Source organism: Solanum verrucosum, unplaced genomic scaffold (assembly GCF_900185275.1).
Source record: "Solanum verrucosum unplaced genomic scaffold, falcon-dt-bn FXZP01000064.1, whole genome shotgun sequence".
Taxonomy (NCBI): Eukaryota; Viridiplantae; Streptophyta; class Magnoliopsida; order Solanales; family Solanaceae; genus Solanum; species Solanum verrucosum.
This window is the reverse complement of record NW_026020144.1, coordinates 1,154,528-1,219,631: the sequence shown is the minus strand read 5'-3', so window position 1 is coordinate 1,219,631 and position 65,104 is coordinate 1,154,528. Positions and strand designations below refer to the sequence as shown.

The following is a 65,104-nucleotide window of genomic DNA, read 5'->3' as shown; positions in this document are numbered from 1 at the left end:
CAATAGTTATTCTCCATTTATTTTCAATGCCGACTTTAAGAGGGTGTTTGGGTTGACTTAAAAGTTGGTCAAATATACTTCTAAGTCAGTTTTGGACCTTTGACAGTGTTTGGTAAATATAAAAATAACTTAAAATAAGTTACGAAATGTTTTGCAAGGTTATAAATAACTTAAAACAAGTTTAAAATGACTTAAAATAAGTTAAAAATCAAAAGTAGAACCCCCCCCCCCTCCCCCACCCCCACCTTATTTTTATCTTTTAACTTAAAAATCATTTTTATTTGGACATTCTTCCTGAAAGAGACCATCCATGGTTGCTCCAATGGAAAATGCATGTTTTGTTATGGTTTGCTTGATTGTTGTATCATTGTTAACGTAACTCTACTTTTTTCATATCTATATATTGTTACAATTGAATTGCTTGATTGTTTGTATAAAATCAAATTAAAAAGTGCATTAATGAGTATATTATTATATTAAAATTATTCTATAAAAAGTATAAATATTTGAAAATAGATTTAAGACGGTACTTATTGAGTATTCTAATTAGAGTATCATTTTTTACTTGTATAATATAAGCCAAAATAATCAATATCATAGTAATTGATTTGCTTAAGAAGATATTCAAAATTAAAACAATGCTTTTAAAATCTAATCGTTTAATGTCTAAATAAAAACTTAAAAGATTGGAGAAAAATCTTATAAAGACAAAATTTAAATTGAAGTGAATTATACAAAACTAAGAAGTAGAAAACAATGCAGATTTAGTTACCTACAAATGCAATCATAGTTTAGTCAATCGTATTTTCTAAATAGAAATTTAATAAAAATATGCACATAATAATTGAAAAAAAATTTGGTAAAAATATTTTAATAAACACTAATAATCAATACCCCGCTTTGTCTAGCTCATACAACACATTCTTTATTAGTCCTACCAAAAAATAACACATTTTTATATTTAGTAAAACTTTAACTTTAAAATATCTATTCTACTCTGATATATTTTACAGTCACTCAGTCAAACTACATCATATATATACCTTATAGTCTCTTAGTCAAACTACCATATAAATTGAAACAAATAGAAGTATATTTATACTAATTATAACACAATTGAGCCGTCCCTTGTCTCTCTAATGGCTAATCATCAAGAATTACCTGAAATAGCAGCACAATGTGCTGCTATGACGGAAGAAGAAAGAGAAGTTATGGATATTCTGTTAAGTTTACCGGAGCTTATAGCTGATTTACGCGTTTATGGCGAAGATCAGCTTATTGCTTGGGGCTGGAAGAGACGGAGGTCAGCCGTTAATTATCCTCAAACTCCATTACCGTCTCCTGATTCTTCTCCGTCTCCTCCGCCGCGAGAAAATTGAAGATTTTGAAGTTTAGAGTTGCATATAATACTAAGTTTAACGCCGTTAAACTTTAACCTAGCTGGATGATTGAGCTGATCGATCATGTTGATCATGCTTAGTGTTATTGTGGAATTATTATTTGTACAGCTTATAATAATTAAGATAAAAATAATCAGTTTAAATTTAATTTACGTTTTTGTTATAGTACTTAGGGCTTGTACGTTTATGTTCTTACAAAATCGTTTTATATTTATCCTTGTCTGTAACGGAGCTTCAACATGAATAAGACGGGTAAAAAACCCTAATTCCTTTTTGAGTTTGAGCTAAAGTTACTAGTTTCGCCGCCGTTTAATTATTTGGTAAGGAAAATTAAAGGTAAAATTAAGATAGGTTGTTTTTTTTTTTTGTAATTTCCTCTAAATTAATCAGTTTGTAGAATATACAACAATTAGAACAGTTTTGATAGTTGGAAGATTCTCTTAAACAGCTAGTTATTTATTTACTGGATGATTAATCTTTTATACGACTTAATTAATTTGTGTTACTTTTATGTAGGAGCAATATATGCAGGAAATTATTGAGTTGCTCAAGGTCCAGAGTCACCTAGAGAAGCAAATAATATTCAACAACACCTTGCAATAGTTAACTGCTGGAACAACAACTTGGCACCCCGTCAAACTTCGTTATAACAACATTCTTTGACAAAATACTATTATAAGTTATTTATAATATAATATATGAATAATCTGTCAATATTAATGAAATATTATTATAAAGAATGGCAATATTATTAGTTTCTCTTCTGATCTTATCATTAGAGAGTTAATTATAATATCTCTCTCTACCTTATTTATCATTGTTATATTTGTGAGATGACAAAAAGGTAATATAACTTGCGTGATTGAATTGGTGCAATATGTGATATCTCATAAAGAAGGTCAATGATCAATTTTCCTTGTCAATGTCTTCTCAATAAAGCTTGTAACATCTGTTTAATCAGTCTCCTGATTTTTGAGCTATTGCATAAGAACTCTTTTGTCTTATTAATTATAATTAGCGTTAGACTGTTGTCTGATTAGTTTGGACTAGTCATGATTTTATCATTCTATGCAATGTTCAAAATAATATTCCTAAGTTCTAAAATTGTTTACTATGTATTTGATGTACGTAGCAGTGCATGACTGATTCAAGGAATTAATTTGTTTCGATCTGCCTTAAGTGATCCTCTACGTGACGCAAACTCATAATAAAAGAATGAAAAGAAGTACACTAAATATTGTAAAATTGTTAAAAATTCACTAAATATATACATATAGTATACTTCAAATCCATAAATATTCTAATATATAACTCATAAATTTTAAAATCTAAATATTTTGATGATTAAAATCATTATATAAGCTTTTTTTTATAAAAATCAAGTTTGATTATCGGAATTTTTATTTAATTCGAATTGAAAAGGAGTGAAAACTTATAATGGATTTTGATTGTTTTGGCCCATTTGAGCTTAGCAATGAAGTACTGTATATATTCCACGCACGTAAACATTCTCTCTTTCACACCCACAAACTCTATATAGAAAGTCTTATATCTCCCGTGTGGTTGATTTACGAAATATTACATATAGTACGTAGCGACTGTGAATTCTTCTGAAGGTTCCCAAAAAAAATAAAATACAATGGAGCTTAGAAGTGACGAAGTTGACTGAATTTATTATTTTATCAAAACATTAATATTTATATGCAAAGTATAACTATAATATCAATAAGTACTAAATTTTTGAATTTATAATTTTAAATTTCCCTGTCGCATAGGGCTTTCCTAGTGCCGTTTATATTCCCTGTGTAGTTTGCAGGCTATTATACATCGAATGTTTGCCCAATGCGCACAAAGTGCTCACCCGAAGGGCGGCTGTAATAGAAGTTGTAGCGGCTGCGGGTATCGTGAGGTTCAAAAAAGAAATAAAATAAATAATAAAAAAAAATATTCTATTTCAACTAGAACTTTAAAAGATGAACTCGTAATTTAAATTTTAGATCCATTTTCTTTTAGATTAATGTAAACATAAATTAGTACTAGTATTGATATAGTCAACTTAATTAAACCAAATTACCCAAGCAAAAGCTTCATTCAGCTTTATAGCAACTAGAACCAAATACCATGTATCCCTTTGGACCCTTTGCACCTTTTAAACTCAACTCCCCAAAACTTATTGTATCTTCTTACGGTATATCATTTTTAATTTTTTTAAAAAGCCCTTAAAATCTTCCAAACTTTTTCAACGTCCTTTATAGTCTTACCCTTTTGAACCCCATGCCCTTTTTAAACTCTCTTTTTAGATAATTGTACATTTTCCCTAGTGACTCAAAGGTGGAGTTAACACAAATACAGAGTTTTGGGTCAAAATTATTAGATTTTGTTGAAATCGTAACTGCCCCCCTTCCAAATATTCCATATGCTTATATAAATCACACTTTTCTTCTTTTCTAGTCTCTAATAAGTATTTCTAATTCTAGCTTTTGATCTACAAGTATGGCATATAACATGGCAATTTCCTTGTTCAATATGATGTGTTACTACAATTCCTATTTCTTTCAATCACAAGAAATTGCAAATTCACTCCATTCAATCTTTTCTCTACTAACCTCACTACTTCTCAGCTTTCTCATATTGAAGTACCAAAATCATGACAATACACCCTTTGAAACACACCCCAAATCCATATATTGTGCCATAACAAGCTTTGTTGCTTATTCCAAGTTACATGACATAGAAAAAAGATTTTCTCCACAACTACGACGTATAATTAGAAGGAATTGTGCCTATGTTGTTGTTGTTCATTGTTATTCTATGTTGTTGTTTGGATCATTGTGTGTTGCATCTTTGGTGTCTATTTTGCTACCAGACTCAGCTAGCCCTGCTTTGTATTTGCTCTGTCTCATGCTTCCTATTTGTGGATTACTACATTTGGCCTATAGGAACTTTGTGGTGATTTTTTGGCCTAGGCATGATCAGAGGTGGTTCATGGCTCATTTTTATCGTATCCGTGACCAATTGGATCTCCCTTTGTAGGAAGATTCAAGGGTGGATCTAACTTGAAGTTACATGTTCGACAAAATTCAATAATTTATATTCATATCTTGTATTTGTATAATTTGTATTATGTAATTGAATCAGTTTCATATGTATAAGAATCTATTCAATATCTAGTAAGAAAATAGGCTCTGGTCCAACTTACAAACTTAAAATTTTTGGATGTACCTCTAGGAGGACCTTATACTTTTTAATATGGGTGCAATTTACAACTTCATTGCTCTTACCTGGCTTCGCTCCTGATTGTGGCTCAACCAAGTTAAGATTCATGCCAGGATGTTTCATATTGGGGATAAATCACTTTTTAACTAAGGTGATTTCATATTTAATACTTTAACACAACATTTCTAATTAAGAACAACTCAACCACCGATACTTATTAGTTGATCCTTCCAAGATTTCTCCAAGGATGAAGCTTTAAATCCAAGCAAATGTTATTTGATAGTAGTATATACTAGCATTTCACTTATCAGACAGAATTAAGAGTAAACTGATCCATATTAGCATTAGATTACTTAACATATAGCTGCAAAATGAATTTAAGATAACGAACCACACCGGAGAATGAACATAGTTGTGGCCTCGTTGGTTAGAATAAAATATGGAGGCTGTGGGTTAAGTTAAAATATGATCCTTCAGGCAAGTTTTAACGGGATATGATGAGTGGTCAATACTCGCATTAAAATATGCGAGAAGGGCGTTCAGGCTCAGCCTGTTACGACAATTTGGGCGCTCTCAATTTTACCAATCTGATCCCTATGCTTGAATTATCTTATAACCCCTACCCCCACCTCTCTACACACATCCCTCCCCCCTAAGTTAAGTTTTCTAATTTTTTTTATTTTTTTTATAAAACATAGTTTGTTTTAGGGAAATATATCATTACCCCATTAAACTAAGACCTGTTTTTTAAAAAGACACTTGAACTTTGCGGGGGTCCTATTACCCCCTCTTTTTATGTAGAATGAATTTATTGTCCCATTACGTGCCTATGTGGCATGTAGAGTGTAGTTCACTCTCTGATAGCGAGTGAGCTGAGTCAAAACGTAAATATATATTTATTTAAGTATTTATTTAATTAGAAATGTTATTTTTTTTTCTTTTATTTATTTTATTGTTCTTTCTCCATTTTATTTTAATTTTTTGCTATCTTCTTCTCCAAAACTCAAAAGAATCAACTATCTCATCTCTATCTTCTTCAACTTAGAAAACCCATTTACTTCACTCGTTTTGTTTTTCCTTGTCTTCTTGCTTCTCTTTGTTCCCTTTTCTTCTTTTGTCCCTTATTTTTTCAAAAATAATAATAATTGTGAACCTCCTTTGATAATATATATATATATTTTAAAAATGTAGTTCTTTAGCATCGATTCGAGTGTATTATAGTATTTCATTACCTCCATCATAATGGAGTTTCGCTGCATAATTATTTTAATATTGGAAAGAAGATGATAGATTGAAGGTGATTATTAATTTTCAATTTATAATTTATTAGTAATTTTATTTTGATTTAATAATGATTTGATGAGATTTTAATAATGGGTGATGAAGGCTACTCCATTGGCCGTGATGGTGGCCAAGTCGAGGACTTGCAGTGATGACGGCTGGCTAGATGGAAGGCTGCAACAACGAAAAAGAGTGATAAAGAAAGAAGAAGAAAGAGAAAAAAAATGAAACTAATAAAATTAAAAAATTAAAATAAAGATTAAAAATTAAAACTTTACACGTGTCAGATAATAATTGGTGCGTGAGCGCACTTTCTTTTTTGCAATTGAGGGTGGCTGAAAAGTTGGATTTTTATAACACTTCAAAATTGTTTAAGGGGGTAATAGGACCCCCGCAAAGTTTAAGTGTCTTTTTAAAAAACAGGTCTTAGTTTAATGGGGTAATTATGTATTTTCTCTTTGTTTTATAACTAAATTATAAGGTACTTACATTTCTTATTGGAATGATATCAACTAAATAATTAAAGATAATTTAGACTAAAAAAAAAAAAAAAACCACAACCACCTAATATTTCATGTAGAAAATTCACAAACAAAATAATAGTTCAGGTATACTATCATTATCATTGAACAATTCGACCATGAGTGATGTGATAAAACATTAAATATTACTCCATATATCACAAATCATAATATTTAAAGAACATTTTTGTACATTAAACATATTTCAAATTGTAGACTTTAATATTCACGGTTAATTATGCAACTATTAGGACTCAGAATTCATTAATGAAACATGATTGATATTATTAGAGAGTCCTACATCGAATTATATTACTTATATGATATATAACAATCCTTCTTTTATGAACTAATTTTTATGGTTACGGATAAGTATCACTTTATCCACATTGATCAAATAACTTTCGTAGAGATTATTTCATGAAACATCCGTACATTTATATTATATGATACAGAACAATCCTTCTTTTATAAACTGATTTTTATAATTACCGATAAGTATCATTTTACCCACACCGATCGAATAACCTTTCGCAGAGATCATTTCATGAAACATCCATACATAAATTAAATTAGGACTAGAATCATAAATACCATAAATAAAAAATTCTAAACTATTAAGATATCTTATTCTCAATTTGTTTCCTACAGATTTCTGATTAATTATGGACTTAAAAGTAAATCAAATGAAATGATTATATTATAGATGTAATAACATTTTAGTTAGTGTAATTTGTACTTTAGAGGAAAGGTTTAAGAAAGGAAGTTAAGGTTAGAGAACCCAAAACTTGGGTAAAATGTTTAGATTTATTTATTGAAGATGAGACAATAACAATAAAGATGAAATAAAGACAAAATTGCAGCATTTGTGGATGTGCTCTTCTCAATGATTAGGAAGTAAAATATCTTGTAGTAGTGAAAAGAAAAATTGACACCTCCCTCCTTATTTACCCCACCATTTATGTCTCTACCCTTCACTTCTTTCTGATTCATTACCACAATTTCTTGTTCAGCAAACACCTTTTACATTTACTTTTTACAACATGATTACAGAATTAGAGAACATTTTCATATACTCTCTTTATATCTTTAGTTCTAATTTATATGACACATATTTAGAGCATGACCTAATCAATAAATTGATTGAGAAACATGAGAATTCAGGTTCATCCGTTGAGACAAAAACACTTGTGAGTCTTCTTATTTGTGTTAGCCTTGATGTGACAGATATTTCGTTCAATTAGTCGAGATGTGTGAAAATTGGCTCGGATACCACAGTCGTCAAAATATATAAATTATGTGTCACACTTTTTAATTAATTACGTCTTAGAAATGATGTCACATTTCTAGCACTAGTGGAAGTGCTTCACCCAGACTTTTGGTCTCGGGTTCGAGCCCTGGGTATGGAGAAAATCTTGTTGGGAGCGCCACCCCCGAATGGACCCTGCAGAGCGCGATTCGAATTTAGTCGGAGTTCTAATGTGGGCTCCGGACACCGGGTGGGAGACCAAAAAAAAAAAAACTTAACTTGAAATTACATATTTATCCTTAATAAAATTATTTATACAAATAATCAACCTGTTTTAGATGACAAATTTTTTTTAAAAAAAAAATTTATTTTCTTTAATAAATTGTGTCAAAGCAAACAGTGTCACATAAATTTAAATGAAAATAATAATTTCTTTTTTAAATTTTGCATCACATTAGACTAACAAATTAAAATTGAAAGATTACTTTTTTATGTTTAGCCAAAACTGTAAAATTTTAAAGATATTAATACTCGTATTTCCAAAATTTGGTAGGAAGTGATAATTTGACTTGTTTCACTCTGTATGCATTTTATTGGATGGGATTGGAAACAGGCTGTAGTCTTTGAGTTTTCCACCTACCCTACCCCCAAACCTTCTGACACGCCACTTAAAAAGAAAAAGGAAATAAAAATAGAATTGAAAATGAAGAAAATTTATAAGAAAAATAAATAAGAGAAGTATTGAAAATATTTCCGAATTTGACTTAAATTATTAGTTTCATTTTAAATTATTGACAGTTTTAAAAACACTCTTTTACTTGTCTAATTAAACTTAGATACATCCTGATACAAGTGGCCTCAAACTCTTGTAAGAACATGAAACTCTTAATAAAAAACTAAGAGAAATGTTGAAAATATTTCTAAACTTAGTGAGAATTTAGGCGTGTATTTTACTCATATTGCAAGATCGAAAGTATATTTAAAGTTCAATTAATCAAATAAGAGGATATTATTAAGAGTGTCAATAGTTTAAAAATGAAACTAATGATGCGCGTTGAATTTATGGTACTTTCAATACGTTCGGAATAAATTAAGTGAAAAGAACATATCCAATCATTTGGTATTTTGAATCCACTAATCGATTAAGTTAAATTCGTTTTGTGGTGCATCCATTAAAGGAAAAACAATTAGGAGAGGTACAAGTCCAAATACAAATTCAAAAAAAAATATTGAATGTATTTACATATTAAGTAGAATCAATATTAGTATTTCTAATTATTCAAAATTTCAAAATCTATAAAATTAAAAATTAAAATCCTGCTCCACCTTTATTTCAAGTATTTCCTTAATTTTAGGACTTGAGTCCAAAACCTCTTATTATAGTCCTAATGTTATTAAGTTATTTTGACGCCAATTAAATTGATTTTAAGACTCCAATTTATATCTCTTATCACCAAAAGAAAAAAGAAATTTTTTTCTTGACATAATTACAGGTAATAAATTACATTAGTCCCCTAATTAACTATTGAGATTAAAAAATAATAATAATCATAATTAAGTAATTAAACTTGTAAAAAGTACATGTTATACCATTGATTTGATGTATGCACTACTTTCTCATTCCCTCTTGTTAAGTAAGAAAATTGACCTTTCCTATTCTACTCTTTTCGTCATCGTAGGTACTTAGACATAGATTTGATTGAAAGTTAAACAATTTCCTTTTTTGAATTTAAAGTGCAGAAAATGAATTTGAGAGTAAACATTGTATATTTGTATTTAAACATACATTCTTGGAAAAATGTGAAATTTTTTTGAGTGATGTTTTTTTAAAAAAAAAAAAAAAAACTAACCAAAAAATTAGTACAATGTATTATATTTATGCCTCATAATATGTGTCATGTTTTATTTTAGAGAGTAAAACTTAATTAGCATTGATCAACATTGTAAGATATAACTTTTCATTATATTGATACAAGTAGAAGTATAATTTATAGTGATGCTTTTCGTATATATTTTTAATATCTAAATCGTAATTATAAACTATTGAATTAATCTAATTCAACCAAACTTTAAAAATTACCGAATAGCAAAAGTTAACATGAGACGAAAATCACTAAAAGGTGTGGTGCAATGGATGTGTGACAATTCATTCCTTAATTAGAGATCTCGATTTCGAGCCTTAGAATCCTTAATAGAGAATATTAACTCTATATCTTACATGAGTATCGAACATCGAACGTAAAATCAAAAGAAAAAAATAAGGAAGAAAGGAATTTTAAGAACTAAGGAATTCTATTTTGTTCAAATAAGGAAAAAAAATTACTCAAAGAAAAAAAGGAAAATATTTTTAAAATGAAAAAAAAAGAGAGGCTCAAAGCATAAACCCTAGACAACCCTCGCATCTCTATTTGTTTGCCACGTGTCATCAGCCACAAACTCCATGGATTTCTCCCCCTTATTACCAAACCCCCTACCACTTCTCCATCTTCTTCTTCTTCTTCTTCTTCCTCATCCTCCTCTGCTCTGTTTCTCTCTCAATTTTCTCTCCTACCAAACCGCCGCAAAAATTCAACCAGAATGAAAAACAGCAAGCAGAACGAACTGTGTGATTTGTTTCATAATCCATCTAAAGATGAAATTGAAGTAGTAGAAATTCTACTCGATCTCGAAAATCTAGTGAGAGAAAGACAATATTGTTCGGTAATTTGGGGTTCTAAGAAAAGGAGATCTAATCGACGCATCGATTCTTCTTCTTCTCCAGTCGTCAACTCATCAAGTTCTATTCAAGGAAGTTCGAAAATCGATGAAAACGAAATTGAACCAAAAATTAAAGCTGAAGTTACTAGCCCTGCTACTCCTCTTTCATTTTCCCCAAGTGAATCTGATGAAAAATCCAAACATTCTTCTCGAAAAAACTATAAACGAAAGGTACTATTCTCAACTCCCTCTCTTCTTCTTCTTCGTGAATTCATAATTGTTAATTGATTTTCAAAACTTGTTTTCTACGATTCGATATCTGTTTCTTTTTTCTCTCAATTAACCGGTTTCAATGCCTTCTCCCCTGTTTCGGATAATTTTTGTTTTATGAAAGTGGGTCATTTTTAATAGAATTTTCAACTACGTTACAACCATGATAACATACGCAGTGAAATCTCACAAATAGAGTTGACTGTTTTTGAAAAATCCTTGACTAGAAATTTAAATCTTGTTGCAAGAAATTTTTATCTTTATGATTGGGAATTTGGTGAATGATTTGAGTATTAAAATTGTTGATTGGTTTGCAGACGAGGGAGGAGTTAGTGGATAAAATAAAACAATTATCTCAATGCAGAGAATCGCTTACAGGGGTAAGTTTGTAAATTCCTTTAACATAAATTTAGTTTTTATTTTCTTTTCCTAAATTATCCTCTGTCTTTTTTTTCTTTTTTTTTCTTGATATATTTTATTTATTTATTGCTGGAAATGGAATTTGTACAGGAAGTGGAGAATGTTCGTAATTACTACAACAATCAAAAAGCTTATAATTTGAAGTTGAAAGCAATGAAAGAAGAGGTAAATATTCATCTCTATTTTTGGTAAATATGTTTACTATTTTCTCACTTATTTGAGATTTGTGATTGTGGCTGGGGTGGGGTGGGGGGTTGCATAATTTGTCCACAAAATTGATCATTTGCTACACTAATAGTATGAAAGAACGTTTACGTTATCAGTATAATTTAACTCGCGATAACATATTATTATTCTTTTTTTGAAGCTTTATTATTAGCTTACGACAAAAAATGTATAATTTAACTCGTGATGGCATATTGTTACTCTATTTTTTCAAGTTTGCTTATTAGTTTATGATAAAAAGTGTATAATTTAACTCACGATAACATATTATTACTCTATTTTTCAAGTTCCCTTGTTAGCATTCAGCTTCTTCCTTCGCGTAATCTACCGGATAACGGCCTCCTTGTTACGTTGCATTTTGTGATCTTACGCTTTGTTAATTACAGGTAACAAGAATGGTGAATTTCCAAGGGGGTGGTGTTAATTTAGGTCAACTTTACAGTAATCCTGGAATAGAGCCCAATCGTCAACAGCCGTTCATTATGGATCAGGTTGCTTCAAGATCAGAAGCTTTCCATAGATTTCAGTACCCATTGGGCCAGCTGCAACAGGCCCAGCATTTGTACTCAAATGGGTTGGGCCCAGGCCCAATGGGCCTTCCGGATCTGAATGTTACGGTGGACGAGGCTTTCGCATTGGACCCGTTCGATATCGATAGAATGAATGTTGAAAGGAAGGCCCAATATGCTGAAGCTAGAAGGAAGAGGAGGATTAAAAGAATAGAAATTAAGAATTCATCTGGTTTTATTAGACCACCAAGGAGGAGATAGTAGGTATTTTTTGTATTTTTGATCCCTCCATAGAATGATAGTATTATTTTTTTGAGCGATACGGAAGGCCAATCGAGCAAAGCTCTATTTTTTTGCTTTCGTCATGTCGCTAAGTGAAATTGTATCGTACATTAGTTGATGAGCTATAATGATGTACGTATACTTTTCATTGATCGTTCAAACAAAATATTTCCCTGGATTTAGGTTTTGAGTTTGATTTTTTAGCAATTGGATTATTTTGCATGACATTTTGGTAATTGAGTGGTCAATGAAGTGATTGAGAATTCTGAGGTCTCAAATTCAAAATTTAGTGGAGAAAAAAAATCATTAGGTGATTCTTCTCACATGTCCTATCCCCCTAGGTATCTCGTGGAATTAGTCAAGGTGTACAAAAGATAGCTTGGACACTCCTGAATATAATTAAATATTAAGAATGTATGTCTTAAACTCTTAGAATAGATAATCACACACTTCAAAGTTCAAACATAACCACTTGTCATGTTGTTTTATCAATATATTAAAGAATGAGAAAAATTTCAAAATGTCAATATCTAGTTATTGTCTTTGATAATTGGACGCGTGGATCTTTGTACTATTCAGAAAGGCATAATGGATCAAAATATCTGCAGTTAGATTTATTTTGTTCTGTCCCAAGTAACTTGGAGACTTAATAGGCCCAAATCAATAAAACTGGGCTATTAACTAGGTCAACATAAAACTAGGTTTAGGGTTTGGTGACTGCTACTGTATATACTAACACTAGTGACTAAAATTTCTCTCTAGGCTATGTGAAAAATGTCGTGTCTTTTCTTTCTCTTTTCTTTCTCTTGTCATTGTTTGAGTTAATTTATGTGCACATCGACTAATTTCACGATAACTCATTCTCTTTGTTATGTTTTCTGTTATAGTTTGATTGAAAATTGATTGCAAAAGGGGTATGCTGACGATGACATTATTATTGAGGATATAAGAAGCTCAAACTTTATTGAAGTTTGAGCGATGCTTTTTCCTATTACTTCCATGACTCTGATGCATACTTTATCCCAATTACCTTATATTTATTGCATTTTTTTCTTTGTTGGCAAAATTAAGTGCTTTCATGGCGAGATTATATTGGCTATTTTGTTTTTGTTGATATAATTTGATGGCTGCCTTACACTTGTATTCCAATTATTTGTACAGAATAAGTTTATTTGAATGAATTTAGGTTTAATTAGGTCTTTTGAATCAGTTTATTTTGTACCACTTGTCATAATTGGAAGGCCAAAGATTCTTTAATTTGATCTCAATTTTAATGTTGGTACTTTAATTCATAGTTGTTTTAGTTAGACCCTTCAAAGCAAGGGAGAAGCTGAAATATAATTAAAACTTGTTTTAGTTAGACTCTTCAATCTAGATATATTTTGGTTCCCCCATTCATAAATCAAAAATTGAATCAACTGAATTGAATAGCTGAAAAAACAAACAATAAGGGTCCACAACCTCAAAAATAATGGGGGTGGTGGATGAAATAGCCATGTTTCACTATTTAATATGGGGAAGACACTGATGAAAGAAGCTGAATATTATTTTCCTTATCTATTTTTCTTAAAAAACTTTGATTAGTTAATCAAATTCATTGTGCCATTTTTTTTTCTTTGGATATTTTGGCTCAAATTAATGTGAGTTTAGTCCAAGTACCTTTAAGGGCAAGGAAAGGCTCGTGAAACCCCCTTATTCAGCTTTCGAAACATTAATGATAAAATTGGTGAAAAAAATACATTAAATATAAGAGAATTTGAGAATTGGTTATGGATTACGGCACAAAATATAATAAGGGACTGAGAATTGGTCATTGGTTTACGGATTAAAGAGAAATGAAATGTTTCTCCAATGTAAATATGCAATAGCAGTCAGGGAAAAAAAAGATAAATCAAATGTAATAAAATAACTGCTGGAGAATATTATTTAGAGGAGTACGGATGCATATTATAATACTAGAATAGTATCTTAAGTGCAAGAAACTGCAATACACAAACAAGTATAAGAAGCTACTGTAATACAGTATATTCATATAGACCAATAAAAGACATTTCATTTCTCAACAAACCAAACACAAAGTTCAAATGAAGAGAAGACAATAGGAAACATAACAAGTTCACTTTGGCAGAAATTGAACAAACCAACAAATATCAAATGTAGACAAGTCTTTAGGATTCATATTGATGATCATCAACGGCCTCATCATCATATTCTTCCTCATCATCTGCTGTAGCATCCTGGTATTGTTGATATTCTGCAACCAAATCATTCATGTTGCTCTCGGCTTCAGTGAACTCCATTTCATCCATTCCTTCACCTGTGTACCAATGCAAGAAAGCCTTGCGCCTGAACATGGCAGTAAACTGCTCACTCACCCTTCTAAACATCTCCTGAATGGAGGTTGAATTGCCAACAAATGTGGATGCCATCTTCAGCCCAGTTGGTGGGATATCACACACACTAGACTTGACATTGTTAGGGATCCATTCAACAAAATAGGATGAGTTCTTGTTCTGCACATTGATCATCTGTTCATCTACCTCCTTTGTGCTCATCTTACCCCTAAACATGGCAGAAGCTGTCAGGTAACGTCCATGACGGGGATCTGCGGCACACATCATGTTCTTGGCATCCCACATTTGTTGAGTAAGCTCTGGCACTGTTAGAGATATGTATTGCTGTGATCCACGAGAGGTTAGTGGGGCAAATCCCACCATGAAGAAGTGAAGACGAGGGAAGGGGATTAAATTCACAGCCAATTTCCTCAGGTCTGAGTTCAGCTGACCAGGGAATCTCAAACAGCAAGTAACACCACTCATGGTTGCAGAGATCAAATGGTTCAAGTCACCAACTACAAGAGAAAATAGGGCAAATTAATCATTTGCTTACTTAAACTTGCAGATCATATTATTGGTTACCACTAAAGAGAAACACTTACAACTTGGAGTAGTGAGCTTCAAAGTCCTGAAACAAATATCATATAGAGCTTCGTTGTCAAGGACCATACATTCATCAGCATTCTCCACCAATTGGTGCACAGACAATGTAGCATTGTATGGCTCTACAACAGTGTCAGACACCTTTGGAGAAGGGAAAACAGAGAATGTGAGCATCATCCTGTCTGGATACTCCTCCCTTACCTTGGAAATCAGTAGTGTTCCCATGCCAGATCCAGTCCCTCCACCAAGTGAGTGACAAACCTGGAATCCTGATCCACACAACAAAGAATATAAATCAGTCAACTACCACCCCTCAATCAACAAATGGTAATAATTGTAGAAATAGGATCACCAAATTGATGCATCAAACATATAAAGATTATTCAATAGATACTATCACTTGTCCAGAAATTTTAAGAAAGAATCAGTGTGTATAAGATCTTAGATAAATTTCTAAAACTGGAAGGAAAAGGAAAACAAGACGATTGACTAATATTGCCATCAGTAAGATCCAGACACATCATAAATCTCAGTACTCGGTCATGAACTCTAAGAGAGTATGACTTGTTGTGAGATGCATAATGAGAAAGTTAAATTTATCCTTCTGCTAGACTATACAATTTTATGGCAATCATTTGTGTGCTCTATGAGATTCAGGCTTTATATGAACATTCAAATGTGCACATACGCATCAGCATTATTTCTACTTTGAGTCAGACAAGTTGTTAACAGCAAATATAGGCATTTTCATCATAGATCATACGATTACAAATGAGTAAAAGAGATCTGTATACAACCGACTATGCTACCGTAGGTACATTCATAGAAACAACAAACAAGCATCAAAACAAGATCAAATTCGGTTACATCTAGGCTATGTCAACTGTAAGCACATACATCGGACCAATTAGCATAGGATTTGGAATGAAAATGAGGAAGAGATCTAGTATAGGCACTTGTTAACTACCAATAGGAAGAATAAGTATGCAATTAGCAATAGAATCGAAAACAGAAACTAAAGGCACAACTATAAGAGAGAGATCTAATATATGCACTGTTAACTACCAATCGGAAGAATAAGTAAGCAATTCGCAATGAAAACGAAAACAGAAACTAAAGGCAACATGCACATTCATAGAGGAAATGAAAATTCGATTAGAAATGAACAAAACCTTGCAAGCAATCACAATTCTCCGCTTCTTTACGAACAACATCGAGAACAGCATCAATCAACTCAGCGCCTTCAGTATAATGACCTTTCGCCCAGTTATTCCCAGCACCAGACTGTCCAAACACAAAGTTATCAGGACGGAAGATCTGTCCATAGGGACCAGATCTGATACTATCCATAGTACCAGGCTCTAGATCCATAAGTACAGCCCTAGGAACATAACGTCCACCAGAAGCTTCATTGAAATAAACATTGATACGTTCAAGTTGAAGATCGGACTCAGCGGCGGTTCCTTTGTAACGTCCGGTAGGATCAACACCGTGTTCATCACAGATAACTTCCCAGAATTTGGAACCGATTTGGTTTCCACATTGTCCTCCTTGAATGTGAAGGATTTCTCTCATTTTCTCTTAGCTTTTTTGTGAAAAAATTGATGAGAGAATGAGAGAGAAGAAGAAGAACAGATGAAGATGAAGGGAGAAATGGGAAAGAGAGTGATATTTCTAGTGGTAAGTAATGGGGAGAGAGGCGGGAATACATAAACACGCAATAACTGATGGACCCTACATTATAGGGTGAGAAGAATATGGGTCCCACGATTTTCACCACCGATATTTTTGGCATCCATTATTTTCTTTTTGTTCTCTTCTTAACGCACAATAAATTAATTTAATTAAATTAAATAATCTCTTTTATCATCTCAAATATTTTCTTTTCTTTCAAAAAAATGTTTATTTTTAGAAGAAAAAAAATTAGTGACTTGTTATTATTTTTTATTAGTGTAGAATAATGTTGATTAAAAATAAGATGTTATGAGAAAGATATATGTGATGTTTTGGGAGTTTTGATAAATACTTTTATGATTGAAGGAATTAAATGTTTTTTTTATCTAAGGGGATGAAAAAATCTTAAAAGTTAGGTAACGCATATATAGACATATGTTGATTTAGGATTTGAATCCATTGACCATTTGAGTTATTGGGTTGAATTTTGATATTACTAAATATGTATTTTTGTTGAGTTCAATCAAATTCAACGCTTCTATTATACATCCCACTTAGTAATTAAGCAGTCATTTAAATTTATATTTATCAACACAACAATTGAATATTAAAAAAAATAAAAAGAAGAATAACATAGGATGGATATGGATAGTTATTAAGTGTATAAGATCATTCAAATTTATATATATTAATCAAATGAATTTGAATCGTGCACTGCAGGACGCTTATAATTGTTTAAATTATAACCTTGTTGAGTATCATATTGTTTGATGTAGCTCCTCACATATATAGTAATGTTTGAATCGTGATCAAGTTCTCTACTCAACTTGACCTTTTTCTGTTTTTGCTTTGATTTGAATTACTCTATTTATTAACCTTATTGTAATCACTTAACACACAAAAACAACCTTTAAAAGCCTACAAACTACTAGTAGTAGTTGTAGATCCAATCAAATTTTGTCAAAAAGTGGATAGAAGTGTTGAAGAATATTTTGTGTTTAATAACTAGAAACAATTTGGAAACTTAAACAATCATTTGGATCAAGAACTCAATTATTGTCATTTCATTACTGTTTTCACCTCCATTATTTCATTCACGTGCTATGTTTCTTTTTTATTACTAATATATAAGTTTTTTCACGAGCACAAACCCCACAGCCAGTGAGGTATTTATGATATTTGTGGTGTTGACAGCTACTGATTTTGTCTCAATAACTATATGGTTTGTCTACTTGCAATATTTTTTTTCAAGTATCCCATCGTGATCACCACCTAATATTATTTTCACTATGTTTTTTTATTTATGAGATGCCAACTCCAACTACTGTACTAGATGGGGACAACAACAGAGTTTTAGATCTGAATAATGGTACACTTCAATGCTTGAGCTCATCCACATAAAACTGATCTAAAAAAGATTCCACAAATATTAACTGAATTTATTACTTTCAACTCGAAGTACTTCTAGTGTGTTTTGACTTCACCAATTCGTTTTCCATTAGTCATGATCAGCCAAAAATGCTAATTTAACCTGTTTAAGACGATCTATCGAAATGTGACTGAGAATCCAGAACAAACAAAATGACGAAATAGGTAATAAAATTGCTTCTACTTCTTTGCCTTTTTTATAATGTTCAAGAGTATACTTGATTCAGAGGATCTGTAAAGTTTTTCCCTTTGTTTGAAAGAGACTTGATTTTCAAAGGATAAGGGCATGAATATAACACATACTTATTTCCTATGTTGCTCCGATTCTCTGAAGAACTCCAGAAGTAGTGCATTTTTGGAGGAGCTGGCACGGGGCGTGGCTCTTGTTTCGGAGAGTCCATGCAACATAGCTTTTATCATAAAAGCCTATTCATTACCACAACAGACGAGAATCACAGAAAATGTTACCAAAATAGAGTTTAGAAAAACATACGAAATTAGGAAGTTTATACGTCCTTTTGGGGTCTTTCTTATGCACATCTAGAAACATTACAATACAAAGATCAACAGCTAAAGACTTGAATACAGGACATCACCAAAATGTAGAACAAACGAATTCTTGTAACAGCTGCTTTCATCGATTTTGAAGCATGGATTCGTTGCAGTATTTCTTGAAATTCAAGCATTCTTCCACAATGAAATCACTGCAAAATTTGATTTCAAAAAATAGTGTTAGTGACACAAATAGCAACCTTTTTCATCATACAAGCAGCAACAAGTGGAAACTTACAAGATCCGCTCAGCCATATCTGATGTTTCCCATCTGGGACTCCACGGGTATTCAGTAGTGACTGGAGACTTGATGGGCAGACCTTGAGAATTAAAGTGCTATACAAACATGCCAATGCACAAATATGAGCACCCAGTCAATTGATACTACAACAACAACTACTACTACACCTCGACACCAATCAAGTTGGGGTTAGTGAATCAAGTGGTAGCACCATCAAAAGTTTTCGCACAAAGTAAGCACAAACAGATGAGTGGAAGGGCAAAAGCTGAGAAGTATGCCACTCCTATCACAGAATGGCGGGCAAGAATTGGGGGGCATAACCACTACATTTTTTCACAAAAAGGTTCTATGCTTAATATTACATGCTCATGAAGGCAAACTAAAAGACGCTCGATTATTACAAACAACCATACCAAAATATCTTAAATCCTGTCACGATATCTTTCTCAAAAAAAAATCCTGTCACGTTATTGAACAACAACATCAACAACATAACCAGTGAAATCCCACAAGTGGGATCTGCAGAGAGTAGAGTGTATGCAGACCTTACCCCTACCTCGTGGGGTAGAGAGGTTGTTTCCACCCTCAGCTCAAGTGTGGCAAATCAAAAGAAAAGGTACATGGAGAAAAGAATAAAATATAGTAAAGGTAAGAAGGCACCAATATAGTTCAAGGGGACCTACACAAACTATTTTACCTGGGAACTCTGAAGCATCAAACTTGGCTGCTGCTTAGGGAACTGAAGTGGGATGGCAACATGAACCTAAAATATCAAGGATATTATAAGATTTATCTACGAATAATCGCTCATCAATAACATTTCGATATAAGCAGCACAAGCAAAGATATTCAATCATGGGAACATGGTCTCCAGTCAGCATGTCAAACAAAGCTTTATCTTGTGGAAGAAAAAAGAGCAACGTATTTGCTGAACGAATTGCAACTATAGGTAAGACCATGACCTGTTTCTCTATGTTTTTGAGTTATTCTTATAGATGTATGGACTATTTTGTATCAGGTGTTTGCATTCATTTGAAATTCTACTCAATTTCCCATCGTTCTTCAGCTATCAAAGTCTTCCCCCCACCCCCCACCCCCTCTTGAGAAGCAAAAACTGAAATTTATGCACCCAGTCCTCCCGAGAACATGCCGTAAATAATTATAATAAAATGCTTCCAAGCATCACATCAGGAAAGAAATTTCTACTATGTGTGTGTCTGCTTACAAGTCATTAAGTTACCGTACCAGAAAAGTAAATACCCCAGAGGAAGATAGAAAGGTCGCCTTCCTGCAGAAAAGCTGACAAATGAAGAAAGGATCATTGAACATGTCATCTATCAGCGGACATACTAATTACTACAGAATTAAGATTGCATACTGGATCTGCTTCCACTGGCCTTCCAAAAAGAGGAGCTAATGCCATAATGAGCTTCCTTCTACTTTCAATGGATGCAACTGCATCTTTAATCTGTCAAGAGCAAATGGACAAAACAGGAAAGAGAACTTTAACAAAATAATTTGGCATAAACTCCAATGGAGAAATTAGTAACTAACCTGTGATTCAAGCATCTCTTCTAAAGTCGGAAGGTACTCAGCCATGCACCTAGAAATTAAAAGAGAAGAAAGAGAAAAGAATTATGAAACATAAAATGATACCGCAACTTTGTTGGAAAGGAAAACATAACAAAAATGTTCCTCAAATAGGAGAAGGGTTGACAAGGGTGCCGGCTTCTGCAGCAATAATCAGAACTTACATTCCATCCAACCATGCAGGAAGCCTGAAATCATCAATTGAGAAGACAGCCTTCAATTCAGGAGAAGATACCAATTTCAAACGTGGGGCAGTAGGAGCACTGGAGTATTTCCTGCCAACTGGATATATAACCTGTCACATTAGTAAAGTTAATCGAGTGAGAACCGGGAAAGGAAGAAAAACTGACAAGCCAAAAGATGATTCGACAAATAAATTACTCATTTAGCCTCAATGATAATTTACAAGCTGAAGAAACAATTAAACCAACAAATGAACTGATTTAACCTCCACAAAAAGTTTCAGTTTTAACACTTAAATGATGCAGCTTTAAGAATGAGATGAAAGCAAGTAAATGACAAAAAAGATGCATTGTATTCATTCATCCTAATTTTCCCCCGGAAGATATAATGCCTCAAATGATCCTCAAATGATGCCATGCTTAAATCTCCTTCAATCAGTATCTTCTACTACTATGATTCTTTAAGAAAAAACATTTTATTTAAAATGTGATCTTCATTCTTTTAATTATTATAGCTATTACTTTTAAAACTAAGGAAAGCAAACTAAAATAGATTTGAGAGACTAGGGCTTAGTTTCAGTTGACAATCAAACCATATAACTATTTCAGTTGTGTTGGAGATATTAAAATTTAATCAGTGTTTTCATCTTCTGGTAATATATACAGACAAGTATACACAATGTACGGAAAGATCCACCAGAAAGCCGACCTGTAGATATATCTTCTGTGGATGACGCCAAGTGGATCCCGCAACCATTTTGTTTAAATCCAAATCCAGCAGTGGGACAGCAAATTTAACCTCTTCTGGCTACACTACAATTTAATGGCACAGAAACCATCCATATAGTCAAGATTCGAACGTTACGCAGGATAATCCTTTCACATAAGATAAGAAAGGGGATAATTAAATGCAGGTGTTAGTGACAGTGGAGTACCTTATCAATATTTGAACTCAAAGACATTTCAATCCCCTGCAACATAATGATCAAAAACAGAACAAAGTATAAATTAAAGCTCGTTATAGAAAGTACAAATTATAATTTGAGGAGGAGAGGGTTGGAGCCGCGATCACACTTTTAAAACCCCTTCCCCTCTATAGAGTCTTTCAATCTAATAAATTAGGCCAGAAAACCATCAACATTAGAGTTAACTCTTGCACTCAAATGAGCCCTATGAATCCATCACACATAATCCTAATAGCTAAACCTATAAGCAATAGGCAATCCACTGTAAGAATTGAAATGTAGCGACATTTTCAAAATTCACCACACAGGATGATGTATGCTACCTAGATCAATTTGGACAGCAAATTTTGATATACACCTTAGAAAGCAACCATAGACTAAGTTGCTCGGACTCGGATACGGGTGTCCGATACGGGTATGGATCTAGAGGTCACGTCCTCTATGATCTAAATTTTAAGATTCGGGGATATGGATCCATGTATGTATACGGGTGCGGGGATTCGGCTTAAAATAATTCCAATATGTAAAAATAGAGTTATAAAACCTAAATTATGAGATATTATGTGGAAAACATGAGGAGAAATATTGATCATGAGGAGAATCCCGAAAGGAGATAAAAGGAAAGGGAGTGGCAATAGATATTTATATATACAAGGTATTTCATTTTCTTCAATTTCGCCTTAGTTTTTGTTTTGATTATAGAAATCATCAAATCTGTCTGGAATTTCTGCCTCAAATTTGGTCAAAGTACCCAAAACTAGTTGACTAAATCAGGTATGGATCCCACACCCACGTTTTATCGATACGGGTGCGGTACCCAAAGTGAAGAGTCTGAGCAGACCATATATGCTCATAACCTAAGTTGCTTGGACTCTTCACTTTTGGTGCCGCACCCGTGTCGACACAACATCGGTGCGGGTGTGGGATCCGTGTCCGATTTGGTCAACCAATTTTGGGTACTTTGACCAAAATCAATGGGGAAAGTCTTGGACAGTTTTAATGATTTCTATAATCAATACAAAAGCTAAGATGAAATTGAAGAAAATGGAATGCCTTTTATGTAGAAATTTCTATGTCACTCCTTTTCCTTTAATATCCTTCCTAAATTCTCCTCTAGATCCGCACCTGTATCCCCGAATCTTAAAAATCACATCATGAAGGATCCAACCTCTAGATCCGCACCCATATCGGGCACCCGCATCTGAGTCCGAGCAACTTAGCTCATAACACTAGGTCTGAAACATAAGCATATATAACATACTGAGACTTTATATACTCTAGACAGTAAAGAAACTATGGCTACAAAGTATTCAAAATTGACAATCCCTCCACTATTTCCAAACAAGAATTTAAGGATCTATAGAGCTCAGTTTTGAGTCTCTCTACAAGAACTATGTAGATGCCTGTAGTAGATGCTTTACACACTCCCATTTTTTTGAGATTCTCTCTAAGATTTGATTTTCATTACAAGTATCCTTTACTTCTTAGTTATAATGAATCAAGTATAATTTGTTGTTTGTCACGATCATGCCAATAATACAAATGCAATAGGACACCTAGCTCCATTGGGAGGAACTCCTGATTCCATATCATCTACTTACATTGGAGGCGAATTAGCAGCAGCCAAAGACTCAATTAATGACAAGCTAACAAGTTCAGAAAAATGTCGGAGCTAGATTACACAACACAGTCCCCATTTTACAACTCAATAAAATAACAATGATCATCTTACTACTGAAAGATGTCCAGTGCACACGAATAATCTATCCCAAACAACAACTTGATGATCAAACTAGAAGCTTACCTCTCTGGAAAGCATTGTGCTGATTTCAAACTTCAACCTGTCATCATCAACTTGTTCAACTCTTTTCTTTTGGTACGCCTTGTACAACTCCCTAACAACCACAAAAAACTAAATCTCAGCTCTTCTTTTTTCAGAAAATGTCCTCACTTCACAATGCATGCTCTTTAAGTGAATGACAGTATACAAACTAATGATGTGAAAAGTGAAAATGCCCAACCTCAGCTGCAGGACCAGAGTGAAAAGACTAGTCGGATCTCTATTATTCCAGTCAGTAAGAGGATTCTTCAATGACTTTGAGTCACTAGCATCACTTGCAGAATGATAAGGTCGAAACGTTTCATCTTCAGCCCCAAATATAACATCTGGTGCTGCTAACGGATACACGGCATTGTATATCACATCCCCTGCCCCAAATTTCATCATCAACAATACAGGTTGTTAACACATCAAACTATGTACAGCTAGACTAATTCACTATGCAACCTTCGACAGAAATGTAAATTAGAAAGTTAAAAAGTAACTCACATTTGATGTAATCAAGGCAGAAGGGGATTACTAAGGAGAATCGATCAAACCAACCAGTGTTTTTGCCTCCTGAACACATATTCTCTACCTGAAACAAGCTCCAAAGTTCGTTCTCAGTGAATAACCATAAGCAAGTTTATAGAAATGACCTAATTTTTTTGAGTAAAAGCATATAAAATGACCTTAACAGAGAATGGAGCTTGAGTGACTAGGTAATTCAGCTGTGCAGCGATGAGTGGAGGGACTACGTCGATCGCCATGGCGGAGAATCGGTGGAATTTCACACAGATTGCTTTAGTTGCCGTCGGAGTTTAATCGGTGCTTCTTTTGATCCGGCAACGATACCGATGGATACGGGCCCTGTCTGATAGTTCGTTGGGCTTATACTTTTCTTGAAAAGTTTGGCTGGTAGCCCCTTTCAGCTAACTATTTAAATTGTATATGTAAATATTTTCAAATGTGACTGCAATAGTACGTTTTCGTCTAGAGAAACAATCTTTGAATTCGATTTTGTCATTAGGATAGGAGGGAAATCGGCAGCTCGACGGAGAGCATATCCAATCGCTATGAATGACTTGGAAAATCTTTATGTCGTCGTTCGCCTCTGAAATTTCGGATTTTAGTTATATTGATTTAAGTTGTAAACAATTTTGGAAACTTCTTTTTGTTCATTATTAAGTAATATTTTTTAGAAAGATAATATTAATATTATAAGCTAAGGCGTTACATGTGTAGTAGATATGACTACATGATCGCTTTCACTACTAGTAACTATACTCATGTTACCAAATTTTATTAAGTTATTATACATTGATGAAGAAACTAATTAGTTAGATGTTATTTTTGTTTTATCTGTTTTAATATAATATTTGACAGTATCAGAAGAAGGTTGCACAAGGAAGGATGGATTGTTAGTTAGTTGCTTGGATACCTGTTTTGCCAAAAGCATCAGCTACCTTGTTGTTTTGTATGAAAATGTGTCGTACAACTGGATTTCCCAACTTCTTCAATAAGGATTTGCTAGACATCATGGTAGCTTCATAATTAGAGTAAGAATGCTACATGAGTTCTACTCCCTTCGTTTCAAAAAGAATGATCTCATTTCCTTTTTAATCTGTTTAAAAAAGAATGACCTTTTTCTTTTTTTGGTAACATTATAATTTTCAGCTTTCCACGTGACATGTTTAAGACCACAAGATTAAAGGGCAATTTTGTACATTTGACATAACTTTAATTTATGACCACAAGATTCAAAAGTCTTCTTTATTTTCTTAAACTCCGTGTCAAGTCAAACTAGATCATTCTTTGTGAAACGAAGGGAGTATTAATTATATAGAGTCTGTTTCACCTATAATAGGAAACAAAGGGTGATCAAGGGGCATTTTAAGCTCATAATGTCTGGCTTGAAGTTTTGTAGGATGTAGTTGAGGAAAATAATTCTATTTCCAAAATCGATGATCCACCATCCACTAGTGTCACGGATCACTCCTCCAATACCTCCATAAATGTTTTCTTTGGAGTGGGCACCATCTGTATTAAGCATGAAGTGACCTTGAGGAGGGAGATTCACTTGATAAGTATTTGCTTATGCGAATTAACATTCTAACTATTGTTCGTACACTACATTAATTATATCAATCATATGTAATTTTAAAACAAATTTTCTTTCTCTGTGTAGTAGTGGTTATATATGTTTTCTTGTATGGGATAGAACGTTGGCTAATAATAAACGTTTATATTCAACAGATAATAAATATTACGATGTTTCGATGAATGTGTGGATATAATAATAGAGATAGGATTAGGAACAAAGTTATACATGCAAGGTGGAATGACATTTATGACAGACAATATGAAAGAGAAGCAACATAGAATGATCCGAGTATATGAAGTGAAGTCACAAGGATACACCAATAAAGGGATGTGAGATGTTGATTGTAGTCTGTGGCAGGCCAAGAATTTCACTACGAAGTTCAAAACATGAATACGTAAACACATAAAAAAATCAAACGAGATTCAATATTTACTACACATAAAAAATAATTTTAAATCATATACTATAAATTAAGTAACTTTTGATCGAATGAGATTCAACTTAGCTTCGCCTCTAATTTTGACAGGGTGAAGAGGGCTAGAGATAAGCCGGAAAAAAATCGAGTGAAAAATGATTAGACATGATATAACCCGCTTTAGTTGATTGAAAAGATATCCTTATATAGGTATGCATGACACTCAACGATTAAGGTAAAATCAATTATTGAGTGTTGTCGCACTTTATACATAGAAAAGTTAAGGGACTACTCTCATCTTATCTTTATTTAGGGGCATTATTTTGTATTCACGTGGTATTTCATTTTTCATATATATACTACAGCTATAACTTAAATAGCACAAAACGATGGAAAAATAGGCCTTGACTTAAATACCACTCCTCAAACCGGTTATCCATGCGCCTGCCACCTATTTTTCTAGTTGATGGGCCATTGGAGCCCATCTGTTAAAGCCCAGAAAGAACATTCGAGGTTTAACTTGTAACCAGTCATGGAAACCCTAATGCATTCCGATCCTATAAATATATAGGCCGCTCTTCTTCTCCTCAAGTCGCTCTCTGATTAACAGAGTTTATCAATGGTTGAAATTTTGTCTATTCGAGTATCAGAGCCTGAAAATCTTCTGTTTTGGTTTGATTTTTATGTATTTGTTTTGATTCAATTTTATATCTGTGAATATGTGAAGCCGCTTGATGATTTTTGGATAATATTCTCACGACGGTCGTCTGAGGTACATTCATGTGCCTAACTGATGATAGATCCAATTTTTCTGATGGTTTCTTCTTCTTTTATGTTATAGAAATCTTCAATTACTATTGATTTTCAGATTTGTGATTCTTCGGAGCAAGCATAATGATGATGCTAAATTTATTCCGACTATTCATGAAAGGAATACCAACCTCCTACTCATTCTGAATGCTTGCCTTTTTCTAGTAATTTTCAACTCTTATTTGCAAATTTAAACTGTTTTTGATATGTTTTAATTAAGTCTGTGAATCTATCGGAACTCTATGATTTTGGCACGATGAGGATAAGTGTTCATGAGACCGAAAGGTCATTGATATCATAAAAGTTTAACAATAAGTCCTTTTCATTCTGAGTGCTTTTTAATTGTTCATAATAAATCAAAAAAATCCTTTTTTGTACATTTTGATTTGGTTATGTTTTATAATGTAAATTGTTTAGGTGAATTAGAAAAGTAAGGGTCTGAAGTTTGACTCTTTGGCAACTTAAGCCTCAGGGATGAATGCAGCACCCTATATCAATATTCCTCTTGTTGAAATTATTGTGGGCTTATTTGATAAACCTGCTACAACATCTTCGAGGGAAACACTTCAATTATACATTAAGTACTATTGTTGCACTCACTATTTTCACGAGGCAGGGGTAACGTCTGTGTATGTTGTGATATTTAGTACCGTATGATGATTTTTGGATTAAAATTCTCACGATGGTCATCTGAGGTACTTTTGTGTGCCTAACTGATGAAACATCCGAATTTACTGATGGTCCTTTTATTTTATTTTGTTAGATTAAGAGGTTTGCTGTTTTTTTCGTTTAAATTGTTATATTTATGGTGGGATCGAGCATAATGATGATTCAAAATATTTTCCGATTTGTTCATGAAAGGAATACCAACCTCCTACTCATTCTGAATGCTCGAGTTTTCCTCTTAGCTTTGTTTTCCCTGTTTTTGTTTCCTATTGGATTCGAAATCTTCACATGCTTTTTTACTATGCTTTGTATCTTGCTGTGTACATAGTCTACAAAGTGAGTACTTTGCCTCAACGTTGGATTTCCGACACATTTAGTCGGCTCCAATGTGGATCGTTGCTTAATTCTTGACTTGAATTCGGATTGTGTCTTATGGAAACACTACTTAAAATGTACTGTATCAACTATACTAGTGAAATTTGCCCACACTGAATATGTATCATTGTGGGTAGTATCAATATGAATACTATATTTAGTATAATTTCACAAATGGGTTGAAAAATAATTAAACATGCTCCTAATATTAGAAATTGAAAGACTTGTAAGATCAAAGACTACAAATCAAATGTAGTTGCATATGGAAAGGCTAGCCCACTCCTTATCTAATCTATGATCTTCGTAATTTTCAATCTAAGGTCTTGTCACCCTTTCATGAGAGGAATACAAACCTCTGAGGTACTCTTGTGTGCCTAATTGATGAGACATTCGAACTTCCGTTTTAAATTTGTTATATTTATGGGGGGATCGAGCATAATGATGATTCAAAATATTATCCGAAAATTCATGAAAGGAATACCAACCTCCTACTCATTCTGAATGCTCGATTTTTCCTCGTTTTTGATTGGGTTCAAAATTTCCTTTAACTACACTATTTACTTCCCTTGTGTGGGCTGCGGGTTCCCTTTTCAATAAAAAACTGGACAGCAAAAGAAATATAATCGGATTTTGTTTATTTTGGTGTAATTACTTTGATTGTCCTGTTTAGTTGGCCAGATAATTACTTGTGGGGGAGGCAATTGCCTTGATTTGATCTGATTGATGTTTCAAGTATGATCTGCCTATGACAGTGCATGCATAGACAGCGTGATTTGTCTAAATGTTGAGCATTGATCAATATTAACAACATAATACAAGTCAAAGAACAAACAAGAATTATTGATGACTAAAATACTACTGAAAGGATAAGGGGTGAGGTGACTAGCGAACTTTTTCTCCCGCACAGAATGTAACACTCATCTACCTACATTTTTTTTAGTCATAATCTTTGGTCTTCATACCTGCTTATCCAAAATCATGTTTAGCTGAAGTTGAGTTATGTTGTGTTTAATTCACCCCTTAGTCTCTTGCTACAACCAATTTCTCACACTTTCTCTTCTCAAGTTTGAACGGTCTTTCTTGCTTCCCTTATCTTGTTTGCCACTAATGTCACTTGCAACTTTGCTCGTATAACTTCGTTCCAAATCATATATATATATGAGTGTGCTCACATATCCATCTGAGTATCCTTATATTTGAATCCAAAATACTTTAAGCTTCTCTTGTGAATATGACTTATTCCTCGAACTTCAACTCATACAATTTGCAATCACCCTGTTGAGAATATGTCTCAGGATATTGCAGAAATAAAACAGTTAGCTATTTTTAGGATTTTTAAATTATGTTATTAGAGTCCTATTTGACTTATATTTAGGAGTTAGTTCTTTTTATTTGTTATTTGAATTAAGCAGATAAGTTAGTATCTTATTTTTCTAGTTTTAGGTAGAAATTATATCTATAAATGCAAGTCTCTGAATTATTAATAAAATAATTCCCTTTGATAATATTGCAGTATTTTTTCTCTCAAAGTCTTTCTCTGTTATTTTCTTTATTTCTTTATTAAAAAAACCAACAATTGGTATCTAGAGCCTTCTCCTTGAGGGACCTGTGAGTAGAAAAATGGATTTTGAAAATAGTTTTTCACGAATGGTTCCTCCTATTTTTGATGGTGAGAATTATCAACTATGGGCTGTGAGAATGGAAACTTACTTGGAGTCTCTTGATCTTTAGGAAGTCGTGAAAGAGGATTATGAAATTAATTTACTGCCAAATAATTTCACCGTGGCCCAGATCAAGAGTCACAAGGAAAAGAAAATCATTAAGTCGAAGGCAAAAGCAACTTTGTTTGTTGCTGTTTCGATAACTGTTTTCACGAAAATCATGACTCTCACATCACCAAAAGATATTTGAAATTATCTGAAGAAAGAATATGCTGGAGATGAAAGAATACGAGGAATGAAAGTATTAAATTTAATGAGGGAATTCGAATTGCAGAGAATGAAAGAGTCAGAAATAATCAGGGAATACTCTGACAAATTGCTTGGTATTGTCAACAAGGTAAGTTTACTAGGCACTGAATTTAAAGATACAAGAATTGTTGAAAAAGTTCTTGTTACAGTGCCCGAAAGATATGAAACATGTATAACTACCTTGGAAAACACATAAGATTTGTCCAAAATTACCTTGGCAGAATTATTAAATTTTTTGCAGGCTCAGGAACAAAGGAGACTTATGAGGCAAGATGACATGGTTGAAGGAGCATTAGTAGTCAGCCACAAAACTCAAAGGTGTCAGCACTGTGGAAAAAATGGACATCCTCCGTATAAATGTTGAAAAAGACCAGATGCATAGTGCAAGAACTGCAAACAATTTGGTCATGAAACTGTGCTTTGCAAAAGCAAATTTCCAAAAGATGAAATAGTTGCCCAAGTCACTACTGAAGAAGAAGGCCACTTATTTGTGGCAACTTGTTTTTCAATCAAAAATCTGATTTTTGGATGATTGATAGTGGTTATACAAACCACATGACATATGAAAGAAATCTTTTTAAAGAGTTTATTCCTATGGAAAATAAGAAAGTCAGAATTGAGAATGGTGATTGTATTCCTGCAAAGGAAAAGGGTCTGTTTCAATTAAAACAAATTCAGGTACAAAAATAATTTCAGAGGTTCTTTATGTGCCTGATATTGATAAAAGTTTGTTTAGTGTTGGTCAGTTAATAGAAAAATGATTTAAATTATTATTTGGAGACAAATATTGTCGAGTTTTTGATTCTACTAAGCAAGAGATTTTACAAGTTGAAATGAGAGATAAGAGCTTCTCATTTAATCCAACAGAAGATGCACACAAGCCTTGCACGACAAAGGATGAATTAGCAAATTTGTTCACAATGTTAATTTCAGATGAGACTACAATCTACAATTCCTGATCTAAGAAAGAGTGTTGGGAATATGTCTCAGGATATTGCAGAAATAAAACAGTTAGCTATTTTTAGGAATTTTAAATTATGTTATTAGAGTCCTATTTGACTTATATTTAGGAGTTAGTTCTTTTTATTTGTTATTTGAATTAAGCTGATAAATTAGTATCTTATTTTTCTATTTTTAGTTAGGAATTATATCTATAAATGCAAGTAGATTTGTCAATATGGGCTGACCCACCCCATTTGGAATAAACCATACATGCTTTGAAATTTTATAGGTCAGGCCGGGCTAGCCATTTTTGGTGTGGGCCAGAAAATGGCCGGCCCAGCCCACAAGTATGTGGGCTACAGGCTTTGCTGGGCTAGCCCTCTTTTTTTAGAAGTATATGTTTTATATTTTTTAAATTAAATTATAATTTAAAAATATTATCATAAATATCGACAAAACAATAATACATGGTGTTAGTGTTACTAGTTGTTAATCAAATCCACAAATAAAATTATCTTTATAATATTTATTAAGTTTGATTTCAAGTAAAACATAAATAGATAAATATAAATATTAACCTAATTGTTTTCCAATGATCATAATAAAACACAAAAACTATGATATCATTTCATAGGTTACGGCCTATGTAGTGATTCCCTATAAATTTTAGGAAATTTTTATTTTATGTAGTACATATTTTATAAACATAATTTATATTTAAATTGTAATATTACAAACTTTTAACAGATTTTGAGTTTAGACACTTGTTATTTTTAATACTCTATTTTATTTTTATTTTATAATTAATTTTTATTTAGCCCACGGGTCGACCCTATCCATATTTCTCAAGGCCCACAAATCGACATGTTTATTCAGGCCGGGCTAAAAAATTATTTTCTTAAATGGGCTTCAAAAATCATAGTCCAGCCCTATCAAATCACGGATTAGGCCAGGCCAGCCCTACGGGCCTAGCCCATATTGACGACTCTAAATGCAAGTCTCTGAATTATTAATAAAATAATTTCCTTTGATAATACTGCAGTATTTTTTCTCTCAAAGTCTTTCTCTATTTTTTTCTTTATTTCTTTATTAAAAAAACCAACACACCCGCGTAAACGCTAGGTGAGTTAAGTTATATTCAATTTTTTGGTTTACAAAAAAACACCTCATGTTGGATTCAATTTTGTACAAACTTGTTCCTAATCTGTTCATTCAATAATTAATCAACATTGATAAGATCTACTCTTTTAAAAATTATCATAAAGTTCATATGATTTAATCATCAAGGTTTCACTTTCTCTTCTTTTTTTTTCCACTGGTTGATTCAGGAAAAGTCAAATTTAACAGCAAGTCGACATTTTTGATAGGAAATGAACTGCGAAGGGAATGTCAATCCTAAATAGGACATCTAAGTTTGCAAAAAGTAAGACGCGCGTTACCCTTAAAAAGATGCAAGCAAACAATATTTCTACATTAACGGAGTAAAAAGTGTTTTCGTAGATCAAGTCTCAATAATCTCGAGTTGAAAAGAGTATAACCTTAAGAAATCTTTAATTTAGAAACGATGTAAATACATTTGTAGGATCACCGTTTGATGAATAATTATAATTAAAATAAAAGTATGACTTTGAAGAAGGTTGTCTGTACTTTAACAAAGTTAGGTCCTCATGATGACAATGTCGGTGAATACGTAACAGACAATGAACTATTGATTAATGAATTTAGACCATAAAAGATCACGAATGATATAAAAAAAAAAAATTAAGCAAAATTAGAGACAATGAATTAGACCATAAAGTTAGAATACTTGTTAAACAAATAAAGCAGCTGACTTTCTTTACTTTTAAGACACTAATACAAATATAAACATTTGACGTGATTAGGTATCAAAAGTATGGAATAGAGAATGGTATGTATCCCTCCTAAAACTAAAACAAGACTAAATAATTGTAGAATTAACATTTAGGAAAAAGAAAATATTTAAAGATACACCTTTAACATTTTAAGAATCGACCTTTTCTGGGAGAATAAGGTTTTATCATGCAAACATAATTGTCATATCGATCGACATTCAAAATTTACCTTTGAGGCCCTTACTTTAGGACTATTTTTCAGCGTTGATAGACATGGTCAACGTGTCGGCTATACTGAACTATCTTTATCTGAATCTCTAGAATTCACATAAAATCAAGGCAAGTTCGTTCTTAATTCATCATAAGCTTGGAACTTCTTATAAGCTTGTTCAACACGAGGATTGGTTGGCGGAACATCATGAATTTCTTGATCCATTCTTAAGATCTCAGACTGACAAAGGGATGTGCCACTCCAAGTATAAAACGATAGTGAATTTCATACTTGTCCTTGCTCATCCTCATCCTCATCCTCATTGTTATCGCCCCAACCATTTGTCGAAACATATTGATTTCTTGTTGTTTCATCCATTGGTTATTTCTCTCCAATCATGTTTCTCTTTTCAATTTCGATGTCGATTTGTTCACAAGAACTTTTTCAAAGGTGGGATCAATCCCAACCTATTCTTCTTAGCCTAACAGTCTATTCGTGGAAGTAAATTATCCAAAAAGTCTCCTTACTAGACCTAACATCCTGTCATCGCTTTCAGATACAAGGAAGTTGGACTAGTTATTAGACCAACTATCTCACGCTCTCTCTCAAACCCAGCCAAAATACTCTCAAGCTGTCTATTCTACTATGCTTATTCTCACAATAGACTCAATAATTGTGGTTACAAATGCTATTGCTAGAAGGGCATTCAAGTCGAGAATTATTTTATATCTTTTCTCCATTAATTTATTGGTCATGAAAATTTCACTATTATCTTTTATTTCAAATAAACTCGAATCATTGTTTGTATATACACTTACAATTCCGAATTGTGCCCAATAAAAACAGTCTTACGTAATGTATCAAATATATACTAGTGCAATACCCAATATATACACATTCTGAGCGTGCAATTTTCTTATTAAATAAAAATCAGTTTTGTGTGGAAATTTTAATAGTAATTTATTTTCCAAAGGTGTGAACGTCGTAGATGCCTGCGTTGCATATAGTTGAAAATTATTAATGTAATTTGACCTAGCCAATGATAATCTCCCACGTGTCTATTAATCGACCTCAATGCATTGACAATAAAACAAAAAAAAAACTACAGTTGACTTTGTCTTTTCTTATTCTTCAATTTTTGAAGTCAACGTTCCACTAGACATAAAAAAATTAAAATGAAATTATTAGAATTTTGTAATATAAAGTTGTCATTAGATTTAGGATAAGAAATTTTATTTATTTATTTTTCAACATAAAGGATGATTTTTGATGAATTGAAATGATAAGTGTTTGGTAAGTCGATAAATAAAATATTATTTTAAAAATATTTATATCTAATCTAAAAAAATGTTATAAAGTAAACATAGCGTGTGTGTAACGTTCAAGAGTTGAAGTGACAAAAGACACATTTACATTTGGCCACTATTTTCTTAATTTTTTTTTTTGTCTTACATTGATTAGAGGTGTATTCTATTAAATTAATTTCTTTTTTTAATAATGTTTTGGAATTTAAATTTAACTATGTACATTTTTTTGTAATTTGTAAACTTTGCAAGTGTATGACCATTTCAATTCTTTCATTTAATTTCAATTCAAAGGCTTAAATACAATAATCTTATGTGTGGGGTCAAAATCTGGTGGGGCCTACACAAAGTATAATAAAATTTCATTTTATTTTGGTCAAAAGTGACCATTATGACCTCACACTTGTTTTGCTTTATGTTTGTCTTTTGCTTAGTGGTTTTGTTACAGAATTTAATATAATTAATTGACAATTAAATGTTATTACTGATAAAATTAGGAAGAAAAAAAGGAATGGAATTTTGGAGCCTTCTTATCTAGTGGATTAAGCATGCCTGAATTTGTGTTTTTATAATTTTGGCTTATTTAGCTCTCATTAGTCATGAATCATGATGGAGTAGTAGCAAAATTTTATTTAATTAACTATTTTATTTTTAGTATTTAATTTCCACATATTCTGGAATATAAAAGGGCATTCAGTACATTAAGCATTCTATATTCTTACAAAGTTCGAGCAAGGGGCACACCCTTTTAGAGTATGAAGTATGCAACCTATTTTGATGGTAGCTGATTTCAGGGCTCAAACTCATGATCTATAAATCATACATAAATAATTTTATCGTTGCTCTAAGACTTTCAAAAGATATGAATAAATTAAAAGTCATATTTTGAACTTATTTAAATACCAATTTGTTCCAAACCCACATGATATAAAAATCCAATTGCAATATATTGAAAGAAAAATTAACTAATACATACACGTTAAAGTTAATATCACACGTTAAAAGGGTCAAAAGTCATAGGTGTAGAGCTTATTGTATAAACACATCCAAAAGCATGTTCTAAGTTAACTTCTAGACGTTCCAAATTTTGGAATGAAAAAAGTATATATATAAGTTTAAAGAATTCATAAGCCACAAAATATCAAAACAATGAACTTGTACATTTAATAATAATAATAATAATAATAATAATAATAATAATAATATATTTAGTGTAATTTTATTGGAAAAATCTGAAAAAAATGATATGCATGTGTGTCTTTCTCCTAATTCGAATATTGCATATCAAAACTTAAATACATATAATATATATATATATATATATAAAGCGAAAAAGTCACAGTGAAAAATAAAATAAACATGTATTTTATATCGAGGCTATATCCTAGTAATATTTGACATATAAATACCAAAAGGTAAATGATAAGATCAATTTGACAAAAGGAGATGAATGATCAAAATTAATTGGCACTGATATTTACACAAGGTTATATTATTTTAGTATGATTAATTAAGTCAAGGTTTAGGTAAGATATATTAATTAGTTATAGTTTAGCAATAAGAATGTAAACTAAAAAAAAGATATGTTTACGTGTTTTACTATTTATTGAATTGATGTAAATAGTAAATGTGAGTAAATTATTATGAAAATGGAGAAATAATGATAGTGAGTGCTGATTAGTACAATTACTAATAATATATACTTAGGTCAAAAACATACAAAACCTTCTTTATTTGAATTAGATTACAAAATTCCTACATTACGTATTCATAGTAGGACTGCAATATCATAATTCATAGATAGTGATTTAATTTATTTTAATTTGGATAAATGATAATGAAGTTTACTGAATTGAGTTAATAATTAAGCTATTATATAGTTTGATACATTATATTTTACATGTACAAAGTGGATTTTATCTCTATTTATCCTTCTTGTTTTCTTGACATCAAACATATAATATCACTCCATATTTATTTGTATTAATAATTTGTTGGGATCTATAGATGTAGTGGTTGGTGAATCACTTCTTCTTCCACGAAGATTCGAGCAAAAACAAGCTTGAATGAAACTGAACAAGATTGGATGAACGAAATCAAAGATCAAAGACTTTATTATTGTAGAAATAAAAGAAATTATTTATTTATTTATTATGAATTACAACGATTTTCTATATTAAGGAATCAAAGATACATAATTAATTAATTAATTAAAATTCAATTATATTGATCATATATCTCCAGGATCGAAAACTAATAATCAAGAAAACAAAATTATTATTCTACCTTTTGTTTTCAAGTGATTAATACTTTCAAGAGTCAAACTTTCAAAACTTTTTTAAATTTAATACCGCGTTACATAATAGCCTTACACTATATATCTATAATTTTGCCTAATATTTTCCTCGATTGTCAGATTATTTAATTAACCTTAGAAAATTCCTATCATTCAACACATCTCGTTTATCCTCAACGACAATTATTCTCTTTACTCAAGATTAGGCTAGTCTAGAACATAAAAAAAAACACATTTGAGTAAAAATTTAGGAGCCGTTTTATTTGACCTTATTAATTATAACTTTCTTTCTAAAGATATATTTTCAAAATTTAATTCAAAATATATGATCAAACGCCAGATAGGTATTCGGAAAAGGGTATAATGGTAAAGAAAAGTACCCTCCCGTAAACCGACGGTGGCCATACTCCAATAGAGACAGATTTTATAAAGAAAAAAAAAAAAAAAAAAGTACGGCGGGCAATTCTTCGGCTCCTTAAACTGATAGATATACATTTCAAGAAGACGACTTTTTGTGCCCAACTTTGAACTTTTCCTCTCAAAAGAGTCAAACCCAAAACCCAAATTCCAAACCATAAACACAACACAAACACAAAGTACAAACCCAAAAAAAAGTAAGCAAAAAAGGGCAAATTTTGGTCAAGGTATTCAGCTGATTGTCCGTGTACTCTGAATCTTCTTCTTGCTTCTAAGGTGGGTACTGTTTACTTAATTTTTTTAAGTTTTACTAATCTTTTTTATGGTTTCTCATTTATGATCTTGAAATCCCAAAACCCCATTTCAGAATTTTACATTTCTGTTCATCTTTTTCTCTGAATTCAGTTTTCTTGTTCTGGTGTTTTAAGTTTGGTATGTTTGTTTACTTTGCTTTAGTGATTTTGGGTGGATGAAAAAGGAATACCCTTTTTGAGTTTTTGTGTTTTAGTGTTGAAATCATTGAAAATGGGATGGATTGTAGGGTCGGGTTGTTGTTCTTGGATTGTTTAGCTTAAAATTGAATGGATTTGAATCTTTGATTGATGGGTTTTGTTGTTTTTCTTGTTTTTTCTTCTGATTAGGTGTAAAGATTGAATCTTTTTGTACCATTTGAGTGTTGGGAGCAAAATGGGAGGTGTTTGTACAGGTGGAACAGCGAGGAGTAGAGTTGAAATTCACCATGAGAGCCCCTCAGGGTCTTCAAAAAAGATGGAGTCAGTTGAGAGCATTGGAAAGCAGAAGAAAGATGAATCTTTTTCGTATCCTGATGTGGGTGCTTTTCGTGGGACGCCTAATCTATATGATTCTGGTGAATTGTATATGTCTATTTCGAGGGAGTTGAAGCCATCGACACCTGCTAGGACAGGAGTGAACAAGGTACTCATGATCATGGAAACATTAATCTTTGTTGATGTATTTGGGTGCTTGTTGTATAGCATATCAAAGCTGATCTGGTTGTTTTTATTCTGTGTGCTATTAATGCTTAGTACTCTTGCACGCCTGATCGTAAAATTGCCAATTTTCTCCCTTATTACACATGAAGGAGAGAATTTTCCTTTTGAGAATAGAAGAAAAAGAAACTAGGAAGGAAGAGTCAGTGGACCGCATAGTCAAAACTTCTGCATTTTGTAATTTCGAGGTGTACAGTTTTTGCAGAAGCTGATGGAGTTATTATCGAATGAAAGAATTGGTTGGATGAATAAGAATGTGCGTAGAAGTGAGAGGACCAATATATATGTCCTGCTGAAAAATAGAACGTGGTGCGTCTTTGATGTGCTTGTGCTAGAGCTGGACAATGCTGCAAGTCTGTTTTGTTGCCTTTGGCAAGTAAAAGCAGTTCAGAGTCCTCTAACCAATTCAGTTCCATCAACATGTTCATGGATTAGAGCCTTCGGTAGATATTTATGCATAGATTATACACTCACAATTTCGAGTTCATATGGTAAAATTGATATTTTTGCATTCTTGAATTCTGCTCGAAGCCTGGTGATGCTATTGGTGTTCGCCGCTTCTCAACACATGGTCTTGCTGTCACAAAGTTGTGATTGTATTGGAGAAATAAGCAATTTGGAAGCTTGTGTATGTTGACATGATTTTTTATATTGAAACTTTTGGCTGCTCTCGAAAAGCTTGAGATGACAACATGGAATTGGAGATAAATTGCATAGAAGCCCATGTTGATTGGTTCATGCCGAAGCAGCAGATATGACAACTTAATTGTGGCATGCTTTTGGAAGCTTGTATTGAATTAATTGTCTATTTCTCTAGTAACCTCGGCAGCTTGCTGCACTAGTCGTGTTTGAGCAACTTTCAGTTTTCATTTTCTATTTCTTGTTTTTTCACACTTTAAAGTAATCTGGAATCATCATACTGCACTGCTGTAAAGTAACAAGACATGGTTTCTTCTTGTGATAGGCTCCTAGCTCTTTTCTTGGGAAGGCCAGTATAGTTGGCCTAGAGAAAGCAGTTGAAGTATTAGATACACTTGGGAGCAGCATGACAAATTTGAACTCCGGAGGCTTTATGTCAGGAATGACATCAAGAGGGAATAAAATATCTATCCTAGCATTTGAGGTAGCGAATACTATTACCAAAGGTGCAAATTTGTTGCAATCTCTTTCCAAAGAAAATGTCGAGTATTTAAAGAAGGAAATTCTACCTTCAAAAGGAGTGCAACAATTGGTTTCTACTAATATGAAGGAACTGCTTACTATTGCTGCTGCCGACAAAAGGTTAGAATTTTAAATATTCACCTCATACCCCACACTTAATAAATATTAATAAGCTACTATCTGCTGATATATTCTCTAATTGATAACAGTAACATAATGAAGGATATACTCCTATGTTAATTTACCTACATTTTGGAAGTTCAAGGTTCAAAGTATCTTAAAATAAAAACAGTGGAAGTATGTATAAGTAAAGTCTTAATTGGTGGAACATTCATTCAGACTTTGAGTTAAACTACAATTTGGAGGCACCTTTCAAAATTCTACGAAAAGTTGTAATGCTGTAAGCAGTATAAGCCTCGGTGAAAATAAGTTTTTATGTTTTCTGTAGGGAGGAATTTGACATCTTCTCTCGCGAAGTGATTAGGTTTGGAGATATGTGTAAAGACCCTCAATGGCACAACCTAAATCGATATTTTTCCAGGTATGTTAACACCTTTTTATTGTAGATGAGTCAAACCATTCTGGTTTCATTAAAGATGTTTATCATAAGTTGTAACCACTTCTCAGGTTGGACTCAGACACTCTTACTCACAAACAGCTAAGATCAGAGGCTGAATTGATGATGCAGGAACTGAGCACTCTGGCTCAGCATACTTCTGTAAGTTCGTACCTTGTTTTGAAGTGCATGGTGGCTTTCTACAAGTTTTTGTTTCTCAATATGTTACGTGTTTTACAGTATAAGTAAATTCTTCCTTTTGTTCTTGGAGTCAAGAATTTTTTTCATGTCCTTTTTACTTACATGAACTGTAACAATTTTGGGACAATATTGGAGTGCGGTTTCTTCTTGAGGGGAGCGGAGGGTCTTTTAGAAACAGCCTCTCTACCTCACAAGGTAGGGGTAAGGCCCGCATACACTCTCCCTTCCCCGGATCCCACTAGCATGTTGTTGGTTTCTTCTCAAAGGATTTATAACTTCCTTGATGTTATACTTGCCCTGTTGTATGAGATTTGCCAATATTTGCATTTACCAGCAAGAATATTTTCTGATTTATGTTGGTTGTACTGTCTTGTATAAGGAAAAAATATATTAAGAATGGTCTGAGTTGAAGTGTAACCAAGACGGGAAGTTACTTGACTCTTTTCCTATGTCCGGTTTTATATAATCTGAATTTGATGTTTTCTCTAGAAGATATGGCTCACATCTATATTGATATTCCAAAGTCATTGATGGGACTCTGCCACTGGTATCTTTACAGGAATTATATCATGAACTGCACGCACTGGACAGATTCGAACAGGATTATCGGAGGAAACTTGAGGAATTAGATTCCTTAAATCTACCTCGAAAAGGTATATCAGTGTTACTTTTATTTAGTTCTCTGTGATTTGTCATTTGTTGCAAACTTAGCTGGATGAAGGTTTGAATAAAAATGTTGTGCGGATTCTTTTTGTGTAGATTAAAAATGTCTTCTTTGGATTCTTCATTTTGATAATTTGGTAGATTGACATACAAATTGACACATTTTCTTTCACTTGTAGGCGAAGGTCTCATGATGTTACAGAGTGAGCTAAAACATCAAAGAAAGATTGCGAGGAGCTTGAAAAGGAAATCTCTTTGGGCTAAGGGTTTGGAGGAGGTACTTTGACCAAAACTAATCTTTATATCATTTTCAAGTAAAGCATTTTTCACTTTTCTAAAAATCAAATTAATAGAACTCGTTGTAAAAAGAGAACATTTTCAAAATTACTGTGGAAATGTAAGCTCATGGAGGCGACAAGATCTTCATTTGATTTAGTGATTGAAATGAAAATTGTCTTTTTTTTCTTTTAAGAGCGTCGTTATTATCTTCAGCGATAATCACTTCGTGATCCAAATTAATCATTGTAGGTTGTGGAGAAGCTTGTTGACATTGTTACTTATATACATCAAGCAATTGTGGAAGCATTTGGGGACAATGGTATGAAAGTACATGTATTTTTTTGTTGATTTGTTCAAATTTGATGGCTGTCGTTATCAGCTAAGAGTATCAAACCTTCATTGCTGTTTGATAAATGGCTGTTTGCGCTCCTCACCACTAAATTGCTCCAGCCACTTCCATTCTCTTGCCTCAGATACCTTTTACATGTTAACATTTTATCTTATTGAACTATTTTTCATTAATAATGGTGGTTATAGATAACATCCTTAGCCATATACTGACTTAAAAAAAGTAAAATGGAAGGGGAAATGAAACAAAAGGGAAACTCAAGTTACACTTTAAAATTTTAATTATTCGATTTATGTACGTGACAATAGAATGACTATTTTCTATTTCCAAAATTTGTTGACCGACTTTAGGAAGTATTTAAAATTAATTACTCAAGCTAAGAACTGTTAATAACTCCTGAGGAAAAAGGGAGGACAGCCTTCGGTGTTTTTCCTTCTTTGGATCTTCAGTATCCGAGTTTCCCAAGTCACTGCATTTGCGTAACATATTAGGAAAGATGAAAGAGTTGTGACTAATCATTAATCTGTACATTTACCAAGCAAGGAATTCTTACTAAAGATTACGGCAAAGTCAAGCTATATATTCTCTCCGTTTCAATTTGTTTGTCCTACTTTCTTTTTTTGTCCATTTCAAAAAGTATGCCTCTTTCCTTTTTTTGGGCAACTCGCTAATTCCAACTTTTCACGTGGCATGTTTAAGACCACAAGATTAAGGGCATCTTGGTACATTTGACATATCTTTAATATATAACCACAAGATTAAAAAATCTTCCTTATTTTCTTAAACTCCGGATCAAGTCTAAACCACACAAACAAATCGAAATGGAGGGAATACTGTTGCTATTTACAACGCAGAGTTAACTTGCATATGTACACACATTGTCTCTTCTTTCCAAGAGTATGATTGTTTTCTTTAATGTAGACGAATCTCTATGTGTGTTGCAGGATTGACATCTGCTGTCAAGGAGCCAGTGAAGAAACAAGAAAGACTGGGAGTAGCTGGTCTGGCTTTACACTATGCTAACTTAGTTACTCAAATTGATAACATTGTAAGTTTTAGTGCTGAATTAGAGTGATACTGATTGCGTTGTTAACGACTGCTCCAATATTATTCATAACAATGGGATTTGATATCATGTCAGGCTTCACGGCCCACCTCTCTTCCGCCTAACATGAGGGATGGATTATATAATGGATTACCTCCTTCCATAAAAACGGCCCTTCGTTCACGTTTGCAGGCAGTTGATGCAAAGGAAGAGGTTTGTCCTCCATATTAATTTCTCATTCATCCCCTTTCTCCCTTTTGCTCTCTTCGGGGGTTAATGATACCTCCCTTTTGCATTAAGTTTTATATCTGTGTAAAATAGTTTCTCCACGTTGTGCTTTTTGCAGCTCACAATTCCTCAGATTAAAGCAGAGATGGAAAAAACTCTTCAGTGGCTTGTCCCAGTAGCTGCAGATACTACGAAGTATGTGTTTCGACAAAAGCTTCCCCCCCAACCACCACCGCCACACACACGCACAAATTTTTGATAATGTATGCTGATTCTTTTTTGTCTTTTTCTATCTTGGCAATGGGATAACAGAGCACACCAAGGCTTTGGATGGGTTGGAGAGTGGGCCAACACCGGGTTAGTTCCACAAGTCTCTGTCATTACATGAGCAAAATTAAATATTTACATTTGCAGTTTAGTTTGGATAGCATTCTTCAAGAATATAATATTTGGAGGCAGATGCAGCCATGCACTGCAGGTTCAATTGAACGTAGTTTATTCTATAAAACAACATCATTTGTTTTGGTATAATTTTTTGGTTGTTACAGCGAATGTTGTTAATAGAGAATATATGATACAACATAACATGAAAGATCGGTTCAACAGAAAATATGGTTGTTATAGTGACGTGTTTTATAGGACGGCAGATGGCTATTATAGAGAGTGCTGACTGTATATATAAGCAAAATTTCAAGAAATATTAGATTTTTGAACCCATAATTCAGTTGTACAATGATATCGGTTAAGGACTTGCTAAGATTGAAACATCAAAGTTTTAAATTTTCTATCAGCTTCTAATGTTATTGGTTTTTTCTCTTTCAGAAGCGAGTTTGGCAAGAAGAACCCTCCACAAGTTTCCCTCATTCGACTGCAGACACTCTACCATGCAGACAAACAGAAAATGGACTACCATGTCCTCGAACTAGTGACATGGCTTCACCGTTTGATCAGCCTGGTAAGATTTAACGGGCCCAAGGCTTTCCCAGGACGATCACCAACACGCAAAGGACTTAATCTGCAGACTGAGTTGATGATGAATACTAACTCAAAAACGCCTAAGGTTCAGATTTCTCTTGAAGATAGGAACTTACTAGAGAAAGTGATGAAACGGAAATGTTTGGTCCCTGGGAGAAGCAAGAGCCAGGAGTTTCTGTTGCCCAAGAATCGGAAAAAGGTGTGGGCGCTAAGTAGAAGCATGGGTAACTCCCCTCGTACCGACTTTCAACATCCAAAGGCTACTGTTTTGGATATATTAGATGGCTTACATTAGCATTTTGAGTTGCTAAAGAGAGATCTCAAGCAAAAAAAAGTTCATTTTTTTGTTTTCTTGATTCTTAGCTCCCCCCCTTCTTTGGAACCAAAATCTCTTGTATATAGTCTCTCCATCATATGGTGATTGGGAAAATTGTTATACTGTAGCATATTATTATCACCAAAATACATTTAGATTCTAGTGGAAGTGAATGTTCAAGGGTGATAGGGAATGATGTTTATTTGGGCATTTTGCAGCCAACTTGCTATGAATGTTTTGGTAATATGAAGTGTAACCATAAGAATGAAGTCCCAATAGCTCTCTATTTTGTTATTTGTCATATTTTCCTGTAACCCTGCTTCGGGTACTACTCTTTTGAGTTGAGGGTCTATCGGAAGCAACCTTTTCTATCCCACATAGATGGGGGTAAGGTCTTTGTACATCTTATTCTCCTCGGATTTTCCTTGGGGGTATACTAAATATGTTGTGACCTGCAATCACATATACTAGATAATTGTTCAAGGCTTTTATTTAATTTTTTAAAATTCTAACTAGGGGTGGTAAAGAAAAAATCAAAATCAAATGCAATGTGTATAAAAATTCAACATATTCTTTTCGCTTGGTGTAAATTTAGAATTTTGAAGAAATCAATAATATTTGATATATTCAGCATTTAAATAAAAGAGAAATTAATTTGATAACCTATATGCTTTTGTTATGAATACATGTAATTGTAGATATGTATTCACACTGAAGAATGAAAAATCGTTATTTTTTTTACGAATATTAAATTTTGAATCAGTAATTGTAAAAGTATAATAAATTCAGTATTAATAACTTTCGAGATTGATTTTGAATACACATCGTGCACAACATATCCACTGTAGTCTTACCATCGTGTCTTTCGTACGACTAATAAATTAGGTATGAAGCAATTTTACTAAGGTCTATTATCATCTTCCTCACAGACCTTGTGATCCACCTATATCTCAATGAAAATTCCTAATTAAACTATTTAACTTCTTCCAAATTTCTTCACATTAGTTAATTTTCAAATATAAACTATAATTACCAAGAAAAGTTTCTATAAAATAATTACTCAAAAGTTTTTACAACTATTAAGTGAAACACAAATATGAACACTAATTTTCTCTTTTATATTTTTACAATTTCTACTTTTGTTAGTGTCCATTCAAAACTACTTCACTTTGATTGGGTTGTTTCAGTTTCATCTAATGTGCCAATTGGAGATCCTAAAGAGGTCACTTTTGTTTTAATCCTTTTTTTAACCTTAATTTTTTTTTATTAATTATGTTTTTTTAATGAGCATTTAAGATAACTATTTTTTTTTTGTGATGGTGAAAACAGGTTATTATGATCAATAATCAGTTTCCAGGGCCCCTTTTGAACGCAACAACAAATGATGTGGCCATTATCAATGTTCATAATAACTTGACTGAACCTTTTCTCATGACATGGTAATTTATTCAATATTGTTTCTTATTTCTTAGTATGCTTTATGACCATTTATACGTCTTATAGGACGAGTTCTGTGGGTTCAATTGAACTCATGACTTTCAATTTGAACTAAGTATGCATACACGATTTTTAACGTAATAGTATATATGTAATGAAACTCAACATGTGTAGGGACTATAAAAAATGCAACTATTGAGACTATGATCACTCTCATTCTGAACCCATTAATTGTAGATTCTGAATTCGTCTCTGGTCTACGTATAACTTTTCCACATAATATACATTCATGAAATTATTCTTGATCTTTAACTTAAAATATCGTGAAAACTATAAGGAATGGAGTGCAATTAAGGAGGAATTCATGGCAAGATGGAGTTGAAGGAACCAATTGTCCAATTATGCCTGGAAAAAATTGGACATACAAATTTCAGATGAAAGATCAGATTGGAAGTTTCTTCTATTTTCCTTCACTTTTCTTCCAGAAAGCTGCTGGAGGCTATGGTCCTATTCGAATTAACAACGTTGAGACTGTTCCTCTTCCATTTCCGCGTCCTGATTATGAATACGATATACTAATTGGAGATTGGTATTTTGATGAGTACAAGGTATGTGTAAACTTGTAACATAAGTATTATTGTTTTTGATTATGAAAATGCACAATGTGGTCTAGTTGTAACATTATTTTGTTTTTGTGAAAGGACTTGAGAATTTCTCTAGAAGATGGATGCAAAATGCCTTTTCCTGATGCCATTCTCATCAATGGAATGAGATCTAATCAAGCTATCTTTGAGTTTCAACCCGGTAAGTTTACGTTTGTATAGAGAATTACCAACAGTTGTAAGGTCTGCATACACTCTACCCTTCTCAGATCCCACCTAGTGGGATTTCACCGACTATGTTGTTGTTGTTGTTGTATATGTAAATTAACCAAACTTTTTGTGTAGCAATAAAGGTACTAGCTCAAAATTGTTTTTTTTGAGTCACGTGTTTGTATCTTAGGTGGTTCTGAATCCCCTTGTTGAAAATCCTGATTCCGTTGCTCCCTCTAATGATGTGTACCTAATGACAGTTTGGTTTCTCTGTTTCGTTTTCAGGGGCTACCTATAGATTGAGAATCTCGAACGTAGGATTAAAAACAACCTTAAATTTCAAAATTCAGGACCATGAAATGCTTTTGGTGGAGACTGAAGGAGCCTACACTTTAAAAAAGTACCACCAAAGTCTAGACATACATGTTGGTCAATCTTATTCTGTTCTTGTTACTGCAAAGAATCACAGCTATGGTAGCTCTTATCATATGGTAGCCTCTTCGCGATTCATCCCGAGGGAACTTTCAGGCCTTGGTATTATACGTTATCCCGGTTTTGATGTTGAACCCCTGGTTGCTGTTTACCCTGATGAACCTTCTCAGGACGAGTACGGATATTCTATGGAACAAGCTCTATCAATAAGGTACAAACATGTTACAATGCAGGTTACGGACTTTAGATAAATTATTTATACATATTAAGTGAATGGTACTCTAGCTCCGCCCCTGGTACAAAGTACAAACATGTTACAATGCTTGTTTGTTGTAAGAATAGCAATGTTTAGAAATTGAAACTTCCAATTATTGAAACAGGACAGATTTATTAGTAGGAGCAGCGAGGCGTAATCCTCAAGGATCTTATGTATATGGAAGCATTAACATAAGCCGGACACTGATCCTCCAGAACGGTGAGGCAGCGTTGGATGGACAAAATCGATACACTGTTAATGGGGTATCGTTTTTGCACCCGAGAACACCACTGAAGCTGGCAGATTATTTCCAGCTAAGTGATGTTTTTGAGCCTGGTTTTGTTCCTGCTGCACCAGTAGATGATGTTCCTAGACTTGGTGTCTCAGTCATTGATGCCAATTATCATGATTTTGTTCATGTTGTCTTCCAAAATCCGTTAGACTCGTTACAAACATGGCATTCTGATGGATACAACTTCTTTGTTGTCGGGTAATTACAGCTAGCTCGATTTTGGGATATTTGTTCATTCACTCGACCATTGATAGCTAACTCTAACTTGATTGAGATTGAGACGTAGTTCTTATTATAATTCTTGAACGTATTGCAGAATGGGACGCGGGAAATGGGAGGAGGGGAAGATGGAAACATACAACATGATTGATGCTATTTATCGCTCAACGATTCAGGTTTGAGATGTGACTATTTTGGTAAATGTAGGCACTATAAAGTAACCTTTTATAATATGTTGAATTGCGCTGAGAGTGGTAAGTGTTTTTTTTTTGTAGAAGTATTGTCAGTATATATAAGTTAAATTTATAAACGGAAATGCAGGTGTATCCATATTCATGGACCGCGATACTAATAAAGTTGGACAATCAAGGGATGTGGAATCTGAGATCACAGGATGCAGAAAAATGGTATCTTGGACAAGAATTGTATATAAGAGTGAAAGGAGATGTGAATGATCCTTCCAAGATTTCTCCAAGGGATGAAGCTCCAATCCCAGCAAATGTTATTAAATGTGGAAAAGTTGATGATTAGTAATAGTATTGTTTCAATACTATATAGTAGTACTTATTTCACTTCATAGACAGACTTTAGAGTAAGCTAATAGATATAAGCCTTTGATTACTGATTATATATAAACTACGAAAAGTTATACTCCGTAGAGTAGCAAGTACTTCTTCATTCTTAAAGGATTGAAAATGGAATCATCTTTGATAGGAAATATTATCTCCCCACATAAAATTTCTTGATACAAGTCTGAATTAGTTAGGTTACAAAAATGGTACGAACATCCGATCGGTAGTAAAAATTGGAAGTGGATATCCCACATCGTAGAATGAAGAGGGTTGTGGTCTGGTTGGCTAGAATAAACAATGGAGGCTGTGGGCTTAGATAAAGTATGATCCTTCAGGCAAGTTTTAATGGGATATGATGAGTGGTCAAAACTTGCAATAAAATATGCGAGAAGGGCGTTCCAGCTCAGCCTGGTTACGACAATTTGGGCGCCCTCGCTTAAACCAATCTGATCCCTATGCTTGAATTATTTTTTTCCAATATTTTGGCTTTTCTTTTTCTTTTTTTAAGAACTTTCTTGTTTCATCTTTCTCCTTTTTTACTTATTATTTAATTTCTCTTATTGTTACTATTTTTGGTTCTTAAGTTTATCACTATAAACAATAAATAATATCTCTATGGCCTCAAAAGTATGCTTAAATATGAAAGTCTGACAATATTTTAAAAATAAATTATGAAATAAAGTGGCACATAAATTTGAGTTGTGGTGCAATCATAAGACTTGCTTCATCTTTAACGTGAGGTATTAGGTTCGAATTTACTGAATATAGAAAAAATTCTATTTAAAGCATCGGCTATCTATTGCAAGCATAGCACTGAATGAAAGGCTATCTATTGCAAGCATAGCACTGAATGAAGAAAAAAAAAGTGAAAATTGTCTGTCTTTTTTTTTTTTGTCATTTTCCAATTTTACTTGATAATTTTGACCCTTTTAATCACTTTATTAATGAAACAAAGGAAAACCTATGCTTGAATTAGAAGTTTATGGTTTTGTTTGGTTAGCTTTTTACCATAAAGAATATAAAGTATGCTTCTTTCGCATGGATTCACAATGACTTTGATTGGATATAAAGTGAATATTTAAAATAAATGGTTTGTATTTTAGGTGTGTAACATATATGTCACTATGCTACTTTCTGATTTTAGTACATAATTAGTGTTGTTGATGGGTTGCTAATTTTTTTGTTATGATAATTTGAACTTAGATATTCAATTCTAATTAGAATTTGCCTAATTAATCTTATATAAAAATATCTAATTCTGCTGATCCAACTTCTAGGTGGCATCAAAATTAACATTTCTAGTACCATTGATGAGGGCAACAATACAATCTGATTACCACCCAACTCTTTAACCTTATCTTCGATTCCATTTAGAATAATGCCTTTAGGAAAGGATCGTAATTTGAGCGAATTTGAAGAATCTGGACATCTTCTCTTCACATGCCTACACTATCTTAATCTCGTTTTCTCTTCTTGTCTATCAAACCAACTTTGAGACCACACTTATCTTGTCTCAAATATATTCATTTTTAATCTTATCTCAATCAGTACCTAAACATCTATCTTAATATCCTCATTATTACTACTTTTCATTTTTTTGAACATTCGAGTAAATATTTCATTATGCCATACAATCAACTTTTAACTGCAATATGACTTCACTTGTAAAAACTTCTGTAAGCAATATTTCAAAAGAAATAGTTTGTTTATATTATATGAATTTTTTCTTAAGTAAAATTCATATTTATACACAACTTCGATTTCTATATATTCATTTACTCATTTTTCTCACCACCAACGAAATAATGGCCTTTGAATGTTTCATTAAAGGTAAAATGAGTATTTTAAAGTTAAATTATTACTTAATATAAAAATGTGTCATTCTTTTTAAAATAAACTAAAAAATAAATAAATCATATAAACTAAGACGGAAAAAATACTACCCGATGAGTTGGTAATTAAGAATTGAGAGTAAATAAAATCCCACATTGGAGAATAAAGTGAGTAATGGGCGTTAGTGAGTAGAATAAATAATTGAGGCAGTGGGCTTTGTGAAACCATGATCCTTCAGGCAAGTTTTAATGGGATATGATGAGTGGTCAATACTCGCAATAATTTTGCGAGAAGGACGTTCAGGCTCAGCCTGGTTACGACAATTTGGGCGTCCTCAATTTTACCAATCTGATCCCTATTTCTAAAGTCATCCACACCCCTCCCTCCTCCCCCCCCCCCCCCCCCCTCCCCCCCAACCAAAAAAAACACACATTTTTTTTACATTTTATTTATAAACAAATCTTTGCTGGATTTGGAATTTTGGATTATGAGACATGGGCTAAATCACAATGACTTTAGACTTCATACTCAAAATGACACCTTTAATAAAAGTGAAGTTGGCTTTCATTGGATACAAAGTGGATAATTATACATTAATGATATAGTGATTTAGGTGGAATATATAAGGTCAATATGTTACTTTCTAATTTTAATACTACATAGTTAATGTTGTTGAAAGTTTGCTAATTTCATTTAATATGAATTTGAATTGATTGACATTCAATTCTAACTAGAATTTGCTTAACTAATCTTGTATAAATATCTAATTCTGTTGTTCCAAGTGGCATCCAAATTTAGCATTTCTACAACGGTTTCGGTGCTGACGTGAGGAATCGATAAGGGTAACTAACTATACAATATAACTATCCATATCTTCGATTATATGTCTTTAGTAAATTGCACGTGTGTTCTCATATTTTATCTAATTATTTATTTCCGATACATCTAAGCCTACCTCTCCTCAGACCCATCAACACCAACCTTTCACATCTCATTAGTCATCTTGTCCATCAAACCACCATGGAGGCCACAATCATCTTGTCTCAAATATTTTTATTTCCTATCTTAATATTCACATTTTTACTGTTTTCATCTTTCAAACATTTGAGTAAATATCTCATGAGGCGGTATTACAATTAACTTATAATTTATATGATTTGATCACTTGTAAAAACTTGCCTAAGAAATATTTCAAATGAAATAATTGTTTTCTTTTATAGTATTTCAACCTTTTCTTTTATTGAAATTCATATTTATACACAACTTGATCAGTTTCTATATATTCAAATTCAAATACTCCTTTTTTTTTCACTATCAACGAAATAATGGCCAAAGGCCTACCAAACACTCATAGGTAATTACTATTACTACAATTTTAAGGTCATGGTACATACAAAGCCCAAAGGTGGATGTAGCTTTTTCACTATGAATTTATCAAAATTTATAACTTTTGTCGTATAGATATATATACAAAAATCAATTAAAATTTCAATAATAATTAAATATGAATTTATAATTGTAATGATATGGTGAGTCAATACAAAAAACCTAATATGTGCAAAGCATTGAAAATGTTTAAACTTAGTAGTACTTCAAGGGGAGTTGGTAATTAAGAATGGAAGTAAATAATCCCACATTGGACAATGTAAGAGAATTATGTGGGTTATGGGCAGAATAAATAATTGAGGCAATGGGCTTTGTAAAACCATGATCCTTCAGGCAAGTTTTAATGGGATATGATGAGTGGTCAATACTCGCACTATGCGAGAAGGGCGTTCAGGCTCAGCCTGGTTACGACAATTTGGACGCTCTCAATTTTACCAATCTGATCTCTATTTCTGAAGTCATCCCCCCCCCCACAAAAAAAAAACAATATTTGCTACTCTTTGTAATTTTTTGTTTAATGTTTAATCTCTCTTACTTTCTTATTATTTTGACCTTTTAATCACTTTCAACGAAACAAAGGAAAACATGTTCTTAAATACGAATGTGTTTTTGATTTTAGTTTGTTAGCTTTTTGCCAAAAAGGAAAATAAAGTATGTGAAAGGAGACAACAAATCTTGCTAAATTAAATTATGAGACATGGGCTAAATCACAATGATGACTTTAGACTTTATACTCAATAATATGACACCTTTTTATAAAAGTGAAGTTGGCTTTGATTGGATTTATAAAGTGAATAATTCTAAGTATATAAAAATGGTTTAGTGATTTAGGTGGAATATATAATGTCAATATGTTACTTTCTAATTTTAATACTCCATAATTAGTATTGTTGATAATTTGTTAATTTCATTTATTATGAATTTGAATTGATTGACATTGAATTCTAATTAGAATTTGCTTAACTAATCTAGTATAAATATCTAATTCTGTTGATCCAAGTGGCATCCATATTTAGCATCTCCAGAAGGATTTCGGTGCCGACGTGATGAATTGACAGGCAGGCAGGCTAGCTAGCTGCTCCTAATACGCGTTTGGTTTCTCCTTGTAGAAATGAACCGACAGGACCACCTTTAATATTTAACATGTGCTACTTGTCTAAAGCCCTACACACCAATCTTATACTTCCTCAGTCTCGATTGCGTGATTTGATTTGACACAAAATTTAAAAAAAATGAAATTTCATGATCATTTCATTATAGGATACAGAAGAAATTTAAAGTTAAATTGTTTTATTCTTTTTTTACTTGTCATTTCTGACAAATCAAGTAAAGACAATTTTTCTTTTCCCATTAGTGAATAAGATGTTTGAGACTCTATAAATTAATACAAATAAAATTGTAAGCGTACTATATCAATCAATATTTTCTTAATAAGTATTTTAAGTCAAAATTTGACAAGTAAATAAAAACATATAGAGTAGTAATTTGTAGTGACCACATTCTCATAACTTACGTAGAAAATAAATTTATCCCTATTTTAATTTGTGTGTCTCATTTTTTTTTAGTTCATTTAGATAAATTAAAAATAAAAAATAATTTTTTTAATAAAATTATGTGTTAAATCAAAATCAAATAAATAAATTCAAAATTCTCCGAGTCGGGCTGAGTCAGCAATGGATAAGACCATACAATCCAAAAGCAAAAAATCCCACCTCAGTCCTCACACGTACACCACAAATCATGTCCCTACCATTATTATGAGCGTATGGGAGCTTTTACTTCTCCAATTTTTACTTCCAACATTTTAATATACATTAAATCATAAATATATAATATTCCATCGTTTCACGATATGTATCAAGCAGCATATACGGAGTATGACACGATTATTTTAATTAAATATATACATATAATAAATTTTGAATCTAATAACAAAAATAAGTTATAATTGTGATCACAATTGCAAGTGACGAATCGTTATAATTAATATTTTCTTCGTTTCATATTACTTATTTATGTTATATGTTTTTTGAAAATATTTTTAATACGATGGATAAGTAAAATATGAAATGGACGAATTTTGTATTATTACGGCACTATTCCTAACATCCCCACTTCTCCTTTTCTTTTTCTCTTTAATTTTCGTGGTATTCCAAAACATCTCTAATAAATAGGAATATGCTCTTCCATTTTTTCCATCTATCCAAAACATTCACTCTATCATTTTCTCCAATAACTAACCAAATTCTTCTAGAACAATTATTCCAAAATCATGGCTTCTTCTTCTTTTCTTCTCTCCACTTCAATTGCCGGCTCTAAACTCTCCGCCGCTGCACCACCGCCGAGTTTAGTTAGTTTCCGGCAGCGGCCGTTCTCTGTTTCCGCTGCTTACTCCACTGCGGAGAGGACTTCTACTACTAGTAGTAGTAGTAGCTCTACAATAGCCTCACATACATCGTTATACGAAGTTTTAGGGATTCAAATAGGAGCTAATTCTCATGAAATTAAGTCTGCTTACCGGAAATTAGCCAGAATTTTGCATCCGGATGTTCAGAATTCGTCGGCGGAGGACTTTATTAGAGTTCAATCAGCGTATGCTACTCTTTCCGACCCGGAAAAACGTGCTAATTATGATCGGAAACTATTTGGGAATAGAATTGCAAGGCCTGTTGATTTCTCACCGGCGGGAGCTCGTAGCCATTATACTGTTCGCCGGAAATGGGAAACCGATCAGTGTTGGTAGATTTTTTCGAAATCTCCCGCCCGATTAGTCATAAATGTAGATTTTAGCTCTCCTAATCGAGAGGGACTTAATTTCTGATCGTAACTCAAATCTGAAATCTCGGATTAAGAGGAATAAGATCAGTATGTAAATGTGACTTTATGTATATATTACTTTAAAATTTTGTTATGTTATTTGTGTGGAAGATAAATAATCAGACGAGGTTTTTGAAGTCTGAAAGTTCATCAAAATTGTCCAATCAACATTTGTATTATTAGAATTCACAATATAATACCTTTTTTTATAACCACATAAATAATCTTCTTTTAAACTGTAATGTTTAGTCAAATACTATTACGTACGTAATTTGGAAAGCAACATGTATAAATTTTTCCATTTGGTCAATGATCATGGATTCCTTTCATATGTTTCTATTAATGTAAGGTTGAAATATATTTTATTTTTAAAAAAGAGTAAAAATGGAAGTTTGAAAAATACCTTTTTGTAGATTTCGATCCTGTTCCATGACTTCTCATATGTCCAACTTGTGACTTTGTGAGGTGAAAATGTTGCCAATTTGGTCCACAATATCATTAGGTCCCCACTTTGTAAGATAAGAATTACATGTCATAACAAATCAATCAGATAATCTTCTAGGCCAGAAACTAAGAAATAATTGTTCAAATGATAAACATCATCATAAATTTGGTTAAATATTTTTTGTTTTAACGCTCGATAAATATGATATTATTATAGAAAATTAAAAGCACTAGTGAAGTCACTTGCCATCCATATTTTGAGTTTTCAACATCTCATCATTATGAAATCAAAAGCAAGTTGAGTAGCAACTAGTAAGTGACATCTGTCATCCTTATCTACAATTACAAAATGACACATAGTATATCTGTCTTTATTTCAAGTAGTTTTTTTTTTTTCAAATTATTCGAGGCTTATGATTTTTCTTAATTCAATCGTAAATATTATGTCAATCATATTTATGATTTTCTTTCTCTCTTAGTCTTTGTTTGGGAAGCTGTTGTGAGTTTTTGATGAGATGCTTATAATAGTATTCTAGAAATTCATAATTCGTTTGAGTAAATTTTTTTAATTATAAATAAAATCATATAAGTTTTATCATTTGAAATCTTATTCAAATATTGAAATAAACACCTAATACAAATACGTTCTCAAAAATGCACAATTCAACTTTGGCAGATTTTTGTGGCCATCAAAATTAAGTATTCTTAAGACATGTCATCAAAAATACGTTTAACGTATTGTTCTCATGCTCAAGGGTAAGCCTATATTATCAAAGTTATTTTTCATGTAAGACCAACAAAACATTGGATAATTATCGCAGAATCTCGCCTCTTGATGAAAAAAATGGGCTTAGAAAACGACCAATAAAGAAAGAGAAAACTAAACAAAGTGTTGATAAGTTTAAATGTCGATATCAAAGAAGAAGAGTTTCATCACGAATAGTGAGAGTGACAAAAAAGATCAGTATTCTTAACAGGAAATTAAAGTGGAAATGAACATCGAAGAGCCGTTGCTTGTTGGAATTCGATGCCTTCCTTTTTGTAATTGGGCAGCTCTCCTAATTTGAATCATACTTTAAAAAAAGTAGAATTTCAATTTTCTAATTCTAGAAAGTTTTTGATGTTGAGCTAAAGTAGCCCGATATACTATTAACATGATATGATATTAATAGGTATTCAACATATGTGCATGGTAAACACGTGGTCACACAGAATAAAAACATGTTATATTAAAATAATACTAAAAGGATGAGTTGAAGGCACCAGAGATAGGTCATCTTCGAAGAAATACCAGCAAGAGCGATCAGAATCATTGCATATCTGGTATCGATCACATTCATCATAACGTCATACCAAATATAACTTGTGTTGTTAATAAAGGTAGGAACTCATGACCCCAAGTCATGTGTGTAACAATATGTCCATGTGGAGCATTTCTATTGGACGACGTACTATGAGGCCCAAGTGGATTTTGCCTATAGTTGGGCCATATATCTATAAAATGGTCTTGTTCATGCTTACATCGATGTCGAGGCCCAACTCATAATACGTTTGGCCCAATATCTACAATATGGCCTTTTTTACGCTTACCTTGATATTGAGGCCCAACTCATTATAAGTTCCTGAATACAAGCAAAACGGCAAAAGCTAACACAGTCGCACAGAAATGGCTAATGTAATGAAGCCTCTGATGAATTGGCCAAAATGGCATCACTATTTATACGTTCGCGCTTCATTTATCCACTTTGTTCAATCTCAATCTCCACTCTTCTCGACCTGCAATGTTCGCCGACTGCCGTCATTCACGGTATCACCTTCCGGTTACCGGCAAGCTCATTTTCGTTCCGGCGCGGCACTTAAATCACGTGAAAGTCCATTACCGTTAGATCAATCGGAGAGCGACAGCGATTCCGATGAGAAAACAAGGAAGAGTCGTAACGAGAAGAAGCGTGAAGCTCGACGCGCCGTCCGGTGGGCTATGGATTTAGCTAAGTTCTCTGTTCCTCAAATTAAGCGCATTCTCAGGTAATTAGAGAACTTTCTAGTTACAATTGACTAAAGGATATAAATTAATGTTTCATATTTCACTGTAGAGTGGCTTCAACAGAGCAAGAGGTATACGAAGCCGTTATGGTGGCCAAGGTAATTTTATGTTCTATCAATTGTGAGGTATTATTGCTATTTTTTCGTGGTTAGTGATGAGTGTTACATATTTGTTCATTTGCTGCAGAGACTAGGTCCTGATGTACGAGAAGGAAAGCGAAGGCAATTCAGTTACATAGGTATGCTTTAAGATGCTTACTTTGTCCATCAAAATGATCTTTTTTGCCAAATGTTTTAGTGCATCGTTCTGTATTCAGATAAGCAAAACTTGTAAGTTATAGTACCTTTAATCTATTATTAGATATCTCAGTTGTATACTTATATCCAATGTAGGTTTAAATATAGTCAATATTGATTACTTGATAAGTAAAAAGGAACTTGCAAATTACTGAATTAGCATGGCGGTGAACTGTTTTAAAAGATAGCAGAAAATCAAGAGCAATTGGGAAGAGAGAATGGGAATGGATGAAGTATTAGGATTTAGGAAAGAAGTATGGTACTCAGTTTGATGAGTTTGTAGTATGCAGGCCGTTTGAATTTGAGTGATTTCGTGCTATGTATTTGAAATTCATAGGCTTAATGCTTTACCTTGGTTCAAATCACATTACTCTTTTATCCATTATTTAGGGTTCATTTGAAAAGACACTTAAAAATATGGCATTTTAAATTCATATATATGCAATTGCCTCTTTTTAGCAGATGTCTCTTTCAAAATGGGTCTATTACTCTCCTAGACTCTGAAAGGATAAACACGTTGACATGAATGCCAGAAAATAGTGACATGAATCCGTATTTTGCTTTGTAATTTACTTGCAACAACAACATCAAATTATTAGGGAAGAAAAGTAACCTTGGAGTCGTATTCTTCCTTACTAGCTGGTGCTTTTCCCTCAAATTATACATTCTACCTTAGTGCTGGTGCCATCTTCTTTTTTAATTATTTATATAAGATAGGATTTGTTCCTACTTTGTGGAACTACATTGGATATGATGTTGTATAAGATAGGATTTTTAGTGCTGGTGCTACCTAAAACCGCTCTTCTAATGATTTTGTAATCTTAGAAATAATTCCTAAATTAACAACTCAAGAAGAGGGAAGCATTCTTTGTCAATCTGTTGTCGGTCTTATATAATCTGAATTTTCTCTTTATTTTTCAACCTCTGACCTAATAAACATCTTAGTTTTCCTTGTCTGACTCATATAGCTATGGGATCTATGGTTCTTTCCATCTGATAACTGAATTTATCTTAAGCTTTCTTTAGTCCTCAATTTTGCTCTATGCAAATGAATACTTGTGTTATGCGTAATAATAACAACAATTGATGAAAAAAGTTTATGTCACATAGAATCTTCAGTAGTTCATACATTTTGCATCCAGAAAAGCAGTTATTTTATGAGATATAATAGTAAGCTGCTAGGGGATTGACGCAAAAAGATAGAACTGAGCAGTATGAATGCTTGTGTGGAACTGCTTTCAGATCTAATGTATAACTGTTTGATAACTTCTCGAGTTCCTTTTGCAAGTTTTTCAGTCTCTCCATGGGAAGTATTTTGGTCATTGGAGTGGCTTCCATGACAGATTCAAGGGAAAGGGCTCAAAGGAAATTAGATCTCTTTGGTGCAGACTGGAGTGGATAAATAAATTTGTGAGTTGAAGTTGATGCTCCCAAAACGTAATTGGGATAATAAATAGAAAACTAGTGAATGGAAATAGACACTTTGAAAATGTAAGCTGCTTAATACTAAATAGTTCTTACTTCATACTAATGGAAAAGGAAATAATAGCATACTGTAGAGATTCAATATTTAGTTATTAGGAGTTGCGGAACACCCAAGGGTATGGCCTAGTGGTCAATACTAGGTGATTTCTTCTCATATGTCCAAGCCTTGGTGTGTTGAGTTTCCTGATAATTGTACTGGTGGAAGGTAGCAGGTGCCGGTGGAATTACCGAATTAGTCAAGGTGCGTGCAAGCTGGCCTGGACACCAACGTTATAAAAGAAAGATAGTGTGAACTGTGCTGCCCAACTTATTACAACATAAGTTCTAATGTGAATCCTTCTTATTTCTGTATCTCATACTTTTTTAGGAAGTTCATGCAAAATGAAGGTAAACACTGACTAGTAATACTGCAGTGTCGTTACTCAAAATGAGAGCAATAAACTTGATATTATTCTTGAACTGAAGCACCAAACAAATAATAAATTTGTACACTTGAGAAGGGCATTCTAGTGAAGAAAGTGTCGGTGTATCAGTTAATGTTTGACCTATATACTATCTCTTATTAGGAAGATCCAGCAATTACTTATAGCTGTTTGAGTACCATACATGTGAATACAGAGGAAGCGATCTAAAATATGAATATGCTTGTCATGTCTTTTGTCCTATTTTTCTCTAGAATGGTACTTTGTATAATTGATCTGTAAACTGTTCATTCCCGTGACTAAAAATCATAAAGTTCAGTAAGAGTTGTGGTTTATAAATTGATTGATTATAGTACTTGTGATGCATTATTCATATTACTTAAGTTCTATTAATGTTGTTATTTATCTGCATTTTGATAAGGATTGTTTACTTTGATGATTTGAATTCTAAAATCTACAGTCCCCATAAGCCGTGGAAGTTGTGTGAATATTTTTGGATCAAGTTAATCTTGGAAATGTTTGCAGTCTCATAATTTCAGTTTCTCGGTTTCCTGAAATTTTGGTCACGTGCAAATGGTGTATGTCCAGATCTATATGCTCACGATGTAATACGAATTCATGTTAGGCAGATTATTGCGAGAAGTTGAGCCTGAATTGATGGATGGTTTGATTCAGGCAACAAAAGATGGAGACCAAACTAAATTTCAGGCTTTATCTGGTTCGGAACTTTCGGCTACTGAAGATATTGATGAAGAAGTTGAAGAGACTGAATATGAGGATGACGAAGAGGTACGTCATAATCTCACTCCTCATTTTTCTTTTCTCAAAACAATCTGAGGGGATCAGAGTTTCTTGGTTGCTTTGCTGTGTTAAAAGTTATGACCGAGCACAAGAAACTAAAATTGCTAATCTATTTATATGAAAAATTGAACAAGTATTAGAACAGCTCTTCTGCACCTTTGTTTAATTAAAGAGCTGATTATGAAACCTGCATAATGTGGGGGTAGATTGCATAACTGGACTGCAATCTAAAGTTCAAATTTCTTTTTTGCTTATTTTCAGAGTTCTGAGGACGATATTGTTTTAGCTGATAGATGGTTTGATGGCTTGGTCAATAAGGACGTTGACATCTCTAAAGAAATCTATTCTCTAAGTGAGGTTGATTTTGATCGCCAGGTTAGTTCAGCTGCTATGCGCAGGTCTGGAGTTACTTATTTGTTTTCTTTACATCTTGGATTTGCTGGTGTATAAGTTGAATTGACACTTGATTTTATGTTTCTCATACTCAGTTTCTTGCCTGTATATGTTCATGTCGAAAGACAAATAACCGATAAATGAAAACTAGTAAAGAAGAAATAATATGGATAAATAAATCAGTATTTCTGGCTGTCAAGTGTGCACCCTAACCTATATCGACATAGTTGTAAGCTTGGTTAAATGTGCCTTTCATTACTCTAAGCTGAAAGGCGTCAACAATTACTTATGCTGTTTATACAGAATAAGCTGCCCCTACTTGAGAAATTAAAGAAAAATTATGTGCCTTTTGTATGTAAACTACAATTTGCTTGTCTTGCCAGGGAGGGATTATTTATCTGATTATGTTTTATATCATTGTACAGGAGTTACGTGGTCTTGTTAGGAAAGTGCAATCAATACGAGAAAAAGGAAGCAATTCAGACAAGGAGGAAGGAAAAGTAAATAATGATGTTGTCCGTGCAGAAAGATCTCTCACTCGTTTCCTTCGAGATTTAGCGAAGCAGCTTCACAGCTAAATAGAGTATCAGATTCATCTGGGAGAGTATACTCCATACTGGCCATCAATAGATCCTCAAAAAGTACATTAAAATGTATTTGTAATACTTCCTAGTACACGCATGTACTATCTGGAAGTTAGGTTTCATTTCTCTGCCCCCATAGCTTCTTATTTCCCCTCTATTATTTTTCTTTATTTTTCTAGGGTAGGAGGGGGTTTGGGGGGTGGGTGAAGGAGGAGATTGCCTTTCTGCTGTAGATCAACACCCACTGTTTAATGCCATAAGCCATAAACTTTTGTGTGGAACACTAGTACTGGAGTTTTAATGTTAAAAACATTGAAAAATTTGCATAATGGTTGGCTGATAGTGAGATCGGGAATGACAGCTTGTTTGTCTTTATTGAACACTATAATGAAAGAATCTTGTGGTTTCGATATGTCACTCCTCTTTTGCATCAGCTGATGGTACTGAAAGACAGGAAGAGGAATGTCTGCTAGTGTTTCTTGGAGTAATATACCACTCATTGATTGAAGGACAAAGACATCCATGACATTTGCGTCGGCCGTCGGCTGTTGCTGTACAGGTAATGTATTTTATTCAGAAACTTAGAGTACCAGAGAAATTTACAGATTGTCAAAATACATTCCTTTCAAGTGATGTTTCATTTTCACCGTTTTAACACATACATGAGTCATCTTTAACTTTATTTTGCTGATTCATTGGACTGTAAATTCAGAATTTTCTTTGTTTAATTTCAACATTAACGGCAACACGTTCAACGCATGATTCATTCTTGGTAAAGAGAAACACTTATCCATTTATTCAGGCAGACAGTGGTTGGTGTAATTCAAAATTGCTGACTAATGTTGATGTGTATACTGTATAGGTTCAGCTCATATGTTGTGTCTTGAAAAACTGTTGTAGATAACATGGAGCTATCAGCATCAGTTTACAAAGGTCGTGGCCATGTCATTTTCTGCTTATTTAAGTTTTTTTCATCTACCTTTTGGGTGTGATTAATAGCCATTCCTTTATCATAACTATACATAATAATATATGTTACATGTAAGTTGAACAAATTGTTGAATCAAAATGAAAAAAAAAATAGGAATTTGTTTCTGTCGGTAGTTTGCTTTTCTATACTTCGTGGGGTCTTTTTCCATGGGTTCATAACTTCATGGATAAACTTTCGAGGTCAAAACTCAATATTTGTTAAGCTCGAAATTGGCTAGTGGACGCTATTTCTACGAGATTAGCAGTGGCCAGTGGAGAAAGGGATAAGGTACCCACTTGGGGGTATATGTGCTACTAATTAGTGCTTTAATGTCTTTATCCCAGCGACTCCAATGTCTTGTCAAACACCAAAAGATAGTGACTCTTAACCAAATGCCTTATTGTGAAAAAGATGTCTCACATGAACATAGTAAATACACGGCCGCTGTGCATGCACATAATTTAGTCATATTAATATTGAAATTATGGGGTTGTATACTATTATAAGGTTGAATAATACTATTTTGAAAAAAGTAACAGAGGTTTAAGACTGATTAATCTTCCACTCGATCAATTTGTTTGTTTGATTTTTCTTTTGACTTAAAAGTAAATAAGATTTTTAAATCTTGTGCTCTTAAGTTAAATATATGTTGAATATACGAAAAAGTAATTTAATTTTTTTGATTTTTAACATGTGCAAGTTAAAACTAAAGAGTTAAAAGAAAAAATAGATAATTATTTTTTAAACATATTAAAAAGACAAATAAGCTAAACATATTGGAGTAAGTATTTATCTCAATAGTTCAATTAATTAACTATTTAAATGTTATTATTTATTGATGAGGGTTTGATTTCCGATATATAGTATGAATAGTATAAATTTTAAGTTTTAAAAGGATATTGCTTTACTGCTTAGGGCCTAGCTGCCCCCTAAAAAGTAGAGTAGTGCCTTTATTTTAGATAAGAAGATGGAAATTTTAAGATAAGTACATGTGCAGATTGCTTTTTAGAAAGTAACAATCAAATATATACTTATATTTTTTTGTATATAGAAATTTCAATTTATAATAGTATGCAAGCAAATAGGTGAGAGTAAAGTGGGTTCGAAGAATTTACATTTGGCATATTTTAATAAATTATTTCTTTTTAGATTAAACCATTGTTTTTCATATTGCTTCTCTGACCTAGAAAAACAAAAGTAGTAGGCTGGAAATGAACCTTAAAAAAACAAAAAATAAGTGGTTAGTGGATAGAAGCAAATTCTTTACGAACAGAGATTGTGGTATAAAAATTGAGATTTCTCAACCCTTAATTAGAGATTTTGAATTTTAAAACAAATCATACTAAGAGTTGTTTTAGAAACAGGCTTTGAAATGCACGAATTCAAATTTAATGAGTCTCAATACGGCAGTGGCATAGCCACAGCCACCTCAGGGTGTCCAATTGGACACCCTTCGTTGGAAAATTACGTTGTTTATATGTCAAATTCTATATTTAAAGGATATATATTATTGGACACCCTTGACAAAAGTTATGCCTTTGGCGCAATGGTAATGGGTGTCCATTAAATAAAGGAGATTTGGGTTTGAAGTTTGAACTCAAATATCACAATATTTTTTTATTTTATCTTGACAGCTACACGCCATTATTTTTGAACATTCTTAATAAAAATTTTGACTCCACCACTAAATACGAGTATCTGAAATCGGATGAAAAATAAATAAATTTTTGAACGCATGGAAAAACATAACCTGGTAATATTATCCATAGTCGCCATTCTAACAGTTAAAAACTTGTAGTCAAAAACACCGTCCTTGTAAATTAGCCGCCACTATTTTCAACTATTACCAAAATGTTTTAATTTATGGGCCCTTAGTTTATTTGACCACGTTTTAAAACATTTCATAAAAAATTCTTAACATGTCGACCAGACTTACCATAATTTGAGGGATCAAAAAACATTATCTTATCTTCAACTATTGACAATTCAAATAGATTATTTTATTGAATTAATGTTAATTGAAAATCAAATTATCCAAGATTTTTGGAGGGGGCTCTTTCATACGTAACATAACTTATGATCTATTTGGTCAAGCTTCTGAAAAATAAAAAATACTGTTGTTAAAATTCTTATTTTAGAAAGTACAGTCAAACTTCTAAGAAAAAAGTAATGTTTTTGAGTAAGTAACAAAAGTTATTTCTCATACCTAAAAATAAGTAGTTTTCACCCTATATATATATAATAATAAAAAAAATTACTCTTAGAACCTTAGTCAGTCATTTATTTAAAATTCCTACCAAAACTCGTTTATTCCATCATTAAATTAATTACATAATTTTATTTCCCCCTTTTAAATTGTATTATTGAAGAAGCATGCACTATGTAGTTTTATTGGATTGGTCAAAGTAGCTGTAGCTAAAAAGCTATAGAGTATTGTTATAAGGAAAGAGCAGTTGAATGATTAATAATGTTTACAAATTTTGGATAATATTAATTAAGCAAAATTAGGTAAAAATGAAAGTAAGCAACTAGCTTTACAATATGGAGCTTCCTTAAAGTATAGAACAATTAAAAGACTCTCTCAACTTTGTAATAAGTTGGACAGATAAGACTTTTTCAAGATTCAGTCACCAAATTTAAAGCCTAAATAAAATTGACTACTTACCAATAAGTAGATAAGACAATCTTGATTAATTTCCATGAAATTTCTTAAATGATCATTAAGTAGGCATTTGGATAATGTGTATTTGAAGTTAAAAGAGAGGAAAAATTAAAGTTAACTTCGATGTGTAATTGACCACTTTATAAAAATGTTAAAATTTATGAGAATCTTGTTTGTTGTTTCACTCGATGTTCAGTATCTATTATGTAACTTGATTAATTAATTTGTACATGTGTGGGGAAAATATATTCCACTTAAGCGCTCACTTACATAAACGATTTCATTTTTAAGGATGGAACCTAAAAGAAACTATTATTTCATGCTAAATATTTCTTAAATTAATTATATAAGCTTTAGAACATATATCTCCTTGGTTTCTAGAATCAATGAATACAAAATATGTGGTGATGACTAACTACTATATACTAATAATAATTTTTATGACTTCACTTGATATAAAATATTGAATGCGAATAAATATTTTAAAATTAACGTACCGAACATAGAGGGCATGCATGCACAAATGAACCGTAAGATGTTAAAAATAACAGTAGCATTGAGTAATTAAGAATATGATTATGAAATATCCTACGATTTTATGTTGAAGTTGAAAATGAAGTGACAAAAGCCAATTCCATCTTTTTGTGATATGATATTTTGTTGGCTCCAGCCTAGCTATCTCTCTAGATTTTTCTTCCTTTTCCCATGCATACTCCTTTTTCAAGAATCTGATTTTTCTTTTCCATTTATTTCTAACCAACAAAAGTTTAATTCCACACCTAAGATTAACGAGGGCGGGTCATAGAGAAGAAGAATTGACAAATTTTCTAATCTGATAAGCTTCTGAAAAAAGTTATATATAATATACATCTTAGTTGAATTTGTACAAATTAATAAGACATGCACTTTTGAACTTAATAATAACGTAACTCAAGGAACAAATTCACAAGAATTTATTACGCTAAACTGACCAAAATACGTATCATGAACTTGATTCGTGAGATTTAATGTTATTTTCTTTGTGAATAAAGAAAACAGTGGAAAAGGCATATATATTACTTATATCATGATAAGCCTCTAATTTGTCTCGTCATATGACAAAATGTGAGTACATGATGACAACCTTGCTACCGGCAAATAACATTGCTCCTGACGTTAGAGAATTATCATGATGAGACCAAATTGTATTTTTCCTTTAAATTATTTCTTTTTTATTCTATTATTAACAGATTTTTAATTTCATTATCTCTACTTGCATTTTTATCAGTAGTATTAACACTATTTTAATAGTTTCTTGCTTTTCATTTTTAGTTTCCACTCGTGTTTCTTGCTTTTCATTTT

The 65,104-nt window shown here is 32.6% G+C and overlaps 7 protein-coding genes and 9 non-coding genes across 16 annotated transcripts; 14 read left to right on the top strand and 2 right to left on the bottom strand.

Annotated features, from left to right (window-relative positions):
• The first annotated feature begins 5,105 nt into the window (after positions 1-5,105).
• LOC125827980 (small nucleolar RNA Z279/snoR105/snoR108) lies at positions 5,106-5,211 on the top strand. Its single transcript, XR_007443026.1, has one exon. It is a non-coding gene; the product is annotated as a small nucleolar RNA Z279/snoR105/snoR108 (small nucleolar RNA).
• A 4,869-nt stretch (positions 5,212-10,080) lies between these two features.
• Positions 10,081-12,165, top strand: LOC125827736 (uncharacterized). The gene is made up of 5 exons (XM_049507063.1): positions 10,081-10,186; positions 10,231-10,595; positions 10,952-11,014; positions 11,145-11,219; positions 11,666-12,165. The coding sequence occupies exons 1-5, from the start codon at positions 10,108-10,110 to the stop codon at positions 12,047-12,049; spliced, it is 966 nt and encodes a 321-aa protein (XP_049363020.1). The 5' UTR covers positions 10,081-10,107; the 3' UTR covers positions 12,050-12,165.
• Positions 12,166-14,103: 1,938 nt separating this feature from the next.
• LOC125827675 (tubulin beta-1 chain) lies at positions 14,104-16,680 on the bottom strand. Its single transcript, XM_049506992.1, has 3 exons — positions 16,182-16,680; positions 15,009-15,278; positions 14,104-14,921 (listed from the first exon to the last, which is right to left on the bottom strand). Exons 1-3 carry the CDS (start codon positions 16,582-16,584, stop codon positions 14,239-14,241), a joined length of 1,356 nt encoding a protein of 451 aa, XP_049362949.1. The 5' UTR covers positions 16,585-16,680; the 3' UTR covers positions 14,104-14,238.
• Positions 16,681-18,563: 1,883 nt separating this feature from the next.
• Positions 18,564-24,411, bottom strand: LOC125827688 (uncharacterized). The gene is made up of 13 exons (XM_049507007.1): positions 24,153-24,411; positions 23,971-24,058; positions 23,663-23,849; positions 23,446-23,536; positions 21,612-21,647; positions 21,386-21,484; positions 20,659-20,789; positions 20,459-20,507; positions 20,283-20,372; positions 20,150-20,203; positions 19,602-19,667; positions 18,902-18,999; positions 18,564-18,815 (listed from the first exon to the last, which is right to left on the bottom strand). Exons 1-13 carry the CDS (start codon positions 24,228-24,230, stop codon positions 18,746-18,748), a joined length of 1,137 nt encoding a protein of 378 aa, XP_049362964.1. The 5' UTR covers positions 24,231-24,411; the 3' UTR covers positions 18,564-18,745.
• A 2,292-nt stretch (positions 24,412-26,703) lies between these two features.
• Positions 26,704-26,799, top strand: LOC125827983 (small nucleolar RNA Z161/Z228). The gene has a single exon (XR_007443029.1). It is a non-coding gene; the product is annotated as a small nucleolar RNA Z161/Z228 (small nucleolar RNA).
• A 66-nt stretch (positions 26,800-26,865) lies between these two features.
• On the top strand, positions 26,866-26,936 carry LOC125827972 (small nucleolar RNA Z105). The gene has a single exon (XR_007443019.1). It is a non-coding gene; the product is annotated as a small nucleolar RNA Z105 (small nucleolar RNA).
• Positions 26,937-27,435: 499 nt separating this feature from the next.
• On the top strand, positions 27,436-27,532 carry LOC125827984 (small nucleolar RNA Z161/Z228). Its single transcript, XR_007443030.1, has one exon. It is a non-coding gene; the product is annotated as a small nucleolar RNA Z161/Z228 (small nucleolar RNA).
• Positions 27,533-27,604: 72 nt separating this feature from the next.
• Positions 27,605-27,676, top strand: LOC125827973 (small nucleolar RNA Z105). Its single transcript, XR_007443020.1, has one exon. It is a non-coding gene; the product is annotated as a small nucleolar RNA Z105 (small nucleolar RNA).
• A 584-nt stretch (positions 27,677-28,260) lies between these two features.
• Positions 28,261-28,331, top strand: LOC125827974 (small nucleolar RNA Z105). The gene has a single exon (XR_007443021.1). It is a non-coding gene; the product is annotated as a small nucleolar RNA Z105 (small nucleolar RNA).
• Positions 28,332-36,873: 8,542 nt separating this feature from the next.
• On the top strand, positions 36,874-43,788 carry LOC125827657 (protein PSK SIMULATOR 2). Its single transcript, XM_049506971.1, has 13 exons — positions 36,874-37,099; positions 37,465-37,759; positions 38,798-39,114; positions 39,443-39,535; positions 39,622-39,712; positions 40,311-40,404; positions 40,594-40,691; positions 40,943-41,012; positions 41,987-42,090; positions 42,184-42,300; positions 42,434-42,510; positions 42,628-42,672; positions 43,138-43,788. Exons 2-13 carry the CDS (start codon positions 37,511-37,513, stop codon positions 43,583-43,585), a joined length of 1,803 nt encoding a protein of 600 aa, XP_049362928.1. The 5' UTR covers positions 36,874-37,099; positions 37,465-37,510; the 3' UTR covers positions 43,586-43,788.
• Positions 43,789-44,702: 914 nt separating this feature from the next.
• LOC125827900 (monocopper oxidase-like protein SKS1) lies at positions 44,703-47,585 on the top strand. The gene is made up of 8 exons (XM_049507237.1): positions 44,703-44,828; positions 44,936-45,045; positions 45,381-45,651; positions 45,745-45,847; positions 46,141-46,498; positions 46,668-47,033; positions 47,152-47,230; positions 47,376-47,585. Exons 1-8 carry the CDS (start codon positions 44,703-44,705, stop codon positions 47,583-47,585), a joined length of 1,623 nt encoding a protein of 540 aa, XP_049363194.1.
• A 388-nt stretch (positions 47,586-47,973) lies between these two features.
• Positions 47,974-48,080, top strand: LOC125827981 (small nucleolar RNA Z279/snoR105/snoR108). Its single transcript, XR_007443027.1, has one exon. It is a non-coding gene; the product is annotated as a small nucleolar RNA Z279/snoR105/snoR108 (small nucleolar RNA).
• A 1,629-nt stretch (positions 48,081-49,709) lies between these two features.
• On the top strand, positions 49,710-49,815 carry LOC125827978 (small nucleolar RNA Z279/snoR105/snoR108). The gene has a single exon (XR_007443025.1). It is a non-coding gene; the product is annotated as a small nucleolar RNA Z279/snoR105/snoR108 (small nucleolar RNA).
• A 1,375-nt stretch (positions 49,816-51,190) lies between these two features.
• On the top strand, positions 51,191-51,292 carry LOC125827982 (small nucleolar RNA Z279/snoR105/snoR108). Its single transcript, XR_007443028.1, has one exon. It is a non-coding gene; the product is annotated as a small nucleolar RNA Z279/snoR105/snoR108 (small nucleolar RNA).
• A 1,749-nt stretch (positions 51,293-53,041) lies between these two features.
• LOC125827722 (chaperone protein dnaJ 11, chloroplastic-like) lies at positions 53,042-53,810 on the top strand. Its single transcript, XM_049507050.1, has one exon. The coding sequence runs from the start codon at positions 53,118-53,120 to the stop codon at positions 53,586-53,588; it is 471 nt and encodes a 156-aa protein (XP_049363007.1). The 5' UTR covers positions 53,042-53,117; the 3' UTR covers positions 53,589-53,810.
• A 1,920-nt stretch (positions 53,811-55,730) lies between these two features.
• On the top strand, positions 55,731-60,489 carry LOC125827703 (uncharacterized). Its single transcript, XM_049507030.1, has 6 exons — positions 55,731-56,131; positions 56,200-56,248; positions 56,337-56,388; positions 58,979-59,142; positions 59,416-59,529; positions 59,973-60,489. Exons 1-6 carry the CDS (start codon positions 55,773-55,775, stop codon positions 60,123-60,125), a joined length of 891 nt encoding a protein of 296 aa, XP_049362987.1. The 5' UTR covers positions 55,731-55,772; the 3' UTR covers positions 60,126-60,489.
• The last annotated feature ends 4,615 nt before the right edge of the window (positions 60,490-65,104 follow it).

Coding starts and splice junctions, on each gene's coding strand:
- LOC125827900 (XM_049507237.1), top strand. CDS start 44,703: ATGAACACTAATTTTCTCTTTTATATTTTTACAATTTCTACTTTTGTT. Junction 45,848..46,140: donor TATCTTTGAGTTTCAACCCG/GTAAGTTTACGT, acceptor TTTCGTTTTCAG/GGGCTACCTATAGATTGAGA. Junction 47,034..47,151: donor TACAACTTCTTTGTTGTCGG/GTAATTACAGCT, acceptor AACGTATTGCAG/AATGGGACGCGGGAAATGGG.
- LOC125827688 (XM_049507007.1), bottom strand. CDS start 24,230: ATGGCGATCGACGTAGTCCCTCCACTCATCGCTGCACAGCTGAATTAC. Junction 23,850..23,970: donor CTGCCTTGATTACATCAAAT/GTGAGTTACTTT, acceptor AATTTGGGGCAG/GGGATGTGATATACAATGCC. Junction 20,790..21,385: donor CACAGAAGATATATCTACAG/GTCGGCTTTCTG, acceptor CTAATGTGACAG/GTTATATATCCAGTTGGCAG.
- LOC125827675 (XM_049506992.1), bottom strand. CDS start 16,584: ATGAGAGAAATCCTTCACATTCAAGGAGGACAATGTGGAAACCAAATC. Junction 15,279..16,181: donor GAATTGTGATTGCTTGCAAG/GTTTTGTTCATT, acceptor TGTGTGGATCAG/GATTCCAGGTTTGTCACTCA. Junction 14,922..15,008: donor GAAGCTCACTACTCCAAGTT/GTAAGTGTTTCT, acceptor TTTCTCTTGTAG/TTGGTGACTTGAACCATTTG.
- LOC125827703 (XM_049507030.1), top strand. CDS start 55,773: ATGGCTAATGTAATGAAGCCTCTGATGAATTGGCCAAAATGGCATCAC. Junction 56,389..58,978: donor AAGGCAATTCAGTTACATAG/GTATGCTTTAAG, acceptor AATTCATGTTAG/GCAGATTATTGCGAGAAGTT. Junction 59,143..59,415: donor AATATGAGGATGACGAAGAG/GTACGTCATAAT, acceptor GCTTATTTTCAG/AGTTCTGAGGACGATATTGT.
- LOC125827722 (XM_049507050.1), top strand. CDS start 53,118: ATGGCTTCTTCTTCTTTTCTTCTCTCCACTTCAATTGCCGGCTCTAAA.
- LOC125827657 (XM_049506971.1), top strand. CDS start 37,511: ATGGGAGGTGTTTGTACAGGTGGAACAGCGAGGAGTAGAGTTGAAATT. Junction 37,760..38,797: donor CTAGGACAGGAGTGAACAAG/GTACTCATGATC, acceptor TTCTTGTGATAG/GCTCCTAGCTCTTTTCTTGG. Junction 41,013..41,986: donor GGAAGCATTTGGGGACAATG/GTATGAAAGTAC, acceptor TGTGTGTTGCAG/GATTGACATCTGCTGTCAAG.
- LOC125827736 (XM_049507063.1), top strand. CDS start 10,108: ATGGATTTCTCCCCCTTATTACCAAACCCCCTACCACTTCTCCATCTT. Junction 10,187..10,230: donor TCTTCTTCCTCATCCTCCTC/TGCTCTGTTTCT, acceptor CAAACCGCCGCA/AAAATTCAACCAGAATGAAA. Junction 11,220..11,665: donor TGAAAGCAATGAAAGAAGAG/GTAAATATTCAT, acceptor TGTTAATTACAG/GTAACAAGAATGGTGAATTT.